The sequence below is a fragment of the Ambystoma mexicanum genome, chromosome 11 (assembly GCF_040938575.1).
Source record: "Ambystoma mexicanum isolate Mex_15411 chromosome 11, UKY_AmexF1_1, whole genome shotgun sequence".
NCBI lineage: Eukaryota > Metazoa > Chordata > Amphibia > Caudata > Ambystomatidae > Ambystoma > Ambystoma mexicanum.
In genome coordinates, this window is record NC_090934.1 from 688238975 (window position 1) to 688311063 (window position 72089).

Sequence of the window (72089 nt, forward strand, 5' to 3'; positions counted from 1 at the left end):
ACTAAACCATGGCAAGCTGTCACGATCCATGCCCCTGACCACCTCAGGTATAACAGCCCCCTGGCAGCAGTGGGGCTAAAACCCTTCACACCGGCGCCAAGGGCCTTAAAACTCCATCAGAAACATACATGAAGTCAGTCCTGGCGCCTTTGGCGCCAGGCTCATTATCAGGAATAAAGCAATACCAGTTTTGGACCTTAATCCAACATGGAGGCCTATTACACAGCTCAGTTCTTTAGAACCAAGCCATGCGGTCTAGTGTTTTGGGTGTGGCTTGGCCTGGAACTACTTGGCCTGGAACTACTTTACCTAGGCTATTTAAACCACACCCAAACAGCAGAACATGCTTTGCGTTATTCTGCACTCCTGCAGCGTAACGCTCCCCGTGTCCAGCTCCTGCTCATCTGCTTCTCTGGTGGCCCGATCCTGAAAGCCCTAGATCCGGATTCCATTAATAACCTGGAAGAACAAGAACAGCATTAGCGAGCAAGAACACTTACCTTTGAAGTAACCGGCCTTGAATTCATCTTGCGCTTCGCTTACCTCGCCCATCTCCAGCAATCTGCAAAGGTAAAAAAACAAGGACAGCATTAATAACAATTCTTACCTGGGCAAGCAGCAAGTCCTGGCAGCACCCTGTGCTTCTCTTACCTCGCCCATCTCCGGGTTTCACCGCAACCTGTAAGGGAGAAGGAACAAGGTCAGCATTAACAAAGAACTTACCTGGGCAAGCAGCGCTTTGATCGCTCATCACTCCAGAACATCACCGCAACCTGTACAAAGAAGAGAAGAGAACACAGGTTAGCAATTAACACCAATAAACAGAGCAGCGCTCCGCACATCAATAACTCACTGTGGTCTTCGCCATCAGCGCGGCAACTCCGAGATCACAACCATCCATGTGAAAACAAAAAGAGACATTGTTAGGGTGTAGTGGAGCAAGACGCCGAGAAGACAGAAAAAACGGAGGGAAAGAAAGAGACAGAAAAAAGACGGAAAAGACATTATAACTCACCTGGAAGACAGCAAGCAGAGTCAGAGTCACAGCCGGTCTGGGCCCGACATAAGGGCACATGGACCAGTGAAGCAACTAGGGCCATTGGGACACCCGCACCAACCATGCACCCCTGCAAAGAGACGCAGGATGGAGAATTCAATGCACAAAAACCTAAGGTGAGCAATAACCCCAAGGGAGAGGATTTGGACCTCCATCCAGTATTGTGTGGCGCCCCCGTGGATAACAGGTGAGTGTAACACACCTTGTAGAAGTTTCTCCAAAGACGTACAACAATCACTTCTGACACACATACAGGGTACCCATAAGGGAAAGAAGTTAACGAAATGCATGCCCATATTTGAGTTGTGGCGCATGTTTCAGGAGGGCAAGAGGGATGCATTGAGGCGTCAGTGGATGCTGAGCCAGCAGGAGGTAAAGGGTCAGGGGCTCATCCATCCGCACCTTCTCATGTTCCTTTAAGTGTAGCATCCAATGACACAGACGATGAGCAAGGGATGCACCATTGTGAGAATTAAGGGCAGCAGAGGGCTACTCAAATCCGACATATAAGCCACATCATATACCAAGGAGGAGGGGCCGAAAGGCACAGGGCAGCCAGCTATAGACCAAGGGGCAAGCAACGAGGCACAGAAGGGTGTGAGGGAGGGGCTTGGGAGCAAAGCCATGACCAAGTGTATAGGAGAACAGATACTCCTGAAGATGGAAGTGAAAACAGATGGAGGGGCAGAAGGGGTGACTAATTCTGAAGAGAAGCAGACTGGGCAGAGATAATGGATGAGGAGGATAAGCAGGAGAAGGCCCGTGAGGGCAGACTAGAATGCGAGGACAGTGAGAGGAGGAGAGAAGAGAAGCTGGAGTGGGTCGATAGGGAACGAAGGAAGGAGTAGGAGAAGGAGCGTATAGAAAGGAACCTCAAGGAAAGGCAGAGAGCAGAGCAAGAGCAGCGTGATAGAAAGACAAGGGAAGTGTGAGAGATCGAAAGGCGAAGAGGAGTAGCAGAGCGGGAAAAATGCAAGTCAGCTGAGTGGGAACAGAGGAAGTTGCAGTTGGATAGATTGGCAAGGGAATGAGCGTGCATGGAGGAGGACGAGCGAGCGATAAGAGCAGTAAAAACACAAGGTGCTCTAGACAGGGGAAGAGACAGACTCGAGGATGACAGATGGACAGAACCAGACAGCAGAAGCTCATGAGGCAGGAGCACCACAAAAAGGGATGGAGCAGGCCTAGGGGACTGGGGGGAAGAAGCAGGTACTGCTTGAGGGACTTTGACCTTAGCACAAGACCTAACACAGACTTGACATCAAGGACACTGAGTTTCAAAGATGATTCTGTAATAACATGGATACAGGGTCTGACAATGAGGACAGGTACAGTGGGGATAAGAGGGGGGAACAGTTACAATCCCAATCAACAGGGACGGGAACAGACGATCGGGTGTCATGGGAGTTTAGGACGCACAAAGGGGAGAAGGAGGGGGAAGGTCGAATGAGCAGACACAACTAGCAACCGACTTGCACACCAACAGGACACCACTACATATATTCATAGGCTTAGAGACCTCCCAGGAAGAAGGAAAGGGGAGATGGCAATGGCTTGTTCAAGGGGACGGTTAACAAGGAGATATGATGACAGCACCATAGTACCCATACTAGAGCGAATAGATATATGTGCAGACATTGAGAGCGAGCGAGGGGACCAACAGTGAGGCTGACTAGTAGGATGCATGAGGAGGAGCCTGCACTCACACAGATGCCCTTATTAGAGAGAGTAGGGGTATGACCACAGTATGTCCCATGGAAGCATACAGACAAGGAGAATGTGAAGTATAGGCTTGATTCGTTGATTGCAGGGGCTGGAAAGTGGACCTATGAGATGGAGAAAATGACAGCGGGGCATAGGTTAGCTGTGGGAGACATAAAGGAAATTTGAGTGTCAATCTTAGGAGATACAGCTGATGACGTATGGAAAAGACCGGGGTTCCCGAGGGTGACGACACAAAATACAGCACACGACGGGTCGCCGTTTGCAAACTGCAGGGCAGCAGTATGGCAAGCACTGAGGAAACAGTACCCAGACACATCAGATATTGGGGCAATTATGTCTTGGAAGATGAGGGAAGATGAAGACTCTGCGCAGTACATTCAGGAGATTAAAGAGCTTTGGTGCATTGAAACTCACGTGCCGTGGGTCAAAACAGTAGCAATATTTTATCACATACTAGTACAGGGGCTACCAAAGCATGTTCACAAGAGTTTAAGAAAATGGGTAGGGATGGAAGCAACGGGGTAGCCAGAAATACAACTCATGGTAGTTCATCATTGTAGACTATGGCAGGAGAAGATTAAGAAAAAGTCAGAGGACAGGAAGATAGATGAAGCGAAACTAGTACACTGAAAGCTACCGAAGTAAGCGATGGAAGGGGCAGTCTTAAGAGAGGGTGTGGCTTTAGACCACAGATGCATCACAACCAAGGGGTGTTTTGAGGATATGAGCAACAGGTGCAGCAGAACCCAGGGGACTTTTCAGGGGGTTTCCAAGGGCAAGGGAGGGAGCCCCCACAGTGTTGTACGTGTGGACAGTTAGGACACATTTTGAGTGTGTGTAGGTACAGGGAGATCCAGCAGAATTGGGGAGCGCATAGCCAGCAGCTCTATCAAGGGGACCAGGACTATTACTATGCACAGGACCAACAACAGCATGGGCAGATGCAGGGCACACATCAGCAGATGCCACAAGCACAAGTACAAGTCCCACACGCACAAATGCAGGTACCACAGATGCCAGCACCAGTACCGCAGTATGCACAAACACCACAGATTCGAAGGAACACACAGCAATTAGCACAGATGCAGAACAATGATGTAGCAGCACACGTCGACTCAATGGCGACAATTCCCATCAGACAACTGGGAGTAGTTACAATGGTGGGGAAGAACCCCTTTACAGGGAATGGGATGTCCCTATACCTTCAATAGGACAACCCACAGAAGAACTTGATGTGACCCATCCTGTCGATCACACCCAACCCTGCGCAGGAACCTCGCATGGGGGGGAGATAGGTGATAACATTTTTCCTTTCCGTGCACCCTCCACACTCCCTCCCCATTCCACTTCCTTGTTTCATCCTTTGTCCCGCCTTCCACCATCTCTGATTGGCTACCCCATATTTGTATTAGTAGGCTAGCGAGCTGCACTGCCCGAACCCATGTCCATTCCCAAAGTTGGCCGAGGTAAGTTTTTTTTGCCCACACTGGCCCTCCTGGCCCTTGTTTCTGCTTTATAATTTAAAATGTCGCCAACCCCAGCCTTGCTGCGCACCTGCCGCACTCCCTCCCACTTCCTTGTTTGGTCCTTTGTCCTGCCTTCCACCGTCCCTGATTGGCTGCCCCATAGCTGTATTAGTAGGCTAGTGAGCTGCGCTGATTAAACCCATGTCCATTTCCAAATTTGTCCGAGGTGAGTTTTTTGCCCGCCCCGGCCCTCTTGGCCCTTGTTACCACTTTATAATTTAAAACTTGGACTCCCCCAGTCTTGTCGCGCACCCTACACACTCCCTCCCCTTCCCGCTTTCACTTCCTTGTTTCGTCCTTTGTCCCGCCTTCCACCGTCTCTGATTGGCTGCCCCATAGCTGTATTAGTAGGATAGCGAGCTGCGCTGCTCGAACCCATGTCCATTCCAAAATTTGGCCCAAGTGAGTGTTTTATGCCTGCTCCGCCCCACCCGGCCCTTGTTCCCACTTTATAATTTAAAATTTGGCCTCCCCCTGACTTGCCACGCACCCTCCGCACTCCCTCTCCCTTCCCGCTTCCCCTTCCTTGTTTCATCCTTTGTCCCGCCTTATACCGTCTCTGATTGGCTGCCCCAAAGCTGTATTAGTAGGCTAGCGAGCCACGCTACTGGAACCAATGTTCATTCAAATATTTGACCGAGGTGAGTTTTTTTTGCCTGCCCTAGCCCTCTCGGCCTTTGTTCCTGCTTTATAATTAAAAATTAGGCCTCCCCAGCCTTGCCGCGCACCCTCCGCACTCACTACCGACTTCCTGCTGCCACTTCCTTATTTCGTCCTTTGTCCCGCCTTCCAACGTCTCTGATTGGCTGGCCCTTAGCTGTATTAGTAGGCAAGCGAGCCGCGCGGTTCAAACCCATTTCCATTCCCAAATTTGGCCCAGGTGAGTGTTTTTTGCCCACCCCGCCCCAACTGGCTCTTGTTCTCCCATTATAATTAAAAATGTGGCCTCCCCCAGCCTTGCCGCGCATCCTCCGCACTCCCTCACCCTTCTCACTTCCACTTCCTCCCCCTTCCCGCTTCCACTTCCTTGTTTCCTCCTTTATCCCGCCTTCCACCATCCTGATTGGCTGCCCCATATCTGTATTAGTAGGCTAGAGAGTCGCGCTGCTCAAACCCATGTTCATTCCCAAATTAGCCCTGGTGAGTGTGTTTTGCCCGCCCTGACCTTCCTGGCCCTTGCTCTCGCTCTATAATTTAAAATTTGGGCTCCCCCATCCTGGCACCGCACCCTCCGCACTCCCTCCCCTTCCCGCTTCCACTTCCTTTTTTCGTCCTTTCTCCCGCCTTTCACCATCTCTGATTGGCTGCCCCATATATGCATTAGTAGGCTAGCGAGCTGCGCTGCTCGAACCAATGTCCATTCCCAAATTTGGCCCAGGTGGTTGTTCCTGCCTGCCATGGCCCTCCTGGCCCTTGCTCCCGCTTTATAATGTAAAATTTGACCTCCCCCAGTCTTGCCACGCACTCTCCGCACTCCCTCCCCCTTCCTGCTTCCACTTTCTTGTTTCGTCCTTTGTCCCGCCTTCCACCGTCTCTGATTGGCTGCCCCATAGCTGTATTAGTAGACTAGCAAGCCCCGCTACTCAAACCGATGTCCATTCCCAAATTTGACTGAGGTGATTTTTTTTTGCCTGCCCTGGCCCTCCTGGCCCTTGTTCCCACTTTATAGTAAAAAATGTGGCCTTCCCCATCCCGGCACCGCACCCTCCGCACTCCATTCCCCCTTCCTGCTTCCACTTCCTTGTTTCGTCCTTTCTCCCGCCTTAAACCGTCTCTGATTGGCTGCTCAATATCTGTATTAGTAGGCTAGCGAGCTGCGCTGCTCGAACCCATGTCCATTTACCAAATTTGGCCCAGGTGAGTGTTTTTTGGCCGCCCTGGCCATCCTGGCCCTTGTTCCCACTTGTTCTGATTGGCTGCCCTATAGCTGTATTAGTAGGCTAGCGAGCCGCATTGCCGACCCCATATCCATTCCCAAATTTGGCCCAGGGGGTTGTTTTTTAGCCCGCCCTGGCCCTCCTGGCCCTTGTTCCCGCTTTATACTTTAAAATTTGGCCTCCTCCAAGCTTGCCGCACACCCTCCTCACTCCCTCCCCATTCCTGCTTCCACTTCCCTTGTTCCCACTTTATAATTAAAAATGTGGCCTCCCGAAGCCTTGCCGCGCACCCTCCGCACTCCCTCCCCCTTCCCGCTGCAACTTCCTTATTTCGTCCTTTGTCCCGCCTTCCATCGTCTCTGATTGGCTGCCCCATAGTAGGCTAGCGAGCCGCGTGGCTTGAACCCATGTCCATTCCCAAATTTGGCCCAGGTGAGTGTTTTTTACCCGCCCCACCTGGCCGTTGTTCTCGCTTTATAATAAAAAATGTTGCCTCCCTCAGCATTGCCGTGCACCCTCCGCACTTCCTCTCCCTTCCCGCTTCCACTTCGTTTTTTCGTCCTTTGTCCCGCCTTCCACCTTCTCTGATTGGCTGCCCCATAGCTGTATTAGTAGGCTAGCGATCCGCGCTGCTCGAACCCATGTCCATTCCCAAATTTGGCCCAGGTGAGTTTTTTCTGTCTGCCCTGGCCCTCCTGGCCCTTGTTTCTGCTTTATAATTTAAAATGTGGCCTTGCCCAGCCTTGCTGTGCACATGCCGCACTCACTCCCCCTTCCCGCTTCCAATTCCTTGTTTCGTCCTTTGTCCCGCCTTCAACCATCTCTGATTGGCTGCCCCATAACTTCATTAGTGGGCTAGCGAGCCTCGCTGCTCAAACCCATGTCCATTCCCAAATTTGGCCCAGGTGAGTTTTTTTTGTCCGCCCTGGCCCTTTTTTCTGCTTTATAATTTAAAATGTGGCCTCGCCAGCCTTGCTGCGCACATGCTGCACTCACTACCCCTTCCCGCTTCCACTTCCTTGTTTTGTCCTTTGTCCCACCTTCCACCGTCTCTGATTGGCTGCCCCATAGCTGTATTAGTAGGCTAGTGAGCCGTGCTGATCGAACCCATGTCCATTCCCAAATGTGGCCCAGGTGAGTGTTTTTTGCTCACGCGGCTCTCCTGGCCCTTGTTCCCACTTTATAATTTTAAATGTGGCCTTCCACACCCTTGCCGCACACTCTCCGCCCTTCCTCTGCCTTCCCGCTTCCACTTCCTTGTTTCGTCCTTTGTCCCGCCTTCCACTGTCTCTGATTGGCTGCCCCATAGCTGTATTAGTAGGCTAGCGAGCCGCGCCGCTCAAACCTATGTCCATTCCCAAATTTGACCGAGGTGAGTTATTTTGCTCGACCTGGCCCTCCTGGCCCTTGTTCCCACTCTTTAATTAAAAATGTCGCCTCCCCAGTCTTGCTGTGCACCCTTCGCACTCACGCTCCCTTCCGGCTTCCACTTCCTCCCCTTTCCGCTATCAGTTTCTTCTGTTGTCCTTTACCCCGCCTTCCACCGTCTCTGATTGGCTGCCCCATAGCTGTATTAGTAGGCTAGCGAGCCGCGCTGATTGAACCCATGTCCATTCCTAAATTTCGCCAGGTGAGTGTCTTTTGCCCGCTCCAGCCCTTCTGGCCCTTGTTCCCACTTTATAATAAAAAATGTGGCCTCCCCTTGCCACGCACCCTCAGCAATCCCTCTCCCTTCCCGCTTCCACTTCCTTGTTTCGTCCCGCCTTCCACCGTCTCTGATTGGCTGCCCCTTAGCTGTATTATTAGGCAAGCGAGCTGCACTGCTCGAACCCATGTCCATTCCCAAATTTGGCCTAGGTGAGTTTTATTTGTCCGCCCTGGCCCTCCTGGCCCTTGTTTCGGCTTTATAATTGAAAATGTGGCCTCGCGAGCCTTGCTGCGCACATGCCGCACTCACTACCCCTTCCCGCTTCCACTTCCTTGTTTCTTCCTTTGTCCCACCTTCCACTGTCTCTGATTGGCTGCCACATAGCTGTATTAGTAGGCTAGTGAGCCGTGCTGATCGAACCCATGTCCATTCCCAAATGTGGCCCAGGTGAGTGTTTTTGGCCCTCTTGGCCCTTGTTCCCACTTCATAATTTTAAATGTGGCCTCCCACAGCCTTGCCGCACACCCTCCGCACTTCCTCTCCCTTCCCGCTTCCACTTCCTTGTTTCGTCCTTTGTCCCGCCTTCCACTGTTCTCCTGGCTATTTTTCCTGCTTTGTAATTTAAAATTTGGCCTCCCCCAAACTTGTCGCGCACACTCCGTTCTCCCTCCTGCTGCTTCCACTTCCTTGTTTCGTCCTTTCTCCCACCTTCACCGTCTCTGATTGGCTGCCCCATAGCTGTGTTAATGGGCTAGCGAGCCACGTTGCTCGAATCCATGTCCATTCCCAAATCTGGCCCAGGTGAGTGTTTTTGGCCGCCCCGGCCCTCCTGGCCCTTGTTCCCGCTTTATAATTAAAAATGTCGCCTCCCCAGTCTAGCCGTGCACCCTTCGTACTCCCTCCCCTTCCCGCTTCCACTTCCTCCCCCTTCCCGCTTCCACTTCCTTGTTTCGTCCTTTGTCCCGCCTTCCACTGTCTCTGATTGGCTGCCCCATAGCTGTATTAGTAGGCTAGCGAGCCGCGCTGCTCGAACCCACGTCCACTCCCAAATTTGGCCCAGGTGAGTGTCTTTTGCCCGCCCCGTCCCACGTGGCCCTTGTTCCCGCTTTATAATTTAAAATTGGGCCTCCCCCAGCCTTGCCACACTCCCTCCGCTCTCCCACGCCATTCCCGTTTCCACTTCCTTGTTTCGTCCTTTGTCCCGCCTTCCACCGTCCCTGATTGGCTGCCCCATAGCTGTATTAGTAGGCTAGCGAGCCACGCTGCTCGAACCCATGTACATTCCCAATTTGGCCCAGGTGAGTTTTTTTGCCCGTCCTGGCCCTCCTGGCCCTTGTTTCTGCTTTATAATTTAAAATGAGGCCTCCGCCAGCCTTGCTGCGCACATGCCGCACTCCCTCGCCCTTCCCACTTCCTCTTCTTTGTTTCGTCCGTTGTCTCACCTTGCACCGTCTCTGATTGGCTGCCCCATAGCTGTATTAGTAGGCTAGTGAGCCGCGCTGATCGAACCCATGTCCATTCCTAAATTTCGCCAGGTGAGTGACTTTTGCCCGCCCCAGCCCTCCTGGTCCTTGTTCCCGCTTTATAATAAAAAATGTTGCCTCCCCTTGCCACGCACCCTCAGCACTCCCTCTCCCTTCCCGCTTCCACTTCCTTGTTTCGTCCCACCTTCCACCGTCTCTGATTGGCTGCCCCATAGCTGTATTAGTAAGCTAGCGATCCGCGCTGCTCGAACCCATGTCCATTCCCAAATTCCGCCCAGGTGAGTTTTTTCTGTCCGCCCTGGCCCTCGTGGCCCTTGTTTCTGCTTTATAATTTAAAATGTGGCCTCGCCCAGCGTTGCTGCACACATGCTGCACTCACTCCCCCTTCCCGCTTCCAATTCCTTGTTTCGTCCTTTGTCCCGCCTTCAACCATCTCTGATTGGCTGCCCCATAACTGCATTAGTAGGCTAGCGAGCTGCGCTGCTCAAACCCATGTCCATTCCCAAATTTGGCCCAGGTGAGTTTTTTTTGTCCGCCCTGGCCCTCCTGGCCCTTGTTTCGGCTTTATAATTGAAAATGTGGCCTCGCGAGCCTTGCTGCGCACATGCCGCATTCACTACCCCTTCCCGCTTCCACTTCCTTGTTTCTTCCTTTGTCCCACCTTCCACTGTCTCTGATTGGCTGCCCCATAGCTGTATTAGTAGGCTAGTGAGCCGTGCTGATCGAACCCATGTCCATTCCCAAATGTGGCCCAGGTGAGTGTTTTTTGCCCGCGCGGCCCTCCTGGCCCTTGTTCCCACTTCATAATTTTAAATGTTGCCTCCCACAGCCTTGCCGCACACCCTCCGCACTTCCTCTCCCTTCCCGCTTCCACTTCCTTGTTTGGTCCTTTGTCCCGCCTTCCACTGTTCTCCTGGCTATTTTTCCTGCTTTGTAATTTAAAATTTGGCCTCCCCAAACTTGTCGCGCAAACTCCGTTCTCCCTCCTGCTGCTTCCACTTCCTTGTTTCGTCCTTTATCCCACCTTCACCGTCTCTGATTGGCTGCCCCATAGCTGTGTTAATGGGCTAGCGAGCCATGTTGCTCGAATCCATGTCCATTCCCAAATCTGGCCCAGGTGAGTGTTTTTGGCCGCCCCGGCCCTCCTGGCCCTTGTTGCCGCTTTACAATTAAAAATGTCGCCTCCCCAGACTAGCCGTGCACCCTTCGCACTCCCTCCCCTTCCCGCTTCCACTTCCTCCCCCTTCCCGCTTCCACTTCCTTGTTTCGTCCTTTGTCCCGCCTTCCTCTGTCTCTGATTGGTTGCCCCATAGCTGTATTAGTAGGCTAGCGAGCCGCGCTGCTCGAACCCACGTCCACTCCCAAATTTGGCCCAGGTGAGTGTCTTTTGCCGGCCCCGTCCCACGTGGCCCTTGTTCCCGCTTTATAATTTAAAATTGGGCCTCCCCCAGCCTTGCCACACTCCCTCCTCTCTCCCACTCCGTTCCCGTTTCCACTTCCTTGTTTCGTCCTTTGTCCCGCCTTCCACCGTCCCTGATTGGCTGCCCCATAGCTGTATAAGTAGGCTAGCGAGCCACGCTGATAGAACCCATGTCCATTCTCAATTTGGCCCAGGTGAGTTTTTTTGCCCGTCCTGGCGCTCCTGGCCCTTGTTTCTGCTTTATAATTTAAAATGAGGCCTCCGCCAGTCTTGCTGCGCACATGCTGCACTCCCTCCCCCTTTCCACTTCCTCTTCTTTGTTTCGTCCGTTGTCTCACCTTGCACCGTCTCTGATTGGCTGCCCCATAGCTGTATTAGTAGGCTAGTGAGCCGCGCTGATCGAACCCATGTCCATTCCTAAATTTCGCCAGGTGAGTGTCTTTTGCCCGCCCCAGCCCTCCTGGCCCTTGTTCCCGCTTTATAATAAAAAATGTTGCCTCCCCTTGCCACGCACCCTCAGCACTCCCTCTCCCTTCCCGCTTCCACTTCCTTGTTTCGTCCCACCTTCCACCGTCTCTGATTGGCTGCCCCATAGCTGTATTATTAGGCTAGCGAGCTGCGCTGCTCGAACCCATGTCCATTCCCAAATTTTGCCCAGGTGAGTGTATTTTGCCCGCCCTGCCCCACCTGTCCCTTGTTCCCGCTTTATACTTTAAAATGTGGCCTCCCCCAGCTTTGCCGCGCACCCTCCGCTCTCCCTCTCCCTTCCCGCTTCCATTTCCTTGTTTCGTCCTTTGTCCCGCCTTCCACTGTCTCTGATTGGCTGCCCCATAGCGGTATTAGTAGGTTCGCGAGCTGCACTGCCGACCCCATGTGCATTCCCAAATTTGGCCCAGGGGAGTGTTTTTTGTCCGCCCTGGCTCTCCTGGCCATTTTTCCTGCTTTATACTTTAAAATTTGGCAGCCCCCAAGCTTGCCACGCACACTCCGTTCTCCCTCCCCCTTGTTGCTTCCACTTCCTTGTTTCTTCCTTTATTCCGCCTTCACTGTCTCTGATTGGCTGCCCCATAGCTGTATTAGTATGCTAGTGAGCTGCGCTGATCAAACCCATGTCCATTCCCAATGTGGCGCAGGTGAGTGTTTATTGCCCTCCCGGCCTTCCTGGCCCTTGTTCCCACTTTATAATTTAAAATGTGGGCTCTCCCGGCCTTGCCGCACACGCTCTGCACTCCCTCCCCTTCCTGCTTCCTTGTTTCATCCTTTGTCCTGCCTTCCACTGTCTCTGATTGGCTGCCCCATAGCTGTATTAGGAGGCTAGCGAGCCGCGCTGCTCGAACCAATGTCCATTCCCAAATTTGGCCCAGGTGAGTGTTTTTTGCCCACCCTGGCGCTCCTGGCCCTTGTTCCTGCTTTGTTATTTAAAATTTCACCTCACCCAGCTTTGTCGCACAGCCTTCGCACTCCCACCCCCTTCCCGCTTCCACTTCCTTGTTTCATCCTTTGTCCCGCCTTCCACCGTCTCTGATTGGATGCCCCATATCTGTATTAGTAGGCTAGCGAGCCGCACTGCTTGAACCCATGTCCATTCCCAAATTTGGCCCAGGTGAGTGTTTTTTGCCCGCCATGGCCCTCCTGGCCCTTGTTCCCGCTTTATAATTAAAAATGTGGCCTCCCCCAGCCTTGGCCCACACCATTCGCACTCCCTCTCCCTTCCCGCTTCCATTTCCTTGTTTTGTCCTTTGTCCTGCCTTCCACCGTCTCTGATTGGCTGTCCCATAGCTGTGTTAGTAGGCTAGTGAGCCGCGCTTTCGAACCCATGTCCATTCCCAAATTTGGCCCAGGTGAGTGTTTTTTGCCTGCCCCGGGCCTCCTGGACCTTGTTCCCACTTTATAATTAAAAATGTTGCCTCCTCCTGTCTTGCCGTACACCCTTCGCACTCCCTCCCCCTTCCCGCTTCCACTTCTTCCCCCTTCCCGCTTCCACTTCCTCCCCCTTCCCGCTTCCACTTCTTTGTTTCGTCCTTTGTCCCGCCTTCCATTGTCTCTGATTGGCTGCCCCATAGCTCTATTAGTTGGCTAGCAAACCGAGCTTCTCGAACCCATGTCCATTCCCAAATCTGGCCCATGTGAGTGTTTTTGGCCGCCCCAGCCCTCCTGGCTCTTGTTCCTGTTTTATAATAGAAAATGTGGCCTCCCCCAGCCTTGCCGCGCACCCTCCTCACTCCCTCTCCCTTCCCGCTTCCACTTACTTATTTCATCCTTTGTCCCGCCTTCCACCGTCCCTGATTGGCTGCCCCATAGCTGTTTTAGTAGGCTAGCGAGCTGCGCTGCTCGAACCCATGTCCATTCCCAAATGTGACCGAGGTGAGTTTTCTTTGCTCGCCTTGGCCCTCCTGGCACTTGTTCTCACTTTATAATTTAAAAAGTCTCCCCCAGTCTTGCCGTGCACCCTTTGCACTTCCTCTTCCCGCTTCCACTTCCTCTCCTTCCCGTTTCCACTTCCTTGTTTCGTTCTTTGTCCCGCCTCCTACTGTCTCTGATTGGCTGCCCCATAGCTGTATTAGTAGGCTAGAGAGCCGTGCTGCTCGAACCCATGTCCATTACCAAATTTTACCCAGGCGAGTGTTTTTTTCCCAGCCTGGCCCTCCTGGCCCTTGTTTCTGCTTCATAATTTAAAATGAGGCCTCCGGCAGCCTTGCTCCGCACATGCCGCACTCCCTCCCCCTTCCCACTTCCACTTCTTTGTTTCATCCGTTGTCTTGCCTTCCACCGTCTCTGTTTGGCTGCCCCATGGCTGTATTAGTAGGCTAGCGAACTTTGCTGCTCGAACCCATGTCCATTACCAAATCTGGCCCAGGTGAGTGTTTTTGGCCACCCCGGCCCTCCTGGCCCTTGTTCTCGCTTTATAATAAAAAATGTGGCCTCCCACAGTCTTGCCGCGCACCCTCAGCACTCCCTCCCCTTTCCACTTCCTTGTTTCGTCCTTCGTCCCGCCTTCCACATTCTCTGATTGGCTACCCCATAGCGGTATTAGTAGGCTAGCGAGCCACGCTGCTCGGACCCATGTCCATTCCCAAATTTGACCGAGGTGAGCTTTTTTGCCCGCCCTGGCCCTTCTTCCCGCTTTATAATTAAAAATGTCTCCTCCCCCAGTCTTGCCGTGCACCCTTCGCACTCCCTTCCCCTTCCCGCTTCCACTTCTTTGTTTCGTCCTTTGTCCTGCCTTCCATTGTCTCTGATTTGCTGCCCCATAGCTGTATTAGTAGGCAAGCAAACCGCGCTGCTCGAACCCATGTCCATTCCCAAATCTGGCCTAGGTGAGTGTTTTTGGCCGCCCCAGCCCTCCTGGCTCTTGTTCCCGCTTTATAATAAAAAATCTGGCCTCCCCCAGCCTTGCCGCGCACCCTCCTCACTCCCTCTCCCTTCCCGCTTCCACTTCCTTGTTTCGTCCTGCCTTCCACCGTCCCTGATTGGCTGCCCCATAGCTGTTTTAGTAGGCTAGCGAGCCGCACTGCTCGAACCCATGTCCATTCCCAAATGTGACCGAGGTGAGTTTTTTTTTTTGCTCGCCCTGGCGCTCCTGGCCCTTGTTCCTGCTTTGTTATTTAAAATTTCACCTCACCCAGCTTTGTCGCACAGCCTTCGCACTCCCACCCCCTTCCCGCTTCCACTTCCTTCCCCTTCCCGCTTCCACTTCCTTGTTTCATCCTTTGTCCCGCCTTCCACCGTCTCTGATTGGATGCCCCATATCTGTATTAGTAGGCTAGCGAGCCGCACTGCTTGAACCCATGTCCATTCCCAAATTTGGCCCAGGTGAGTGTTTTTTGCCCGCCATGGCCCTCCTGGCCCTTGTTCCCGCTTTATAATTAAAAATGTGGCCTCCCCCAGGCTTGGCCCACACCATCCGCACTCCCTCTCCCTTCCCGCTTCCATTTCCTTGTTTTGTCCTTTGTCCTGCCTTACACCGTCTCTGACTGGCTGTCCCATAGCTCTATTAGTTGGCTAGCAAACCGAGCTGCTCGAACCCATGTCCATTCCCAAATCTGGCCCATGTGAGTGTTTTTGGCCGCCCCAGCCCTCCTGGCTCTTGTTCCTGTTTTATAATAAAAAATGTGGCCTCCCCCAGCCTTGCCGCGCACCCTCCTCACTCCCTCTCCCTTCCCGCTTCCATTTCCTTATTTCATCCTTTGTCCCGCCTTCCACCGTCCCTGATTGGCTGCCCCATAGCTGTTTTAGTAGGCTAGCGAGCCGCGCTGCTCGAACCCATGTCCATTCCCAAATGTGACCGAGGTGAGTTTTTTTTGCTCGCCCTGGCCCTCCTGGCACTTGTTCTCACTTTATAATTAAAAAATTCTCCTCCCCCGGCCTTCGCGCGCACCCTTCGCACTCCCTCCCCCTTCCCATTTCCACTTATTCCCCTTCCCGCTTCCACTTCCTTTTTTTGTCCTTTGTCCAGCCTTCTACTGTCTCTGATTGGCTGCCCCATAGCTGTATTAGAAGGCTAGCGAGCCGTCTTGCTCGAACCCACGTTCATTAGCAAATTTGGCCCAGGTGAGTGTTTTTTGCCTGCCCTGGCCCTCCTGGCCCTTGTTCCCACTTTACAATTTAAAATTTGGCTTCCCCCAGCTTTGCCGCGCACCCTCCACGCCCCCTCTCTCTTCCCGCTTTCCCTTCTTTGTTTCGTCCTTTGTCCCGCCTTCCACCGTCTCTGATTGGCTGTCCCAAAGCTGTATTAGTAGGCTAGCGAGCCATGCTGCTCTAACCCATGTCCATTCCCAAATTTGGCCCATGTGAGTGTTTTTTGCCCGCCCTGACCCTCCTGGCTCTTGCTCCCACTCTATAATTTAAAATGTGGCCTCCCCCATCCTGGCACCGCACCGTCCGCACTCCTTCCCCCTCCCTGCTTCCACTTGCTTATTTCGTCCTTTGTCCCGCCTTCCACCATCTCTGATTGGCTGCCCCATATCTGTATTAGTAGTCTAGCGAGCCGCACTGCTCGAACCCATGTCCATTCCCAAATTTGGCCCAGGTGAGTGTTTGTTGCCCACCTCGCCCCACCTGGCCCTTGTTAACGCTTTGTAATTTAAAATTTCGCCTCCCCCAGCCTTGCTGCGCACCCTTCACACTCCCTCCCCTTCCCATTTCCACTTCCTCCCCCTTCCGGCTTCCACTTCCTTGTTTCGTCCTTTATACCACCTTCTACCGTCTCTGATTGGCTGCCCCATAGCTGTATTAGTAGGCTAGCGAGCCGTCTTGCTCAAACCCATGTCCATTAGCAAATTTGGCCCAGGTGAGTGTTTTTTGCCCGCCCTGGCCCTCGTGGCCTTTTTCCCCCTGTATACTTTAAAATTTGGCCTCCCCCAAGCTTCCTGCGCACACTGCGCTCTCCCTCTCCCTTGCCACTTCCACTTCCTTGTTTCGTCCTTTATCCCGCCTTCACAGTCTCTGATTGGCTGCCCCATAGCTGTATTAGTAGGCTAGCGAGTCGCGCTGCTCGACCCCATGTCCATTCCCAAATTTGGCCCAGGCGAGTGTTTTTTGCCCACCCCACCTGGCCCTTGTTCCCGCATTATAATTAAAAATGTGGCCTCCCCAGCCTTGTTGCGGACCCTCCGCACTCCCTCCCCCTTCCCGTTTTCACTTCCCTGTTTCGTCCTTTGTCCCGCCTTTCACCGTCTCTGATTGGCTGCCCCATAGCTGTATTAGTAGGCTAGCGAGCCGTCTTGCTCAAACCCATGTCCATTAGCAAATTTGGCCCAGGTGAGTGTTTTTTGCCCGCCCTGGCCCTCGTGGCCTTTTTCCCCCTGTATACTTTAAAATTTGGCCTCCCCCAAGCTTCCTGCGCACACTGCGCTCTCCCTCTCCCTTGCCACTTCCACTTCCTTGTTTCGTCCTTTATCCCGCCTTCACAGTCTCTGATTGGCTGCCCCATAGCTGTATTAGTAGGCTAGCGAGTCGCGCTGCTCGACCCCATGTCCATTCCCAAATTTGGCCCAGGCGAGTGTTTTTTGCCCACCCCACCTGGCCCTTGTTCCCGCATTATAATTAAAAATGTGGCCTCCCCAGCCTTGTTGCGGACCCTCCGCACTCCCTCCCCCTTCCCGCTTTCACTTCCCTGTTTCGTCCTTTGTCCCGCCTTTCACCGTCTCTGATTGGCTGCCCCATAGCTGTGTTAGTAGGCTAGCGAGCCGTACTGCCGACCCCATGTCCATTCCCAAATTTGGCCCAGGGGAGTGTTTTTTGACCGCCCTGGCCCTCTTGGCCCTTTTTCCCGCTTCATAATTTAAAATTTCTCCTCCCCCAGCCTTCGCGCGCACTCTTCACACTCCCTCCCCCTTCCCATTTCCACTTCTTTCGCCTTCCCGCTTCCACTTCCTTTTTTTGTCCTTTGTCCAGCCTTCTACTGTCTCTGATTGGCTGCCCCATAGCTGTTTTAGTAGGCTAGCGAGCCGTCTTGCTCGAACCCACGTTCATTAGCAAATTTGGCCCAGGTGAGTGTTTTTTGCCTGCCCTGGCCATCCTGGCCCTTGTTCCCACTTTATAATTTAAAATTTGGCTTCCCCCTGCCTTTCCGCGCACCCTGCGCACTCCCTCTCCCTTCCCGCTTTCCCTTCTTTGTTTCGTCTTTTGTCCCTCCTTCCACCGTCTCTGATTGGCTGCCCCATAGCTGTATTAGTAGGCTAGTGAGCCGCGCTGATCGAACCCATGTCCATTCCCAAATGTGGCCCAGGTGAGTGTTTTTTCCCACCCCGGCCCTCCTGGCCCTTGTTCCCGCTTTATACTTAAAAATGTAGCCTCCCCTAGTCTTGCCGCACACCCTTCACACTCCCTTCCCCTTCCCTCTTTCACTTTCTTGTTTCGTCCTTTGTCCCGCCTTCCACAGTCTCTGTTTGGCTGTCCCATAGCTGTATTAATAGGCTAGCGAGCTGTGCTGCTTGTAGCCATGTTCATTCCCAAATTTGGCCCAGGTGAATGTTTGTTGCCCACCTCGCCCCACCTGGTCCTTGTTCCCACTTTGTAATTTAAAATTTCGCCTCCCCCAGGCTTGCCGCGCACCCTTTGCACTCCCTCCCCTTCCGATTTCCACTTCCTCCCCCTTGCGGCTTCCACTTCCTTGTTTCGTCCTTTGTACCGCCTTCTACCGTCTCTGATTGGCTGCCCCATAGCTGTATTAGTAGGCTAGCGAGCCGTCTTGCTCATTCTCCAGCATTGGATCTTTCATGGATTCACATGCTTAGAATATTCCCCGTCGTCAGGCTGGGAATCCCCGGTACATTATATAGACCCTTTCCCGTAGGAAAACTTTTTCGACGCTTATGCGTCCTATCCACCTCATTTTGTATCATGCGTGCCCGCACCGTCAGGACGTCATGATATAAATACAGGACCCGCCCCCGCGCTCCCTCAGATTTCAACCGTCTTTCAAAGTAGTGGGATCCTCGTGATTACTGCTAGTGGAAACTAGGTTGTTTTTTCTGTTTCGCTTTGGCGACGTTAAAGTTCTGGAGAATTATGTCTGGAAAAGCGTTATTTCACCCTTGTGCGACATGTGGCCTCAAAAAAGTTTATGAAGGAGATGCCCACATGGATTGTATCTACTGTCTCCACCCGCACCACACGGCGGATACATGTGAGATATGCCAGGGTTTCTCCCAAAAAACCCTTAAGGACCGTAAAAGAAGGCTGGTCGACTGGCTTAATGACGGAGCGGGTGCCTACCCGGCTTCGGAAGTTGGCTCCACGGCCTCCAGGAGCAAGTCGAAACCTCCATCGAAGAAGGTACGGCCGGCGGAAAACCGCGCTGAGGACAAGCATACGGGGAAGCATGCTGGGTCTTCCTCATCACATAAAAAGCCCTCCTCCTCCTCATCATCTAAGACGGAGAAGCAAGCGCTGTCAAAATCCTCCTCAGGGGACCGTCCTAGGTCTTCCGTGAGTCGAGACGCTTCAGCCGGGAAGTCGGCATCGAAATCGGCGACGAAGTCTAAGGGCTCGACGCCGACTACTTGCTCGTCGACCTCGGTGTCATTGACGATGCCTATTACCGTTCAGGCAGCAGCGGTTGGGATTCCTTCGTCGACGGAGACTCAGTCTATGGCTTGGCTGCCAGAGGTCTATGACCCGATCCCCCCTGAAGTCTTACTGCAGCCAGACACGGCCTGCTCGGCGGAAGGAGAAGGTGGCATGGTTCTGCAGCCATCGGATTTGGGCTTACGGCCTTCCACGTCGGCGACGACGACGAGTGCGAGTGGGGGTATGGTACCTATATCATCGACGTTACTGACCCCCCAGACAGTTTTGTCTCTGGATGTGCTTAATACTCTTCAGAAGCTCCTGCAGCGGCTGGATACGCAGATCCCTCAACCTGGGACTTCATCGTCACCTTTTTCTGTACCTTCCGTCGACGAGCAAACTTGTGCGGCTCGCTCGACGACTAAAAACCCATCAGCCCCCCAGGCGGTAAAAGATCGTCCTCGAGCGCAGGAGGAGGGTGAGTTGTCGGAGTCCGATTCTATACTGGGTGACTCAGGGTCAGACATTTCCCTGTCACCGTCGAGGGACCCAACATGGAATTCGGATGTAGAGGTAGAGTCTACGAGGAGCCAGACACAGCCATCTCCTCCGGATGATGTGGGAACCTTCCATGCAATGATGGAAAAGCGTGTTCCGAGTTCGGCTTGATTCCTGAGGAGCAGAAGAAAGACTGTTTCCTTTTTGACCATATGGGTCAAAGGAGGAAATCGGTATTTGCCATCCCAATTCTGGACCACGTGTGGCAAGAAGGTCTCAAGACGATGCGCCATCCGTTTTCGGAGCCGGCTGTAAAGGGGCGGATTGAGAAAAAGTTTAAAGCTCCGGAGTCCACTCCAAAATGTCTAACATCACAACCTCTGTCAGACTCGGTGGTGTCGGCGGCAGCGGCTAGGAAGGCCAGGGTACAGCAAAAATGTTCAACTCCACCAGAAAGCGAGGCTAGGAGGCAAGACGCCTTTGGAAAAAAGGTGCTCTCGGTCGGCACGACGACGGTAAGAGCAGCCAATTCCTTAGCGATCGTGTCACGATACGATAGAGAAATGTGGCACAAACTAGCCCCTATCCTAGAACATCTGCCAGACGAACACCGGAAAGCAGCCATGTTACTGGTGCGGGACGGCGAAGAGGCTTCGAACCACGCAATTAATATTGCAGTTGACCTAGCAGAGTCTGGTTTCAAACAAATCAACCATGGCGAAGTACTTCGTCGACAAGCGTGGCTCAAATGTACTACTTTCCGTCCTGAAGTCCAGTACAAAGTCCTTGACATGCCATGTGAAGGAGAACACCTGTTTGGAGAAAAGGTTGATGAAGCGTTGAAGGGGATGAAGGAAGACACGGATACTGCTAGGTCCCTCGGCGCCTTCCAAACGGGTAGAAACTTTCGCTCTTTTCGCCCCTTTAGGGGTGCTTCTGGAAACTCCCGCTTTGGAGCCTCTAGGGACCGTGGATTTAACAGGCCCTCGTACTCTTCACAAGGGTTCAGACGAGCGTCCCAGTCGGCACGTAGAAGCAGAGACTATCAAGCTTCCAGGCGGCGAGGCTCGGGTCCCTCGTCGACGAAGAACAAGCAAACCAGCAACCAATGACGGCCTTCGGAACGTCCTGGGGGGCCGAGTCTCTCATCACTTCGACCAATGGAAATGCATCACCACAGATCGATGGGTTCTGGACACGATTCGCATGGGTCATGCGCTACAATTCAAAGACAAGCCTCCACGTCTTCCGCCTGTATTTTCGACCCAGCCCCACCTCCGAATCCTACGACAAGAGGCGGCGCTTATGTTGCGAAAAGGAGCGGTAGAGAGAGTTCCTGTGGCACAGGAAGGACACAGAGTTTATTCCCGGTTCTTCGTTGTCAAGAAGCCAAATGGAAAATGGAGGCCCATTCTCGACCTGAGGGTACTCAACAAATGGCTAAAGAGCCTAAAATTCAAAATGCTAAAGCTCCAGGAGGTTATCAGGTCGGTGCAACCCATGGATTATCTATCGTCACTAGACCTTCAAGACGCCTATTTTCACATCCCAATACGCCCACGACACAGGAGATATTTAAGGTTCGTCGTCGGGAGAAAGCATTTTCAGTTCAAGGTCCTCCCGTTCGGGCTCAAGTCCTCCCCCAGGACGTTCACCAAGTGCTTGGCCCCTATAGCGGCCCATTTAAGGAAGGATGGTCACCATGTCTATCCATATCTAGACGACTGGCTGGTCAGAGGTTCGTCCAGGGAACAAACACGAAACAGTCGAAGGGCCACAATGTCCCTCTTACAGGAACTGGGCTTCGCAATAAACTTCAACAAGTCCTCCGTAGAGCCTTCGAGGACCTTGGTCTTTCTAGGAGTGGAGTTTCATACACACACAAGCCTGGTGAGACCATCCAGCGAAAGAATTCAGAAACTTCAAAGCAAGGCGTCGGAATGGAGATGCGGTACCAAGGTGTCGGTGCGCAAATACATGTCCCTGCTAGGGACCATGTCGTCCTGCATTCCGTTGATAAGCAACTGCCGTCTGTTTATGAGGCCTTGCCAGGAATTTCTAGCGGACCGTTGGGCGCAGAGCCAAGGTCGCTGGTCCGACAGACTGGTCGTCGACGAACAACTAGTACAAGCACTCTGCTGGTGGAGAGTGTTTACTCATCTAACGAAAGGAATGCCTCTACTGGAACCGGAGTTCCAAAAGACGGTGGTGACGGATGCATCGCTGAGCGGATGGGGAGCTCATCTGGATATGTTACAGGTACAAGGCCAGTGGTCGTTGCAGGAGTCCTCCCTGCATATCAACCTGCTAGAACTGAGAGCAGTGCGATGGGCTCTAAAATCTTTTCTTCCTCAACTGAGGGACTCGGTGGTGCGTGTCATGACGGACAACACCACTACGATGTTCTACTTGAGGAAACAAGGAGGGACACGTTCCAGGTCCCTATCGACGGAGGCACAGAAAATCTGGCATTGGGCCCTGCAACACAACATGCAAATCTTGGCGTTCCACCTGCCAGGCGTGAGAAATGTGGAAGCCGATGCCCTCAGCAGAGAAATGAACGAAGTTCACGAATGGGTGCTGAACGACCAACAACTACAACAAGTATTCAAGAAATGGGGACATCCTTCCATAGATTTGTTCGCGACGAAGAACAACAGGAAATGCCATCAGTATGCAAGCAGATGGCCTCAGCAGGGCTCACTGGGGGATGCGTTCTCCTTCCCATGGACGAACAACTTCCTGTACGCATTCCCTCCATTTCCCCTTGTCCGGAGGACGTTGCAATGGATCCTCAGGTACCCATGTCGGGTAATTCTGGTGGCCCCGTACTGGGCCAGACAGGTGTGGTTTTCAGACCTGCTACACTTAGCGGTGGCGGAACCGATGAGATTCCAGAAGACCCCCGACCTTCTGTCTCGACAGGAGGGTTTCGTTTGGCATCACGACCCGGACAGCCTCAAGTTGACGGCCTGGCTCCTGACTTCGCCGAATTTGGTCGGCTAACGATTCCGGAGGACTGTCGGCGTATCCTGCAAGCGGCAAGAGCACCTTCCACAAACGCCTCATACGCGTAGAAATGGAGAAGTTTCTGTCAGTGGTGTGAGGATCAACCAGGTTTGGCTCCGCAATCGATTAAGCCGGAACAGCTCCTTCCATACTTGCTGTTCTTAGCTCAAAAGGGCCTATCGGTATCGTCAATAAAAGTACACCTGGCCGCCATTTCCAGGTTTACTCGTCAACGGCATTCGGCACCATTGTTCAGCGACCGCCTGATTAAGCACTTCCTTAAAGGCCTCTTTCGGAGTTTCCCTCCAGAGAAGAAATTTCCGCCGGAGTGGAGCCTCAATCTGGTCTTAACATCTCTTATGAAGCCTCCTTTTGAGCCAATGTCATCATCGTCTCTAAAGTTTTTGTCGTGGAAATTGGCCTTCCTGGTGGCCATCACTTCAGCCCGACGTATTTCAGAAGTTCAGGCTCTAATGGTAGACCCACCATACTTACGATTTTTCAAGAACAAGGTAGTCCTAGCCACTAACCCACAGTTCATACCAAAAGCTCCTTCGGTGTTCCATAAACACTCCTCTATTGTGTTGCCTACGTTTTTTCCGGAGCCATGCTCGGGAGCGGAGCGCACGTTACACACATTGGATGTAAAAAGGGCTCTCAAGTTTTATCTTCATCGTACGCAACCGTTCAGAGAAACGAGACAGCTGTTCGTGGCCTATGGTTTGGGTGCTAGAGGAAAAGCCATTTCAAAGCAAGGACTGTCAAGATGGGTGTCATCTACCATTTCGTACTGCCATTCCAGGGCAGGGACGCCTCTTCTACGACGGCCAAGAGCTCATTCAACTAGAGCACCGGCATCGTCGACGGCACTGTGGGCCGGAGTCCCTCTGGGGGACATCTGCATGGCGGCTACCTGGGCGGCTACACACACCTTTACCCGCCATTACTGCCTGTCGCAGCAACATGCCGAAGATACCCGGATGGGACAGGCGGTGCTTCGACACCTATTCCAATAAGGTAAGCCCCGGCTGAGGGGTTGCATCCTGTGGAATTTATGACTGTATGTGGTTCGTTTTCCTATGTTAACGATTACTGATGTATGCACGATCATAGGGAACGGGCTTTGCGAAGAAAGTATATGGGTTTGCATGCACGCCTCCTCTTTGGGGGTGGTACTGCTATGTAATCTATTCTAAGCATGTGAATCCATGAAAGATCCAATGCTGGAGAAGGGAATAGTTTCTTACCTGTAACTCCATTTCTCCAGCATTGGTATCTTTCATGGATTCACATGCGCCCACCTGCCTCCCCTGAACATGCAAACCGGTTCCCCCACTACTTTGGGGGCCGAAATCTGAGGGAGCGCGGGGGCGGGTCCTGTATTTATATCATGACGTCCTGACGGTGCGGGCACGCATGATACAAAACGAGGTGGATAGGACGCATAAGCGTCGAAAAAGTTTTCCTACGGGAAAGGGTCTATATAATGTACCGGGGATTCCCAGCCCGACGACGGGGAATATTCTAAGCATGTGAATCCATGAAAGATACCAATGCTGGAGAAATGGAGTTACAGGTAAGAAACTATTCCCAACCCATGTCCATTAGCAAATTTGGCCCAGGTGAGTGTTTCATGCCCGCCCTGGCCCTCCTGGCCTTTGTTCCCGCTTTATACTTTAATATTTGGCCTCCCCCGTCCTGGCACCGCACCCTCCGCACTCACTCCCCCTTCCCGCTTCCACTTCCTTGTTTCGTCCTTTGTCCTGCCTTCCACCGTCTCTGATTGGCTGCCCCATATCTGTATTAGTAGGCTAGCGAGCCGCACTGCTCAAACACATGTCCATTCCCAAATTTGGCCCAGGTGAGTGTTCTTTGCCCAACCTGGCCCTCCTGGCCCTTGTTTAAGCTTTATGATGTAAAATTTGGCCTCTGCTAGCCTTGCTGCGCACCCTGCGCACTCCCTCCCCCTTCCACTTCCTTGTTATGTCCTTTGTCCCGCCTCCCACCGTCTCTGATTGGCTGCCCCATAACTGTATTAGTAGGCTAGCGAGCCGCGCTGCTCGAACCCATGTCCATTCCCAAATTTGACCCTTGTGGGTGTTTTTTGCCCGCCCTAACCCTCCTGGCCCTTGCTCCCACTCTATAATTAAAAATGTGGCCTCCCCCATCCTGGCACCTGTTAGGCAGAAACCTGTGCAGTTCTCTTAGGGACCACTGCAAAAGGCTTAGGACTACAGGTGTTGGCAGTAAACCCAATTGGTAGCAGTCTGTACCACCCAGATTTACCTGGTAGCTGTGGCTGAGCAGCCCGTCTTCTCTCAAGAAGAGTTAGACAGTATATAGGGTATACAAGATAGGTACCAAAATACAGTAGCACAAGCAAACACAGACCAGAGCTTGGGTATAAATGTATATAATTATTTATTTAAAAACACACTTTGTAATATACCCTAACGCTAATATGGCAAGCAAGTTCAAACACAATCACTATTAATATATATACATCCCTGATTACTTATTGAACAAGTCTTAGTTAAAACACTACTTATTTTCAGACAGAGGTGAGCGCTTAACCTAAGATGGCACTCCAATAATTTAGTTAAAAAGGGAGGGAAAAAGGCAGAATTAGGACAATACACAATACCAACACTTTAAGAGAACCAGAGCATGTCAGAAAAGGCAGAGTCTACTGAGGAGCAAGAAAGTCATAGGCCAGGCCCACTCTTGGAGAGAGCAAGGCGGAATGTGTTCAAGATCACACAGTTGAATAGTACTTTAAAGAGTCTTTGCAGATAGTTCAAAAAGGGTTGGATCAAGTCAGGAAAAGTTAGTTTGCAGGTCCCAAGTCACCCCAGGATAGAAAGTCAAGGATTTACCGGACACCTTGAACAGTCTGTTGCAAGGGAGACCAGGCAGGACACAGTACCTGAAATGGTGAGAAAGCTCCAGCGGGGGCAGTTGTTCCTGGCAGAGGGTGCAAGTCAGTGCTTCGTCCAGGGGAAGAGGAGATCTCAACGTGGAGGAAAGCTGGATGTCGTTGCACTGCCAGGGAAGAAACCAGCCGCTGAGTTTCCCGGTTAAAAGGTACTACCCTTTTATTCGCGGTAGTGGTGAAGCGTGGCTATCCGGCCGCCGGGGTGCTTGGCACGGGCGATTCGACCACGAGACGATCCAGGAAGGCGAAAAAGAGGGCAAACTGGTTATCCCCACCAGTTCAGAGGAAGAAGACTCTCCGGGATGAAGATCTTCTCTGCCGTCGGGAAGTGGTGAGACGGTTCAGCAGGGCTCCACCGGTGGTGTCGTCGTTGCAGGTCGGCTCAGCTTCGGATTCTTTGGTCCTGTGGCGACTTCTGAAGTTCCAGTCCCCAAAGCCCTGCTTTTATGCAGAAAACCCCCATTCATCAGTCCTAGCTGTCACTCAAACATGCTAAGTGGTGAGCCGGGCGGCTCACCACTGGGCCAATCACACAAGAGTGCGACTTGAGTTGCTGAGGGAACTCAGTCCAGGGTGCCTAAACCCCCCTCCTACACATCCTGTAGACCCAGACAGTGTGGCACCACTTTTGGAGGCTTCTGTGTAGAAGCCTGCCAAAAAGTGGAACAAAGGGCTCGACTTGGGTTGGAGTTACAGAGACGAACAGAAACGCCATTTTAAAACCGAGTCCTGGCAAAAAGACCCAACCGGGGAATAATTATTAAATAAATAACCCTGCGGTATCTTTAACATTGCACCAAAAAAGTGGTGCGTTTAAAATAAATGGGAAATCCCATAGGAAATATTCCGTTGGAATATTTCGCGTGGTAACCACTTCCACCAGTCAGAAACTCGATGAGGGGGGACTGCACAGTGCCTCCTCGAAAAACAGACCCAGGGGCAATCTAATTACCCCTACCAGTACTTCCACAATATGGTGGTTTGTACTGGTTCTGTTCACAATTTAAGACTAGTAAAGTCAATGGTGACTTTACATGCCCTGGGGGACAGTAGTCAGTCCCAGGGTATGGAGTCTATGTTTGGGGGCCCCTATGACACCCCTGTGTTAATGCACTGAGGGTGCTGTGTAACACACTTACCAAAAATACATGAAACCCTATGGAGTAAAAGACCCCATATCCCATAAAACACATTACAAAGTCAAAGGATATCTCAAATCATGTCTAAGAGTGGGAGAAAAAGAGTCTCACACTTAGCAGGAGAAAAAAATAAACCCCAAAAATCCAGCAAAGCTGCTGGGGGACTCACTAGGTTTGGGAAATTAGCCTTAACAGAGAATTCTCCCTAACACTCACCCCCCCCCCCAGACTAAGGGACAGGAGGGTTTAATCCACTCCTGGACGAATCTTATACCTCTAGTCGATGACGTACATCCTAGAGAGACCATCAGCATTTTGGTGGTGACACCCTGACCTGTGCTCAATGGTGAAATCAAACCCTTGAAGGCAGATTGACCATCTCAATAGTTTTGGATTTTCCCCCTTCATTTGCATCAACCATCTCAAAGGTTGGTGGTCAGTCTGATTGAAACAAGTAGAACCATACAAGTATGGCCTAAACTTCTTCAGTGCCCACACAATAACAAAACATTCTCTTTCAATTGTTGCCCACCTTGTCTCAGGATCCTTCAGCTTTCTGCTGATGAAGCAAATGGGGTTCTCCCTAACTTTCTCATCCAGTTGGCTAAGGACTGCACCTATACCTACATTAGAAGCATCTGGCTGCACAATGAAAATTTGGTGGTAGTCAGGAGCTCTCAGTACTGGTGCTTGGCAAAGAGCTTTCTTCAGGTTTTCAAAGGCCTGATTGCACTCCTTATTCCATTTGACCTTCTTAGGGAATTTTGGAGAGGAGATTACATTCAGTGGAGAAGCTATGGTCTCATAGTTCTGTATGATATTCCTGTAATACCCAGTGGGGCCTAGGAAGTCTCTCACCTGGGTTTGAGTAGTAGGTGTTGTCCAATTTTGCACAGCTTCAATCTTACTGAGCAAAGGCCTTATTTCTCCACCTCCTACCTCATGCCCAAGGTAGACCACCTTACTCTGACCAATCTGTCATTTACTTGCCTTTATGGTCAGATTGGCCTGTCCGAGAGCCTGCAAACATGTCCTAGGTGGTTAACATGCTCTTCCCAGGATTGGCTGAATACTGCAATGTCATCCAAGTATGCCATGCAGAAGTCCTCCTGTTACGCTCACCTGGTTCCCAGAGAGGTGTCGATTGGACCCGGACACCTGCGGTCTCCACCAACGTGATGCGTAGTGCCGAGATGACTGTCTGGACTGGCCCGCCTAATCTCGCCTGCTTGATCCGTAGAAGTATTCTCCTGCGAGTGGAGAAAGGGATTTAGCCACCCGTGGATATGAGTGATAGCTCCTTCCCACTGTTCTCGTTCTCCCTTCTTGTCACCTCCGATATCGCCTTTTAGGAACCTCACCTTATGTATTTAAATGATGAGCTCTCCATCCTGCGTGGATTGCAAGGGCGCCTTGATGCCAGTTACTTCACTGGTTTGAAAGCGTGGGAGAGTTCCGGAGAGTATTGACTCTGAGGTTTCCTGGCAAAGTTCGGTAAGTATCAAGTTCATAGAGTTCAATATGTCTGATGATTCACTCTTGTCCCCCCTTCCTTCCTTGTCTTGCAACTAAGATCGTGAGAAGATACCCCTCGTGGCAGTTGGTGGCGCTCAGGTAAGAGTCTGTATTACCCAACACCGTCCGGTAAATGTTGCCGGTGTTTAACGTGTTGTTTTCTCTCCCTTTGCAGGTGCGGCACATGAAGATGTGGAGAGTTATAGAATAATGCCTCCGGTGGTAATCAGGTAAGTATATGATGAAAAGTGTTTTATTTGTTGGTTTTCTCGGCTCACCTTGTTGTTTTCTTTTGTCCCTCAGGTGCCGGACTTCAGCGAAGAAATGATGGAGGCACCGCTGTATCGAAAGATGCTGCGAGGACTGGTGAGTATGGCGCGGCGCTGCAGCTGGAGATGTGACGCGTACAGAAATAATGTTCTTTCCAGGTCTGGAGGCGAGATGGATCCGAAATCAGGTGAGGACTTCGAAATAGTTTGTTTTCTAATCTTGTCCTTTTCTTTCCTCTTGATTTTAGGAGCTCCAGATTCGAGGCGGGCGTGGCAGAAGACTGGTTGCAGACTGCAGGCACGGTGAGCGCTACGCTGCTGGATGCAGAATAACGCGAAGCGTGTGCTGCTGTTCGGGCGTGGTTTAAATAGCCTCCAAAGTAGTTCCAGGTAAGAAGTTCCCTAGAACCACACCCGAGAAAAAAATAGTTCCTGTAGAAAAATAGTTCCATCCAGGCCTCACATTGGCTTGGACTCACTAGCAGCATGGTCTGCATCAGGTAAGTAAAGTCTATGAGCCTGGCGCCTATGGCGCCAGGACTGATTTCCATGATGAGCCTGGCGCCTAAGGCGCCAGGACTGAACCCAAATAGCCCCCAGCCGTGGCTGTTGGGGTTTTAATAAGTATCTGGATGCCTGCTCCCGGAGCTGATGGGCTTGGTCCTGATGCCCGGGGGTAGGCATCATGACAGCACTCCCCCCCAAGGCCCCTCCTAAAGTTGTTCTTCCCCTTGGCCCTGGTTTGTCTGGGAAGTCTCAATGGAATTTCTTTACTAACCGAGGTGCATGAACATGGTCACTAGGCTCCCATGACCTTTCTTGTGGTCCTTAGCCCTTCCAATCGATTAAATAATTTTTTTTTGATTTAACCATCTTGGAGTCCAGGATATTTTTTACCTCGAATTCAGGTTCTCCATCTATCAAGATGGGGTCGGGTGGTTTGGTTAATCTTGTTCCTGGTTGAACTGGTTTTAAAAGTGAAACATGAAAGACAGGATGAATTTGCATATTAGAGGGTAATTCCAATTTGACGGCCACCGGGTTGATAATGGCCTTAATAGTGTAAGGTCCCAAATATCTAGGGTTAAAAGTCCGAGTTCAGAGTTATGTGTTTTGTAGCCAGCCAAACTTGATCCCCAATCTGGTATTGTGGAGTTTCACTTCTATGTTGATCAGCATTTTTCTTATATTTCTCTTTTCCTCGTTTCAAATGTTCTGTTGCCTCTTTAAAGGCTTGTGTAATAGTTGAGTGCAAATGACTAACTGCAGGCATTTCTAAATGCGGAGGCGAATCTAGTTTTGAGGTTCGAGGGTGATGTCCATATATGGTATAAAAGGGGCTTTGTCCGGTTTCTGAATGTACAGAGTTATTGTAGCATACTCGGAAATCCATAAAATATCTTTCCAATTACTTTCGGTCTGGTGTAGCATGCATCGTAGGTACTGTTCAAGGGTCTGGTTGGTCCTCTCTGTCTGACCATCGGTCTGGGGATGGTGACTGGTTGATTACCTCACGTCGATTTGCGCCAATTGACAACATTTCTTCCAAAAATGTGAAATGAATTGACTACCTCGGTCAGAGACCAATACGGAAGGAAATCCGTGTATTCGAACAATGTTTTAGAGGAACCCCTTGGCCAGAATTGAAGCAAAGGGTAATCCTTTTAAAGGAATAAAGTGGGCCATCTTGGAAAAAAGATCCACAATAACTAGAATGGTGTTAAATCCGTTACATGGAGGTAGATCTGTAATAACGTCTAAAGATAAGGTGTGCCATTGTGTAGGTGGAATATCCAAAGGTTGTAAAAGGCCAGCTGTTTTTTTCTTCTGACTTTTGTTTTGGGCGCAAATGCCACAAGACATCACAAATGACTTTATGTCTTTTCGCCAGGTAGGCCACCAGAATTGTCTCTTAATTTTAGCTTCAGTTTTTGCAATACCTGGGTGCCCCTCCATCAGGGTGTCATGATAATTGGAGATGACTAGTTCTTGTAGTTCCTTGTGTGGTAGAAATAGTCGCCCTTGAAAATAAGGTAGGTCATTGATGACTGAGTAGTCCTGGCCTTTCTTTACCCAGTCCTGCAGGGCTGTTGGATGAAAGAGTTGTTGGATCTTTACCTGAATATCCTCTAGTGTCTCTAGAGTAGTTATGCCAAGAATTCTTTGTTCTGAAATTATAGGCACCGGTTCCGGGTTCGCATATGCTTCTCCCGTCCCTATTCGGAATAAGGCACTTGCCTTGCCATTTTTACAGCCTGGTCGATAAGTGATCACGAAATCGAACTCGGCAAAGAACAATGCCCATCGAAGTTGGGGCGACGATTGGGCCTTGGCTGTTTTTAAATACTGCAGGTTTCGGTGATCGGTGATTACAGTAATGGTATGCCCGGCACCGAGAAGATAATGCTGCAAGCCTTGAAGGCGGATTTGATGGCTAATAACTCTTTATCGGTGACCGCATAGTTTAATTCAGGTGCCGAGAACTTTCTGGACCAAAATGCTACTGGGTGAAGTTGACCAGTTTCAGGATCCTTCTGGGACAGGACTGCTCCCATGGCTAAACTGGATGCATCAGTTTCAACTATGTATGGAATTTCAGGGCGTGGATGCTTTAAGACAGGTGCAGACGTGAATTTCGCTTTCAGCTCTTGGAAGGCCTTTTCAGCTTCTTCGGTCCACAAGAAGCGTTTTTTTTTCTCGCAAAAGTGCTGTTATAGGGTGTGCAACATGTGAGAAATCTGGGATGAATCTGCGGTAGAAATGAGCAAATCCGAGCATGCTTTGTACCCCTTTAGCTGAACTGGGTGATGGCCGCTTGAGAATTGCGTCCACCTTTCGAGAGTCCATTCGGACTCCTTTTGGAGTCAGGATTAATCCGAGGAATTCAACTTCCGTAGCATGAAAAACGCATTTTTCTAATTTTGCATATAACTTGTGCTGGCGTAGTTTCTCAAGGACTGCACGAACGTGCTTCACATGGTCTGATTCTGAGGAGGAGTACACTAGAATATCATCTATGTATACGACAACACAGACGTCAATGAGTTCACGAAGGACATCGTTCATAAAATACTGGAAGGCTGCTGGTGCATTGCACAACCCGAAGGGCATCACCTGGTATTCGAATAACCCATGCTTAGTGCGAAAGGCAGTCTTCCATTCGTCGCCTTTTTTTACACGTACCAGATGATATGCCCCTCGGAGATCTAATTTAGTGTAGATGCAAGCGTCATTTACTTGGTCTAGTAATTCGGGGATGAGAGGCAATGGGTATCGGTTTTTAACCGTGATCTGATTTAATGCGCAGTAGTTTATACACGTTCTGAGGTCACCTTCCTTTTTAGGCACGAAGAACAAAGCTGAAGATGCAGGGGACTTGGATGGACGAATGAAGCCATTAGCAAGGTATTGGTCCAACTATTGTCGCAGGTGAAGGTTTTCGGGTTCCGTAAGGGCGTAGATCCTACTACATGGAGGTTGTGCACCGGGTATGAGATCGATTTGACAATCGTATGATCTGTGAGGTGGCAAGATGTTGGCCTGTTCTTTTTGGAAAACATCCTGGAATTCTTGATATTCCTGAGGTAACTGCACGACTGGAGTAGCAACTGTGGCCAGACCTTGGTTCAAGGGTTTTTTCGGGTAACAAGTATGTGCACAATCCGGGAAGGTTATTCTCTTCTCTCGCCAATCAATACAAGGATTATGTGTTTCCAACCAAGGTATCCCCAGTATTATTTGGAACTGCTGGGCTTTGATTAAATCAAACACAATAGTCTCTCGATGCCCATCTTGACCCAATAATGTCATCTCTGCGGTGGAATGAGTTACAGGCCCAGAGGCAATTTCAGTTCCATCGACTGTGGTGATGACATCCGAAGTGGTCTTTTTGCAGAGAGGTAGATTCATCCTAGTAGCCAATTCGTGGTCCACATAGTTTCCTATGGCCCCGCTATCAATGTATGCCCGTGCATGTGTGATGGCTGCCTTGGATCCACAAGGACCATTGGTATGATGAAGTGTGAGGTTTGAGTATCCTTCTTCAAGCTCGGCAAGTGGACCTCTACGCTTGTCGGGCGTGGTCGTTTCCTGAATCAGGCTCTGTTTGATTTTTATCAGCAACTCTGACTACTTTTTTGGATGGTTTTATAGGGCAATCCCATAGAAAATGTCCTGAGGCCCCACAATACAGACATAATTGCATCTGCCGTCTCCTTTCTCTTTCTTTTTGAGTTAAGGGTCCCTTGACCCCCCCGATCTGCATCGGTTCTGGTGCATCTGTTCCTTTGAGGGTAACATTGGGTTTAACCAATATCCGATTCTCGAACTTAGCTCGATCAGCCTTTCTATTCTGAAGTCGGTGGTCTAACTGGGCCACTAAGTCTATGGGCCTCATTACACGGAAGGCGGTAAGGGTTTACCGGTACTGGTGTTTTACCGGTACCGGTAAATCCTTACCGCCTTACTACGAGGTCCCTTTGCGAGTTGGGGAATTTAACGCCTGCTTTTTGCAAAGGGACCAGGGAGCTAATAACGGTACCGCAAATTGCGGTACCGTAATTAGCACCTTCCCCATTCCCATAGAGCCCTATGGGGCAAAAATGGTAATGGGGAAGGGCAATGGTGGAAGGGGGAATTACCGCCCCGCCAACCTTGGAATAGGGCGGTAATTCCCCTTTCCACCAAGGCGGTGCCGGTATTTTACCGGCATGAACCATGCCGCTAATAGCGCCATGGTTCACCGCCATCTGTGTAATGAGGCCCTATATATTCTGCGCAATCCTGAGGTGGGTTCACAACTTGGGCCAAAACATCTTTGAGTTCACCCCGAAGTCCACGATGAAATAATGTAATTCGTTTTACCTCTGGCCATCCGGTTTCCACCACCAACCTATTGAAGGTTGCGATATAGGTTAGTAGATCCTGGTTACCTTGTCGTAAGGATAAGAGTTTGTTATCCAAGGCCTGTCCCTGTGAATGTCTGGCAAATAGCCTCTCCATGCTCAATTGAAACCTTTGGAAATCCCGAAGAAGAGGGTCACCCTGGTTGACTAGTGGAATCGACCAATCCGCTGCGCTGCCACTAAGGTATGATAGTACAAAGGCTACTTTGGCTTGGTCGTTCGGAAAAGCTCCAGGTCTGCATAAAAAGTGCAATCAGCATTGGTTCATAAACACGGCGAACTTTTTCGGGTCCCCAGCAAAACGTTCAGGTGGAGCTAAAGGAATGCTCCCTGGTAGAACCATTTGCACAGGATTGCTCGATGAAACAGGAGTTTGATTCTCCCCGAGTCCAGGTAATGGTGTTTGCCCAGCTTGGTTTTGCAGCAATTGTCTAGCAAGATCATCAGTGCGCTCTTTTGACACAATCAGTTCTCTCCTGAGGGCATTAGTTTCTTGGCGCGCAGAGTGCACTTCTGCCCTAAGTTCCCCTAACAGTAGGGCTAGTTGGTCGGTTTCTGAGGTTTCCATGACGCCCGGGTGGGGATTTGTAGATAGGCTTCGCGTTCTGTTACGCTCACCTGGTTCCCACAGAGGTGTCGATCGGACCCGGACAGCTGCGGTCTCCACCAACGTGATGCGTAGTGCCGAGATGACTGTCTGGACTGGCCCGCCTAATCTCGTCTGCTTGATCCGTAGAAGTATTCCCCTGCGAGTGGAGAAAGGGATTTAGCCACCCGTGGATATGAGTGATAGCTCCCTCCCACTGTTCTCGTTCTCCCTTCTTGTCACCTCCAATATCCCCTTTTAGGAACCTCACCTTATGTATTTAAATGATGAGCTCTCCATCCTGCGTGGATTGCAGGGGCGCTTTGATGCCAGTTACTTCACTGGTTTGAAGGCGTGGGAGAGTTCCGGAGAGTATTGACTCTGAGGTTTCCTGGCAAAGTTCGGTAAGTATCAAGTTCATAGAGTTCAATATGTCTGATGATTCACTCTTGTCCCCCCTTCCTTCCTTGCCTTGCAACTAAGATCGTTAGAAGACACCCCTCGTGGCAGTTGGTGGCGCTCAGGTAAGAGTCTGTATTACCCGACGCTGTCCGGTAAATGTTGCCGGTGTTTAACGTGTTGTTTTCTCTCCCTTTGCAGGTGTGGCACATGAAGATGTGGAGAGTTATAGAATAATGCCTCCGGTGGTAATCAGGTAAGTCTATGATGAAAAGTGGTTTATTTGTTGGTTTTCTCGGCTCACCTTGTTGTTTTCTTTTGTCCCTCAGGTGCCGGAGTTCGGCGAAGAACTGATGGAGGCAGCGCCGAATCGAAAGATGCTGCGAGGACTGGTGAGTATGGCGCGGCGCTGCAGCTGGAGATGCGACGCGTACAGAAATGATGTTCTTTCCAGGTCCGGAGGCGAGATGGATCCGAAATCAGGTGAGGAATTCGAAATAGTTTGTTTTCTAATCTTGTCCTTTTCTTTCATCTTGGTTTTAGGAGCTCCAGAGTCAAGGCGGGCGTGGCAGACGACTGGATGCAGACTGCAGGCACGGTGAGCGTTACACTGCTGGATGCAGAATAACGCGAAGCGTGTGCTGTTGTTCGGGCGTGGTTTAAATAGATAGCCTCCAAAGTAGATCCAGGTAAGAAGTTCCCTAGGACCACGGCGAGTAAAAAATAGTCCCTGTAGAAAAATAGTTCCATCCAGGCCTCACCTTGGCTTGGACTCACTAGCAGCATGGTCTGCATCAGGTAAGTAAAGTCTATGAGCCTGGCGCCTATGGCGCCAGGACTGATTTCCATGATGAGCCTGGCGCCTAAGGTGCCAGGACTGAACCCAAATAGCCCCCAGCCGGGGCTGTTGGGGTTTTAATAAGTATCTGGATGCCTGCTCCCGGAGCTGATGGGCTTGGTCCTGATGCCCGGGGGTAGGCATCATGACACCTCCATCCCAGCCAGAACCTGATTTACCATCCTTTGGAATGTTGCAGGTGCATTTTTCAGTCCAAAAGGCATAACCTTAAATTGGTATAAGCCAACTGGGGTAGAAAATGCAGTTTTCTCCTTGGCATGATCTGTCAGGGCTATTTGCCAATAGCCTGACGTAAGGTCAAATGTGCTGAGGAACTTGGCTGAACCAAGTCTATCCACCAACTCATCTGTCCTTGGCAAAGGGTGGGCATCAGTCTTGGTGACTGCATTAAGAGCTCTATAATCTACACAAAATCTCAATTCTTTGGATCCTGACTTTGGTACTAACACAACTGGGCTAGACCATGGACTAGTAGAGGGCTCTATTACCCCGAGATCAAGCATCTTCTTGACCTCCCCTTTGATGTGGGTCCTTACATTTTCTGACATTCTATATCCTCTGCTTTTGACTGGCAGACAGTCACCAGTGAGTATATCATGCTGGCCCCAAGGGGTCAAGCCTGGTGAAAGTGAGAACAGGGAGGCAAACTGATTTAACATAGATTTGCACTCCTCTTGTTGCTCAGGTGTCAGATTTGAAGAGAGATTTACTCCTTCAATCTTTTCATCCAAGGGTAAGCCTCTGAGGAGATCAGGGAGAGCTTCACTCTCTTCTTCCTCTTCTGTTGAAGCTAGAAGCAAGGCTCCTACTTCAGGTCTGGAGACATACGCCTTTAGTCGGTTGGCGTGGAAGACTCTGGGAGCCTCCTTGGGATTGCCCAAGTCTACCAGATAGTTCACCTCTCCAAGTTTACCCACAACCTTGAAGGGTCCCATCCATTTATCTTGCAAGGCCCTCTGCCTTGTTGGGATCATAACTAGAACTAGCTGGTCTTGAGTGAACTCAACCATGTTAGCCTTTTGATCATGCCAATGCTTGACCAAAGCTTGTCCAGCTTTCAGGTTATCACTAGCTTCTGCCATCATGTGTGACATTCTCCTCCGGAGACCTATCACATAGTCAGTCACTCTGACTGGCTTGGGGGAAGGAGCACTCTCCAACCCCTCCTTAATCAGGGCCAATGGACCTCTGACTGGATGGCCATAAAGAAGTTCAAAGGGAGAATAACCTACTCCCTCCTGAGGGACTTCTCTATAAGCAAAGAGAAGGCATGGCAGTAGAAGGTCCCACTTTCTCTTAAGGGGATCTTCTAAAGCACCTATCATGCTCTTCATGGTTCTGTTGAACCTTTCTACCAACCCGTTTGTCTGAGGGTGGTAGGCTGTAGAGAACTTGTAAGTAACTCCACAGGTTTTCCACATGGCTTTCATATAGTGGGACATAAAATTTGACCCCCTGTCAGAGATTACTTCCTTAGGAAACCCAACCCTGGTAAAAATACCAAGGAGGGCCTTAGCCACAGCCTGAGCTGTAACAGTCCTCATAGGAATTGCCTCAGGGTATCTAGTACCATGGTCTACTACAACAAGGATGAACCTGTTGCCTGAGGAGGTTGGAGGATCAAGGGGACCAACAATGTCAATCCCTACCCTCTCAAATGGGACTCCCACAACTGGGAGAGGCACTAAAGGTGCCACATTCTTGGAACCAACCTTACCAGAAGTTTGGCAGGTGTGGCAGCTCCTGCAAAACCTATCTACCTCAGCCCCCATCTTTGGCCAATAAAAGTAGAGTGAGAGCCTTTCCTTGGTCTTCTTGAAACTCAAGTGACCAGCCAAAGGAATCTCATGGGCCAGTTGCAAGAACTGCTGTCTGTTTTCATGAGGTACTACAAGCCGCTTGTAGTCTCCAGGTGCAGACTCAATCGGTTCACTGTAGAAGAGGCCATCTTCCCAGTGCAACCTATACTTCCCAGGCTCTTGCCCATCAGCCTGAGAAGCTGCCTGTCGGCGAAGACCTTCCACAGTTGGACATTCTCTCTGTCCCTTACTGAAGTCTGCCATGTTGGGTCCACCTTCTGCCAGTAAAGACTGCAACTCAGGATGGTCAACAGGATCCAGATCTCCAATGAGTTCTTGGCCTTCCACTAGCTCCTCTTCAGAGTCTAGCTCAACCATACAGGGTTGTACCTCCCTCTCAGCCTCAGCTGGAGGTGGAGTTACAGGTGTAACTTTGGACAACCTCAGGGAAGTCCTTGTTGGAAGAACTGGAGTCCTTGCTGCTGGCTGTTTCCTAGAAGTCTTGGGTTTCCCCTTTGCTTCTTGTTGTTCAGAGATAGCAAGTTGTAACTCCAGTGGAGTAGAAGTGTTATCCTTCTTCATCATCTCCTTGGGAGTAACTCTCATGGTTCTCTCCCTTGCAGGTCTGGTGTGCTCCTGTAACCTTTTACTAGGAGGTCTGGGGGTATGTGACACTACTCCAAGAGTCTTCAGGTCATTTCCCAACAGAACCCTGCCTGGTACCTCACTTTGTATGCTGACAGGTATCTTCACAGTCATGTCATTACACTGGATGAGAACTGGTAACTGGGGAAGCATCTGCACCGGCCCTCCAGCTAACTTGGTGAGGCGTTTGGGTGCCTTAGCAACATCCTCTGCGTGGAAAAATGATTTATCCACCACAGTTATGCTGGCCCCAGTGTCCCTAATGGCAGGAGTCTCCTGACCATTCACCTGGACACTATCCTTATAATACTCTTTAGTATTATCCGGGATAGAATTATATACATCTAAATTCTGTTATTCCCACAACCCCAGAGACACTAAAAAAACACTAGCTGAAACTCCAATGGGTTCATCAGCTAGTAACAGAAAGTTTCCACTGGCCATCTGTACTTCCTCCTCTGGAGCGAAGGCAAAGGAGACAGTGTGGACCCCTGAAGGTTGCATCTGGGATCCCCTTTCACATGGTCAGGCGAGCTACAAACATAGCATTTTCCAAATGCTTTCTGGAATGGTCGCTTGCTGTGACCTCCTTCTGGTTTGGCACCAGAAGGTACACTAGCCTGATTCAGTTTCCCTTGTGGCTTACCCTTATTGTTTTGTTTGGTACCCTCTTTGGGATTGGGATTGGGATTATTAGAATTCTCTTTGGAGTCCTTTTTAGGCTGTTTCCCCTCATCCTATTTCTGAGTTACCCCAGAGTCCTTGTGAGTAGCCCTGTTGGCAACCCACAAGTCAGCAGCCTTAGCTAGTTTTCTGGAATCTAATTCCTTTGAATCAGCCAAGTGCTGTCTGAGCTCAGGAGAGCAGGCATCTTAAATTGACACCAATATCACAAGATTCTTCATTCCCTCATAAGTGTTCACCTTGTAACCCTTAATCCATCCCTCTAAGTTCTTCAAACTTTCACTCACCCAGGTAGCCCAAGGGGTACCATCATGCTTTTTGAGGGTCCTAAACCTCTTAAGGTACTGGGAAGGGGTCTTCCCAAATCTAGCTATCAAAGCTAGCTTCACACATTCATAATCTTTCTTATCCCCCCCCCCCCAACTCCATTACCACATCAGTTGCAACAGGGGGGAGCCTAGAGAACAACCAGGAAAGTAACTCATTTCCTGTGATGTTCTGGAGCCCATGATTATACTCAAACTCAACCAATCCAACACATCCAACTTAGGCTCATACATACCCACAAGCTCTTTAGGCATCCGGGGTCTTTTGGGACTGGAACTCCTAGAGGATCCGGAGAGAGAATCATTTTCAACAGACAATTTCTTCATCTCTAGCTCATGCTTGAGCTCCATTTCTCTGAGCCTTAGTTCTTGGTGCCTTTGTTCTGTTTGAGCATTAAGTCTCTTAAACTTCAATTCAAGTTTCATTTTCTCTAGTTCCAGACATTGAGGACTAATTGTGGGACCTGGCAAAGCTCCAGTAGGTACATGTGGCAGAGCAGGTAGAGGCATAAGGGGGACAACTACATCATCCTCACCCTCCTCTTCTGGTTCTGACTCAGGATTATCAATACTAGGATCAATATCAATATCATTACTGTTATCTACATTTGCTGGAGTGGTAGGTTCCTCTGAACCACCATCCAGACTTTGGTTTGCTAACAACCTTTCTATTAGCTCCATTTTCTTGCCTTTAGTCAGGAGATTCTTATGCTTACAGAGAACTCTTAAATAATCAGGAGTTTTTGTAGCAAGGGGCTCTTGACTATAACTTTTCATAGTTGACAGGTTAGAAAATAAACTTTTTAGTGCTAAGCGTTGTGGTTAGTTGCACTAAGGTATCTATAAGCACACTAAAATGTATACCCAATACAAATCCGACCGCTGTACACCAGTGTTAGGCAGAAACCTGCACAGTTCCCTTAGGGACCACTGCAAAAGGCTTAGGACTACAGGTGTTGGCAGGAAACCCAATTGGTAGCAGTCTGTACCACCCAGATTTACCTGGTAGCTGTGGCTGAGCAGCCAGACTTCTCTCAAGAAGAGTTAGACAGTATATAGAGTATACAAGATAGGTACCAAAATACAGTAGCACAAGCAAACACTGACCGGAGCTTGGGTATAAAAGTATATAATTATTTATTTAAAAACACACTTTGTAATATACCTTAACACTAATATGGCAAGCAAGTTCAAGCACAATCACTATTAATATATATACATCCCTGATTACTTATTGAACAATTCTTAGTTAAAACACTACTTATTTTCAGACAGAGGTGAGCGCTTAACCTAAAATGGCACTCCAATAAGTTAGTTAAAAAGGGAGGGAAAAAGGCAGAATTAGGACAATACACAATACCAACACTTTAAGAGAACCAGAGCATGCCAGAAAAGGCAGAGTCTACTGAGGAGCAAGAAAGTGATAGGCCAGGCCCACTCTTGGAGAGAGCAGGGCGGAATGCGTCCAAGATCACACAGTTGAATAGTACTTTAAAGAGTCTTTTCAGATAGTTCAAAAAGGGTTGGATCAAGTCAGGAAAAGTTAGTTTGCAGGTCCCAAGTCACCCCAGGATAGAAAGTCAAGGATTTACGGGACACCTTGAACAGTCTGTTGCAAGAGAGACCAGGTGGGACACAGTACCTGAAATGGTGAGAAAGCTCCAGCGGGGGTCGTTGTTCCTGGCAGCGGGTGCAAGTCGGTGCTTCGTCCAGGGGAAGAGGAGATCTCGACGTGGAGGAAAGCTGGAGGTCGTTGCACTGCTAGGAAAGAAACCAGCCGCGGAGTTTCCCGGTTAAAAGGTACTACCCTTTTATTTGCGGTAGTGGTGAAGCGTGGCTATCCGGCTGCCCGGGTGCTTGGCACGGGCGATTCAACCACGAGACGATCCAGGAAGGCAAAAAAGAGGGCGAACTGGTTATCCCCACCAGTTCAGAGGAAGAAGACTCTCCGGGATGAAAATCTTCTCTGTCGCCGGGAAGTGGTGAGACGGTTCAGCAGGGCTCCACCGGTGGTGTCGTCGTTGCAGGTCGGCTCAGCTTCTCCCTCTTCGGATCCTTTGGTCCTGTGGCGACTTCTGAAGTTCCAGTCCCCAAAGCCCTGCTTTTATGCAGAAAACCCCCATTCATCAGTCATAGCTGTCACTCAAACATGCTAAGTGGTGAGCCGGGTGGCTCACCACTGGGCCAATCACACAAGAGTGCGACTTGAGTTGCCGAGGCAACTCAGTCCAGGGTGCCTAAACCCTCCTCCCACACATCATGTAGACCCAGACAGAGTGGCACCACTTTTGGAGGCTTCTGTGTAGAAGCCCGCCAAAAAGTGGAACAAAGGGCTCGACTTGGGTTGGAGTTACAGAGGCGAACACAAACGCCATTTTAAAACCGAGTCCTGACAAAAAGACCCAACTGGGGAATAAATATTAAATAAATAACCCGGCGGTATCTTTAACATTGCACCAAAAAAGTGGTGCGTTTAAAATGAATGGGAAATCCCATAGGAAATATTCCGGTGGAATATTTTGCGTGGTAACCACTGCCACCAGCCAGAAACTCGACGAGGGCGGACTTCACAGTGCCTCCTCGAAAAACAGACCCAGGGTCAATCTAATTACCCCTACCAGTACTTCCACAATATGGTGGTTTGTACTGGTTCTGTTCACAATTTAAGACTAGTAAAGTCAATGGTGACTTTACATGCCCTGGGAGACAGTAGTCAGTCCCAGGGTATGGAGTCTATGTTTGGGGGCCACTATGACACCCCTGTGTTACTGCACTGAGGGTGCTGTGTAACACACTTACCAAAAATACATGAAACCCTATGGAGTAAAAGACCCCATAGCCCAAAAAAAACATTACAAAGTCAAAGGATATCTCAAACCATGTCTAAGAGTGGGAGAAAAAGAGTCTCACTCTTAGCAGGAGAAAAATAAACCCCAAAAATCCAGCAAAGCTGCTGGGGAACTCACTAGGTTTGGGAAATTAGCCTTAACAGAGAATTCTCCCTAACAGCACCTCACCCTCCGCACTCCCTCCCCCTTCCCGCTTCCAATTCCTTGTTTCGTCCTTTGTCCCGCCTTCCACCATCTCTGATTGGCTGCCCCATAACTGTATTAGTAGGCTAGCGAGCCGTGCTGCTCGAACCCATGTCCATTCCCAAATTTGTCCCAGGTGAGTGTTTTTTTCCCACCCCGCCCCCCTGGCCCTTGTTCCCGGTTATAATTAAAAATGTGTACTCCGTCAGTCTTGCCGCGCACCCTCGACACTCTCTCCCCCTTCCCGCTTCCACTTCCTTGTTTCGTCTTTTGTCCCGCCTTCCACCATCTCTGATTGGCTGCCCCATAGCTGTATTAGTAGGCTTGCGAGACGCACTGCCGACCCCATATCCATTCCCAAATTTGGCCCAGGAGAGTGTTTTTTGCCCGTCCTGGCCCTCCTGGCCCTTGTTCCCGCTTTGTAATTTAAAATTTCAGCCCCCCCAGCCTTGCCGCGCACCCTTCGCACTCCCTCCCCCTTCCCACTTCCACTTCCTCCCCCTTCCCGCTTCTACTTCCTTGTTTCGTCCTTTGTCCCGCCTTCTACCGTGTCTGATTGGCTGCCCCATAGCTTTATTAGTAGGCTAGCGAGCCGTCTTGCTCGAACCCATGTCCTTTCCCAAATTTGACCGAGGTGAGTGTTTTTTGCCCGCCCCACCCTACCTGGCCCTTGATACCGCTTTATAATTAAAAATTTGGCCTCCCCCAGCCTTGCTGCGCACATGTCGCACTCACTCCCCCTTCCCGCTTCCAGTTCCTTGTTTCGTCCTTTGTCCCGCCTTCCACTGTCTCTGATTGGCTGCCCCATAGCTGTATTAGTATGCTAGTGAGCCGCGCTGATCGAACCCATGTCCATTCTCAAATGTGGCCCAGGTGAGTGTTTTTTGCCCGCCCTGGCCTTCCTGGCCCTTGTTCCCACATTATACATTAAAATGTGGCCTCCCCCAGCCTTGCCGCACACCCTACACACTCCCTCTCCCTTCCCGCTTCCACTTCCTTGTTTCGTCCTTTGTCCCACCTTCCACAGTCTCTGATTGGCTGCCCCATAGCTGTATTAGTAGGCTAGCGAGCCGCACTGCTTGAACCCATGTCCATTTCCAAATTTGACCGAGGTGAGTGTTTTTTGCCAGCCCCACCCCACCTGGCCCTTGATACCGCTTTATAATTAAAAATGTGGCCTCCCCCATCCTTGCCGCGCACCCTCTGCACTCCCTCCCCCTTCCTGCTTCCACTTCCTTGTTTCGTTCTTTGTCCCGCCGTCCACCGTCTCTGATTGGCTGCCCCATAGCTGTATTAGTAGGCTAGCGAGCCGCACTGCCGACCCCATGTCCATTTTCTAATTTGGCACAGGAGAGTGTTTTTTGCCCGTCCTGGCCCTCCTGGTGCTTGTTCCCGCTTTGTAATTTAAAATTTCAAATCCCCCAGCCTTGCCGCGCACCCTTCGCACTCCCTTCCCCTTCCCACTTCCACTTCCTCCCCCTTCCCGCTTCTACTTCCTTGTTTCATCCTTTGTCCCGCCTTCTACCGTCTCTGATTGGCTGCCCCATAGCTGTATTAGTAGGCTAGCGAGCCGTCTTGCTCGAACCCATGTCCATTAGCAAATTTGGCCCAGGTGAGTGTTTTATGCCCGCTCTGGCCCTCCTGCCCCTTGTTCCTGCTTTATACTTTAAAATGTGGCCTCCCCAAGCTTGCCACGCACCCTCCGCACTCCCTCCCCCTTGCCACTTCTACTTCCTTGTTTCGTTCTTTATCCAGCCTTCACCATTTCTGATTGGCTGCCCCATAGCTGTATTAGTAGGCTAGCGAGTCGCCCTCCTGGCCTTTGTTCCCGGTTTATACTTAAAAATGTATCGTCCCCAGTCTTGCCGCACTCCCTCCCCCTCCCCCTTCCCACTTCCACTTCCTTGTTTCGTCCTTTGTCCCGCATTCCAGCGTCTCTGATTGGCTGCCCCAAAGCTGTATTAGTAGGCTAGAGAGCCACGCTGCTCGAACCCATGTCCATTCCCAAATGTGGCTCAGGTGAGTGTTTTCTGCTCGCCATGGCCCTTGTTCCCACTTTATAATGTAAAATGTAGCCTCCCCAAGCCGTGCCTCTCACCCTCCACACTCCCTCCTCCTTCCACGTCCTTATTTCATCCTTTCTCCCGCCTTCCACTGTCTCTTATTGAGTGCCCCATAGCTGTATTAGTAGGCTACCGAGCCGCGCGGCTCGAACCAATGTCCATTCCAATATTTGGCCCATGTCAGTGTTTTTTGCCTACCCTACCCCACCTGGCCCTTGTTCCCGCTTTATAATAAAAAATTTGGCCTCCCCCAGCCTTGCCGCGCACCCTCTGCACTCCATCCCCATTCCCGCTTCCACTTCCTTGTTTCATTCTTTGTCCTGCCTTCCACCGTCTCTGATTGGCTGCCCCATAGCTGTATTAGTAGGCTAGCGACCCGGGCCGCTCGTACCCATGTCCATTCCAAATTTTGGCCCAGGTGAGTGTTTTTTGCCATCCCCGGCCCTCCTGGCCCTTTTTCCCACTTTATAATGAAAATTGTGGCCTCCCCCAGCCTTGCCTCGCACCCTCCGCACTCACTCCGCCTTCCCGCTTCCACTTCCTTGTTTCGTCCTTTGTCCCGCCTTTCACCGTCTCTAATTGGCTGCCCCATAGCTAGTGAGCTGCGCTGATCGAACCCATGTCCATTCCCAAATGTGGCCCAGGTGAGTGTTTTTTACCTGCCCTGGCCCTCCTGGCCCTTGTTCCCGCTTTATACTTTAAAATGTGGCCTCCCCCAGTTTTGCCGCGCACCCTCCACACTCCCTCTCCCTTCCCGCTTCCACTTCCTTGTTTCGTCCTTTGTGCCGCCTTCCACCATCTCCGATTGGCTGCCCCATAGCTTTATTAATAGGCTAGTGAGCCGCACCGCCCGAACCCATGTCCTTTCCCAAATCTGGCCCAGAGAAGTGTTTTTGGCTACCCTGGCCCTCCTGGCCCTTGTTCCCGCTTTATACTTAAAAATTTAGCCTCCCCAGTCTTGCCGCACACCCTCCACACTCCCTCTCCCTTACCGCTTCCACTTCCTTGTTTCGTCTTTTGTCCCACCTTCCACCGTCTCTGATTGGCTGCCCCATAGCTGTATTAGTAGGTTAGCGAGCCGCACTGCCGACCCCTTGTCCATTCCCAAATTTGGCCCAGGTGAGTGTTTTTTGCCCGCCCCGCCCCACCTGGCCCTTGTTCCCGCTTTGTAATTTAAAAATGTTCCTCCCCCAGCCTTGCCGCGCACCCTCCACACTCCCTCTCCCTTCCCGCTTCCACTTGCTTGTTTCATCATTTGTCCCGCCTTCTACCGTCTCTGATTTGCTGCCGCATAGCTGTATTAGTAGGTTAGCGAGCCGTCTTGCTGGAACCCATGTCCATTAGCAAATTTGGCCCAGGTGAGTGTTTTACGCCCTCCTGGACCTCCTGGCCTTTGTTCCCACTTTATACCTTAAAATTTGGCCTCCCCCAAGCTGACCGCGCACCCTCCGCACTCCCTCCCCTTTGCCGCTTCCACTTCCTTGTTTCGTCCTTTATCCCACCTTCACCATCTCTGATTGGCTGCCCCATAGCTGTATTAGTAGGCTAGCGAGCTGCGCTGCTGAAACCCATGTCCATTCCCAAATTTGGTCCAGGTTAGTGTTGTTTGCCCTCCCGGCCCTCCTGGCCCTTGTTCCCACTTTATAATATAAAATTTGGCCTCCGCCAGCCTTGCAGCGCACCCTCCGCACTCCCTCTCCCTTCCCCCTTCCACTTTTTTGTTTCGTCCTTTGTCCCACCTTCCACAGTCTCTGATTGGCTGCCCCATAGCTGTATTAGTAGGCTAGCGAGCCGCGCTGCTCGGACCCATTTCCATTCCCCTATTTGGCCCAGGTAAGTGTTTTTGCCCGCCCTGGCTCTCCTGGCACTTTTTTCCGCTTTATAATTTAAAATGTGGCCTCACCCAGCCTTGCTGCGCACCCTTGGCACTTCCTCTACCTTCCCGCTTCCACTTCCTTGTTTTGTCCTTTCTCCCACCTTCCACCGCCTTTGATTGGCTGCCCCATAGCTGTATTAGTAGGCTAGTGAGCCGCACCGCCCGAACCCATGTCCATTACCAAATTTGGTCCAGGTGAGTGTTCTTTGCCCGCCCGGCCCTCCTGGCCCTTGTTCCCACTTTATAAAATAAAATGTGGCCTCACCCAGCCTTGCAGCGCACCCTCCGCACTCCCTCTCCCTTCCCCCTTCCACTTTTTTGTTTCGTCCTTTGTCCCGCCGTCCACCCTCTGATTGGCTGCCCCATAGCTGTATTAGTAGGCTAGCGAGCCGCACTGCCGACCCCATGTCCATTCCCAAATTTGGCACAGGAGAGTGTTTTTTGCCCGTCCTGGCCCTCCTGGCGCTTGTTCCCGCTTTGTAATTTAAAATTTCACCTCCCGAGCCTTGCCGTGCACCCTTCGCACTCCCTCCCCCTTCCCACTTCCACTTCCTCCCCCTTCCCCCTTCTACTTCCTTGTTTCGTCCTTTGTCCCGCCTTCTACCATCTCTGATTGGCTGCCCCATAGCTGTATTAGTGGGCTAGCGAGCCGTCTTGCTCGAACCCAAGTCCATTAGCAAATTTGGCCCAGGTGAGTGTTTTATGCCCGCTCTGGCCCTCCCGCCCCTTGTTCCTGCTTTATACTTTAAAATGTGGCCTCTCCCAAGCTTGCCGCGCACCCTCCGCACTCCCTCACCCTTGCTGCTTCCACTTCCTTGTTTCTTCCTTTATCCTGCCTTCACCGTCTCTGATTGGCTGCCCCATAGCTGTATTAGTAGGCTAGCGAGTCGCTCTGCTCGAACCCATGTCCATTCCCAAATCTGGCCCAGGTGAGTGTTCTTGGCTGCCAAGGCCCTCCTGTCCCTTGTTCGCGCTTTATACTTAAAAATGTATCCTCCCCAGTCTTGCCGCACACCCTCCGCACTCCCTCCCGCTCCCCCTTCCCACTTCCACTTCCTTGTTTTGTCCTTTGTCCCGCCTTCCACCGTCTCTGATTGGCTGCCCCAAAGCTGTATTAGTAGGCTAGAGAGCCACGCTGCTCGAACCCATGTCCATTCCCAAATGTGGCCCAGGTGATTGTTTTTTGCTCGCCCTGGCCCTTGTTCCCATTTTATAATGTAAAATGTAGCCTCCCCCAGGCTTGCCTCTCACCCTCCGCACTCCCTCCCCCTTCCATTTCCTTATTTCATCCTTGTCCCGCCTTCCACTGTCTCTGATTGGCTGGCCCATATCTGTATTAGTAGGCTACCGAGCCGCGCGGCTCAAACCAATGTCCATTCCAATATTTGGCCCATGTTAGTGTTTTTTGCCCACCCTATCCCACCTGGCCCTTGTTCCCGCTTTATAATAAAAAATGTGGCCTCCCCCAGCCTTGCAGCGCACCCTCTGCACTCCCTCCCCATTCCCGCTTCCACGTCCTGGTTTCATTCTTTGTCCGCCTTCCACCGTCTCTGATTGGCTGCCCCATAGCTGTATTAGTAGGCTAGCGATCCGGGCCACTCGTTCCCATGTCCATTCCAAAATTTGGCCCAGGTGAGTGTTTTTTGCCGGCCCCAGCCCTCCTGGCCCTTTTTCCCAATTTATAATTAAAAATGTGGCCTCTCCAGCCTTGCCTCGCACCCTCCGCACTCACTCCCCCTTCCCGCTTCCACTTCCTTGTTTCGTCCTTTGTCACGCCTTTCACCGTCTCTGATTGGCTGCCCCATAGCTAGTGAGATGCGCTGATCGAACCCATGTCCATTCCCAAATGTGGCCCAGGTGAGTGTTTTTTGCCTGCCCTGGCCCTCCTGGCCCTTGTTCCCGCTTTATACTTTAAAATGTGGCCTCCCCCAGTCTTGCCACGCACCCTCCACCCTCCCTCTCCCTTCCCGCTTCCACTTCCTTGTTTCGTCCTTTGTCCCGCCTTCCACCATCTCTGATTGGCTGCCCCATAGCTTTATTAATAGGCTAGCGAGCCACGCCGCTGGATCCCATGTCCATTCCCAAATCTGGCCCAGGGAAGTGTTTTTGGCTGCCCCGGCCCTCCTGGCCCTTGTTCCTGCTTTATACTTAAAAATGTTGCCTCCCCAGTCTTTCCGCACACCCTCCACACTCCCTCTCCCTTACCGCTTCCACTTCCTTGTTTCGTCTTTTGTCCCACCTTCCACCGTCTCTGATTGGCTGCCCCATAGCTGTATTAGTAGGCTAGCGAGCCGCACTGCCGACCCCATGTCCATTCCCAAATTTGGCCCAGGTGACTGTTTTTTGCCCGCCCTGCCCCACCTGACCCTTGTTCCCGTTTTGTAATTTAAAAATGTTCCTCCCCCAGCCTTGCCGCGCACCCTCCACACTCCCTCTCCCCTCCCGCTTCCACTTGCTTGTTTCATCATTTGTCCCGCCTTCTACCGTCTCTGATTTGCTGCCCCATAGCTGTATTAGTAGGCTAGCGAGCCGTCTTGCTCGAACCCATGTCCATTACCAAATTTGGCCCAGGTGAGTGTTTTACGGCCTCCTGGCCGTCCTGGCCTTTGTTCCCACTTTTTACTTTAAAATGTGGCCTCCCCCAAGCTGGCCGCGCACCCTCCACACTCCCTCCCCTTTGCCGCTTCCACTTCCTTTTTTCGTCCTTTATCCCGTCTTCACCATCTCTGATTGGATGCCCCATAGCTGTATTAGTAGGCTAGTGAGTCGCGCTGCTCAAACCCATATTCATTCCCAGATTTGGCCCAGGTGAGTGTTTTTTGCCCGTCCTGACCCTCCTAGCCCTTGCTCCCACTCTATAATTTAAAATTCGTCCTCCCCCATCCTGGCACCGCACCCTCCGCACTCACTCCCCCATCCTGCTTCCACTTCCTTGTTTCGTCCTTTGTCCCACCTTCCACCGTCTCGGATTGGCTGCCCCATAACTGTATTAGTAGGCTAGCGAGCCGCGCTGCTTGAACCCATTTCCATTCCCAATTTTGGCCCAGGTGAGTGTTTTTGCCCGCCCTGGCTCTCCTGGCACTTGTTCCCACTTTATAATTTAAAATGTGGCCTCCCCCAGCCTTGCTGCGCACCCTCGGCACTCCCTCTACCTTCCCGCTTCCACTTCCTTGTTTTGTCCTTTGTCCCACCTTCCACCGTCTTTGATTGGCTGCCCCATAGCTGTATTCATAGGCTATCGAGCTGCGCTGCTCGAACCCATGTCCATTCCCAAATTTGGTCCAGGTGAGTGTTCTTTGCCCGCCTGACCCTCCTGGCCCTTGTTACCACTTTATAATATAAAATCTGGCCTCCCCCAGCCTTGCAGCACACCCTCTGCACTCCCTCTCCCTTCCCCCTTCCACTTTTTTGTTTCGTCCTTTGTCCCGCCTTCCACCGTTTCTGATTGGCTGCCCCAGAGCTGTATTAGTAGGTTAGCGAGCCGTGCTGCTCAAACACATGTCTGTTCCCAAATTTGGCCCAGGTGAGTGTTTTTTGCCCACCCTGGCCCTCCTGGCCCTTGTTCCCTCTTTATAATTAAAAATTTGGCCTCCCCCAGCCTTGCTACGCACCCTCCGTACTCCCTTCCCCTTCCCGCTTCCACTTCCTCCCCCTTCCCGCTTCCACTTCCTTGTTTTGTCCTTTGTCCCGCCTTCCATCGTCTCTTATTAGCTGCCCCATAGCTGTATTAGTAGGCCAGCGAGCCGCGCTGTTCGAACCCATGTCCATTCCCAAATTTGGCCCAGGTGAGTGTTTTGTTTCCATCCTGGCACTCCTGGCCCTTGTTCCCGCTTTATAATTTAAAATGTGGCCTCCCCCAGCCTTGCTGTGCCCCCTCCGCACTCCCTCCCACTTCCTGCTTCAGCTTCCTGGTTTTGTCCTTTGTCTCGCCTTCCACCATCTCTGAATGGCTGCCCCATATCTGTATTAGTAGGCTAGCGAGCCCCGCTGCTCGACCCCATGTCCATTCCCAAATTTGGCCTCGGTGAGCGTTTTTTGCCCGACCTGTCCGTCCTGGCCCTTGTTCCCGCTTTATAATTTAAAATTTGACCTCCCTCAGCCTTGCTGCGCACCCTGGGCACTCCCTCCCCCTTCCTGCTTTCACTTCCTTGTTTTGTCCTTTATCCTGCCTTCCACTGTCTCCGATTGGCTGTCCCATAGCTGTATTAGTAGGCTAGCGAGCCGTGCTGTTCGAACCCATGTCCATTCCCAAATTTGGTCCAGTTGGGTGTTTTTTTTGTCTGCCATAGCCCTCCTGGCTCTTGTTCCCGCTTTATAATTTGAAATGTAGCCCCCCCAGCCTTGCCGCGCACCCTCCATACTCCCACCCCTTCCCGCTTCCACTTCATCCCCCTTCTCGCTTCCACTTTCTTGTTTCGTCCTTTGTCCTGCCTTCCACCGTCTTTGATTGGCTGCCCCATAGCTGTATTAGTAGGCTAACGAGCAGCGCTGCACGAACCCATGTCCATTCCCAAATTTGTCCATGTGATTGTTTTTTGCCCGCCCTGGACCTCCTGGCCCTTGTTCCCGCTTTATAATTTAAAATGAGGCCTCCCCAGCCTTCCTTGCCGCGCACCCTGCGCGCTCCCTCCCCTTTCCCGCTTCGACTTCCTTGTTTCGTCCTTTGCCCACCCTCCCTGCCCTCCCACCATCCTTGATTGGCTGCCTAGGCGCTTTAACACACCTTTCCAGGGCAGCCCCCTGCCCGGCAGCCCCTTCGGCTAAGGGCCCCAAGGCAAAGTGCGGCTCCAACAGAGGCATCTCCTGAAAGTGTCAGCAGGTGTCCGCTGGAGCCGCCGGGGGAAGCCAGTGGCCAGCCATCAACCTGCACCGACCACCAAAGTAAGTGTAGCATGGGTGGGGAGTAGAGCAATTACTCTACTCCAAAACAAACCTGCCACTCTACATTACCCTACCTTTGAAGTGTGAATGCTAGCATGTGCCACACTTAGATGTAATCGTGAACATTAGCCTATGTCGCATCTAGATAGGATCATGAGCATTAGCCTGCATTGCATCTAGATAGGATTGTGAATGTTTGTATGTGCCACACATACATAGAACTGTGAATGTTAGCACATGCCACACATAGATGGAATTGTGAATATTGGCATCTGTCACACTTTGATGGAATTGTGAATGTTAATATGTGCCACACCTAGATGTAATTGTGAACATTAGCCTACGTCGCATCTAGATAGGATCATGAGCATTAGCTTGCGTTGCATCTAGATAGTATTGTGAATAGTTTGTTTGTACTACACTTGGATAGAACTGTGACTGTGAGCACATGCCACACATAATTGAAATGGTAAATTTCAGCATGTGCCACACTTACATGGAATAGTGAACATTAGCCTGAGTCACATCTAGATAGGATTATCAAGGTTAGCAAAAGCCGCACTTAGATAGAACTGTGAAAGTTAGCATGTACCATACTCAGATGGAATTGTGAATGTTAGCATGTGCCACATCTAGATGTAATCGTGAACATTAGCCTTTGTCGTATCTATATAGGATCAAGAGCATTAGCCTGCGTCGCATCTAGATAGGTTCGTGAACATTAGCCTGTGTCACATCTAGATAGGATCATGAGCATTAGCCTGCATGGCATCTAGACAGGATCATGAACATTAGCCTGCATCGCATCCAGATAGGATGGTGAATGTCAGCATGTGCCACACTTAGATAGAACTGTGAATGTTAACATATGCCGCACATAGATGGAATTGTAAATGTCAGCATGTGCCACACTTAGATAGGATCGTGAACATAAGACTGCATCACATCTAGATAGGAACGTGAATGTCAGAATGAGCCACACTTAGATAGAACTGTGAATGTTAACAAATGCCGCACATAGATGGAATTGTAAATGTCAGCATGTGCCACACTTAGATGTAATTGTGAACATTAGCCTGCGCCGCATCTAGATTGGATCGTGAATGTCAGTATGTGCCCCACTTGGATAGAATTTTGAATGCTAGCATGTTTCTCACTTAGATGGAATCATGAACATTAGCCTGCGTCACATCTAGATAGAAATGTGAAGGTTTACATACCCCACACTTGGATAGAATTTTGAATGCTAGCATATGCCACACTTAGATGGAATAGTGAACATTGGCCTGAGTCACATCTAGATAGGATTATCAAGGTTAGCAAATGCCACACCCAGATGGAATAGTGAATGTTTGCAAGTGCCACACTTGGATGGGACTGTGAACAATGGTCTGCATCACAACTAGAAAGGATTGTGAATGTCGGCTAGTGCCACATCTAGATAGAATAAAGATTATTAGCCAGTGTCTCATCTAGAGTGCATCGGGAATACTATCAAACCCAAATTCCAATTCCAATAGAATTGTAAACACTAGCTTGCTTCACACATAGATAGGATTTCGAAGGTGGGCCAGTGCCACATTTGGATACAGATGTTAAGTTTTTGGTAGGCCTCACATATAGAAAGGATTGTGAATATTAGCTATTATGATCTAGATAGAAATACTTAAATATTCACATGCCACATCTAGTAAGAAACTGGAAATCTAACACATCACTTCTAAACAGCGATGCCAATAACCAACCCACTAACAATTTCACCCCTCTGCATACACCTCTCAAACTCTAAACAAACACAACCACAACCCTATACCACAGCAAACTGCACAAACTTCACTACACTGCAACAACAAAACAAACTGCACATAGACTTGCACAACAGCACACGACGTCTACCGACCGGAAAACGCCCTAAGCCCAGGGAACAGTGTTAAAAGTGTTGAAGCTGCCAATGGCACATCACTGCTCTCTTGCACTTTTCCCACTTACTCCCACTAACTCACCCCCTTCCTTTTTAGAGACGCCAGGGGACCACTCCGGTGGTGATAGTGCGTGGTACAAATATCCTTTAACATTAACATTAACATTGACACAGGGGGGACTAGGTCCTGCATTAAGGAAGGAGCATTTACATTGTCAGGTGATGCCATGAACACTCAAGGATTCTCTTGGTCTCGGAAAGTGGTTCCTTTCACAGACGACATCTCACTTTCTGTTGGAGATCACAATCTATCTCTGCCTTTACTTTACTCTCAACAGACACCTGTTTAACATACTGGGACAAGACATAATGATCAGCCTGAACATGGCCCTCTCATTCACAGACAAGGGAATAGTGTGCTCCACACAAGGAATACACATGTTCAATGTAAGACAGATTGTTCAAGCATATTGTGGGCACACAGTACAGAGGGGTTGTGCCAGTGGACGCAGAAATGTTCCAGTATGGAATTTACATTGCCATTGCATGGCTTCCAGGAATTGCATGGAAAATGTGGCGAGTTCCAAACGAGTACCTTTTCAGGCCTGAGTTACCAATGGACGAGGAGGAGGGAACCATAGTGCCAATAAAATAGAGGCAGTGGTTACGTGAGAGGAATGGATAGCAATACATGGGATGGATGACAGCGGATAGGCATGGAGAGCAGTGATAGCAGTGGCAGAGGGGTGCATGTTGACCACAGTGACAGATGAGGAGCTATTCAGGGAAGAAAGACTAGAAATAGAGATGGTGTTTGAGATGAGTGTGACCTATTGGTTACAAATACACTACAGGGAAGTACCACAGAGAATGGCAATGGTGCTTGAGGTGCAACCCCCATTATGGGAGGAGGATATGGCCAAGGTACCCAGCACCCGATGGACCACAAGTCCCTCTGACATGGGTCACATAAAGAGAATAGGGGAAGTGAAGATCAAGGTGAAGCCAGGAGCAATTTTGCCAAGAGTGAAGCAATACCCCCTAACTAAAGAAGCAGATGAGGACATTTATGAGACAATAACAGTCCTGATTGAGCGAGGCATCCTAGTACCATCAGAGTCCCCATGCAATACCGCAGTGTATCCTGGGAGGAAAGCGAAAGGGAGCTCTTGGTGTTTTATACAGGATTTAAGACCTCTTGATCATACTATAGAAGCAGAATATCCTTTAGTTGCAAATCCAGCGACAATTTTGTGAGGGAGTCCAGCAGAAGCTGCCTGTTTCACAGTCATAGATTTGAAGAATGTAATCTTCTCAGTATCACTAAACCCAGACTCACAAGTAATGACCAGTTTTATGTATAGAAACCAGAAGTGGAAACATACTCGTCTCGCATAAGGGTACTGTGAGTCACCATCTATCTTTAACAGAGTGATACAGATGGACTTAAGCAGCATACAGATGGAGAGCACAGTTTTACAGTACGTAGATGGCATTTCGATTTGCAGCATGACAGAAGACCAGTGTAGGAAGTACTCAGTAGACATGCTGACTGTGTTAGCTGACAAGAGATACAAGGTGGACAAGGCAAGTTACAGTACTGTCAGAAGGAGGTGCTATACCTTGGACAGACAATATCCCAAGATGCCCGACAGATCAGCCCAGAGAGAGCAGATACAATACATAGGACACCCAAGCCTATAACAGTGAGGAAAATGCAACAGTTTTTAGGGTTATGCAACTACTGCAGAGCATGGGTCTTTGTCTACAGAACATCCACAAGGCGACTACTGGGCACCCTGAAGGAAGCACAGAATGGAACAAGACACTGACATGGACCACTGATATGACTGAGGCTTTCGAGTAACTGAAGAAAGCGATAAGCACAGTGCCAGTGCTAGGGATCCCAGATTACAAAAAATATTTTTTCTATTCTCTCACACTGACGGTGTAGTGATGAAGGCAGTACTGACACAAAAGACAAGCATGGGGCACAAACCAATTGCCTAATACAGTGGGAAACTCAACCCAGTAATGAGAGGACACTATCAGTGCAAACAAGCTTTGGCAGTTGCTGCATTTGCAGTGGAGAAGTCAGCAGCAATAACCATGGGGTGCACCACCACTTTTTACGTGGAGCACATCCTCTTTGCGATACTGCAGAAGCCAAAGAGCACACTGATAGCAGCTGCAGGGAAAGAGTGCTGGGAAAGACCCCAGTTATTAAAATACAGACAGGTATTTACGTCAGAAGGTTGGAGCAAAGGGATGATGTGGTGCAAAGCACTCCTGACTGTACCAGTAGAGGTGGTGCTGAATGTAAATGATATATGCATCAAAGAATGGACTAAACATTCAAAATCGCTCACATGGGTAGAGGATGAAGCAGGCCCCCTACCCATAATACCCGTGAAGCATGACACATTATGTTTCAGGAATACTGGTCCCGTGAAAGTAGGGGAAACAAAGGGTGCAAATGCATTGTTGATGTGCCAGGCATGAAAATAGGCACCACCATATTAATGGACCACTTTAATGGAATGTGGTGCAAGGGCTTAGATGCAGCTCCCTCCAAATTGGGGATGATTGTGCTCCCTGGTGGTAATAAGTACACCAGCATTGGTAGTAGCCCAGAGTGAAGTACAGATTGCCGATTTTTCCAAAATGAAAACACATATTAGACAAAAGAGGTCCTAGACATTTTCACCCATGAAGGGGAGCATTTATAATTCTATGAAAATGGAAAAGGCACATGACGCCATACCAGATAACCATAAATTGCTTAGCTTAACAGAGATGTTCTTTACATCCTTCTTTATTGCTGGGTTGCAAGCCAACACAAATGCAAAATGGCTGTAAAATTTGCACTGGGAGCTGTTGCAGACATTAAACACAACAGTAAAATGCTTTAATGCCATAAGAGAGGAGCAGAGGGCAATAAGACTCATGACCCTCCAGAAAAGGTACATTCTCAATCTGATTACAGCCATGGAGGCGGGCATGTGCGCAACAATTGGGCCTACTTGCTGCCCGTATACACCACAATGAGGAGAATGAAACCAGCGGAGAGGCCAAAGCCACCTTAACAGAAATACATGCAAGAATGGTGGAGGCGTTAGACTAAATTGCTGATGATGACTGGTTTAATTACCTGTTCTCATGGATCCCCTACTGGTTGGCTCATGCATTCAAAGTACTGGTGGCCATTTTAGTACTAGTACTATTTGCCTTCTGTGTTCTAAGAATTGCAATAAGCCAATGCAAAAAGACTGCCAAAAAGGCAGTAGGAATGAACATAGTAATAAACTTGGATGCTCACGTACACGAGTATACCCAGACAGAAGGTTGACCCTGTGCCCAAGCAATGGAAAGCCCTATCACCCCCAGCCCCCGGATCAAAATGTTTTCGTCCTCCAGACCCTCACAATCTCACTGAGCACTGGGTATATTGTGATTCCAATGGGGAATGCTGCTATATGACCTGGAGTGTGGACGAACATGTTAGACATACAGGCTGCTTGAGGGGGAGTGACTAAAATATGGATACTCAAAGAGCCTTTTCCGTGAGAGAGCAGAAGGAAGAGTGTTGTCGAGGACTCGACCAGAGGGGGAAAGTTTAGAGGAAGATGAATATGTCATCCATATCCTCTGCCCCTACCCCAGTTCAATACCACACAGGTGAGAAATGTTATTTACTAAGACAACCATATCACCCTTATCCCAGGCAGGTACAGCAGGAAATTGACCAAGTCTGAGCTAAATATGACAAGAGTAATACAACTAATGTTGCAAAAATACATGTGCATGCATTAGACATGAAGCAAATGTGCACTTAACATGAAGAATGTGTACATTAGGTAACATATGCACTTATACATGAAGAATATTAACATAGCATCCATACGACATGAAGAATACTAACATAAGGAATGCATAAACTGAATGCAACATGAATTACATGCAAATACAGCTCACTAACATAGAAACGCAACAGTAATGGGCAGCCATCTTTTCCAAAATGGAAGCCACAGCATGCTTCTAATTAAACGAAAGTCCTCCAGGCTTCAACAGAACACAAAAGGTTGAAACCACAGAAATACAGGTCTGTGCAGAGCTCAGGCAGAAGCTGGAAACTACAGCCAAGGTTAACACAAATTAAGGGAAGGTCAGAACGTTGCAGTGAAAGCACAAGATTGTAATTCCCAGGATCCAAGAAAAATACCACAAGATCAATTAAAGTCTTATAAGAGTACAACCAGCATTCGTAAGCCAAGTGCAGGATAACTATAGGCCAAAAGACTCCATGAAGAATAACTCAAGAGTGTCCCCTGTAGCAAGAGAAAACATAATACTTGCATAATACTTATATCAATATTAGCTAAACTTCCAATAAATGAAGGGTGAAACAATTTGAAACACAGTCCCCCCACACATGACCTATAATAAAAGGAACACTGTCTATTCATTAGCAACAAAGATAGGACACCTGTCTTACTGTTTGCACATAACTCAGCTACGAGACGCCACACAAGGTCAAATACAAAGCAATCACCCTGGCTCATGTCCTAGAAATGAGGTTTGGTATCTTCTTTAATTGAAAAGAAAACAGTCTGTGGACCTCTCTCCTCCTACTCCTGTCTGGCTCAGGTCTTGACGGCCTGTCAGTTGTCCAAGGTTTGTTAGTAAGAAGCCAACCAATGAAAATCTCTAATGTACACGGCTCATGAAGCAAGGTGCCAACCAATTACATATTGCAGAGATTATGGGGGTTATTCCAAGTGCGGTGGTAAGGGGTTAACGGCACCGGTAAGGATGCTGGTGCCGTTAACCCCTTGCTGCTGCATTCCGAGGTCCCTTAGCAGGTCCCACTAAGGCCGGCTGGTAAAACAGGCCCGTTATTAGCTCCCTCCCCATTCCCATTGAGCCCAATGGGGGCTTGAATGGGAATGGGGAAGGGTTTCTTGAATGGGGACTTATCGGGTCCTCCAAGGTTGGAATGACCCGGTAAGTCCCCATTCAGAGAACCCGGACCGGGACACGACTTTGGAGGCAGCCCTGGTGCTAATAGCACAATGGCTACCTCCAAACACGTAATGACCCCCTAGGCCTCATTACGAGTCCGGCGGTAACTGAGGCGGTAAAACCACCTGGTTACCGCCGGACTCGTATTACCATTCCGCCTCCGTGATTCCCGGAATTACCGGGGCATTACAACCCCGGTTTTCCGGGAATCACGGAGGCGGAATGGTGTAAATCCCCATTCCCATTGAGTCCTACGGGACTCAATGGAAATGGGGATCATGGAAACACCGGCAGCATCTTGTAATGCTGCCGGTGTTTCCTCGTCCGCCTGTAGGCGGGCGGTGTTAAACCCGCCAGGTCAAACCTGGCGGGAACATCACCTTCCGCCTGCAGGAGTCGGGATCAGGCGGTCCGGAAACAACGGTGGCGGCGGGTTTACCGCCACCGTTATTTCCGGACCGCCTGATTTGTAATGAGGCCCCCTATGTCTTTTTTACCTTTATCAGTCTGGAGGTGATCACAGAAGGAGCCATCAGACAAGCGTTACCCAATTAGAAATGTAACCCTTGTAGAATGTAACCCTTATAGAATGTAAGTTCCCAGTAGGTTTTGGTAACTAAGATTATGGTATGATGTCAGTTATGACAAATGTAGGATATATAAACCATTGTTTTTTTATGTCACCAGGGTGAGCTCCAAGAATATGATGCTTGTATGCGGTCCCTGTTTTATTTTGATCTTAATGGGTTTTGCCTTGCACTTTGTCTATTTACGTTATTGAGTCTGGTTTGAGCTGGCCTCAGAACCTCTGTGTAATTTGTGAGTTTCCAGACCATTTTAACAGATTAATCATTTTGCCTTTCCCTGACTAACCTATATCCCTCTGACTCCGTGTCCTTCTAAGTGTACCCGTAGTCCATCCATTTTGTTGCAGCCTATTACTTTATCTTCTTTTTGTACAGTGCTCCCCTGCTTCACAGCTAGATTTGTTCTATGTAAAACAGTGCATAGATACACAATCAACTTTTTGTCACTTAATGTCATGTTTTTATAACAAATGACTGTTCCAGATTTACAGTTGGTTTATGAGGGAAGTGTTTATGTACCTATTGGCCGTATGGATATTTGAGAATAGTAGGTATGTTAGATAGTTATTTTCCCCGACAAAGTAGGCACGCTCCCTCAATGACACATGTGTACAAAATGACCCATTAGAATTATAATAGTTTTTTTTTAATAACACGCTTAATAACAGCGAATGGTTTCTAAGCACGAGATTCAAACCTGTGTTGTGCTGCGTTGTCTTGCTTCCAAGACACACACGTTGCGCCGGAGCCATCCTTCCTCACTCCACATTAGAGCAACACAATGCAGAGTAGTGCAATCCAATTGATCAAATTCAAAATGTAGGCGGGTAGAAATGGAAAAGTCTGGGGATCATTAGAATACACATGATTCTTTCGTAGGCCATGACCCATCCATACAAATAAAGTATTTATTGGGACACACACAAGGCAGGCACATATAGGTAAATATTTATCACATGTCTTTCTTTGTGATTATGATATGTTTATTTCTCATTTATATAGCCACATTTTGTACTGGTAGTGGTTGTCACGGGATGTTTTGTTTCAGATTGTTTCCTTTCTTGAAGAGTTTGGATTCGGTAACACCAGGCTGTAATTTAATTAATTCAGTAGAGTGACCTATCGCGCTTTGGAACTGGTCCAACTGGATGAAAAGCCCACCTCCGACTGTTTCTGTACAATGTATTTATCTGTTGAAAAAGCAACTACTGATCCTCATGATGTAGTCAACGTCAGTATCATTTCCAGCAAGGTACATTGGCATACATTGTTGAGACCTGTGCAGAACAACAGCCCTAGCTACAAGGGACTGAGTAGCTGCTCCGTGACTGATCTGGTGCATGGCTTGAGTGCCATATTTTTTCATCAGTTGATCTTTTCGTTGCCAGAGTTCTTTCTGTGTCTTCATATTTCTCTTTCATTTTGTCTGTTTGTCGTTTTCTTTTGTTTGCTTTTTAATGTTTTGCTCTGCTTTAAAGTGACCCACAGTTAAAGCCAAAGAAGAAAAAACATACCTTTTAAGTGCAACAGGCCATATCTCTCTCACCTTTTTGGAGTTGGCATACCATTCTTTTAGCAGGTGGACCAACCATTGGCATTTCTTTGTTGGTTGGAGTTTAAGCCAAAGTATTACCCTATCAATTAGGTGAACTACTTAGTTGACATCTACAAAGGCTGCATGAAGTGGTGCATGCATCTGGCTAATATACTTTTTAACTATATGATATGATATGATGTCATTTATAACGCGCCTGTACGCAAGTGTTTCTAGGCACAACAAGACAAGTGGGGGGAGACAGAAGGGAGACAAAACAAACCATCTTACTAGGCCTTGTGTCATTCAGATCGTTCAAGTGCGATAATGCAGGTGCAGGGGTGGAGGCAGAGGGGAAGCGCCAAGGGGTAAGGGGGGAGTGCAGCCAGGCAGCACTGCTCTGGGTAATTGCAATGAGACAGGGAACTGTAGAGGTTACAGCTACAGCCCCTAAGTGCGTGGTAGGCCCAGAGGCAGTGCAGGGGCTACTGGTTGTGGAGGAGCCTGGTACCCAGTGAGACTCTGAGGGTAGCCAGGCAACCAGTCAGCGCACATATGGTATAATATGAAGGACTGGACCATAGTGGATACTCTTTTCCTAAAGTCTTCCTGTACATTGACATCACACAGTCAGGTACTCAAGCTGTTTAACAGAATCTTTGTAAAAATGTTGTCATCAATATGGACGAGATTAAGGACCATATATAAGACGTATGTTTTGATGTTGTGCCCTTCATTAGGGTGGCACCATCGGACTGGCCCACCAAGACGGAGAAAAGCTCCTTTCTGTTGTACAATACAGGAAGTATTTCTGCAGCACAGGCAACCACACTAATTTAAACTGTTTGAATACTTCACTTGAAAGCAAATTCTGCTCTGGCACTTCTTAGTTTTAAACAAGCAATGCCATCCTCTACATCCTTCAAGGAGAACCAGGTCTTCATCGAATCATGCCAGGTTTCTTCCCTGGGTCTTTTTCAGTTTGTTGCATATCTACTCTTGTTATTAATAACTCATACCTACATGGGGACAGGACATGGGGGTCATGAGGGGACAAGACCCCCCACAATTTTAGGCAGGGGGGACATAATGCCATTTATCCCCCCCACAATCAGAAGCAAGGCGAGGAGCAGGGGTTTAATTTAGCAAGGCTGCCTGTATTAATTTAAAATCAGGGCTGAAGCTAGATACTGTATGAGCGGATGTTCACTCAGCTCTGCTCAAACAGTGTCTCTTGCTCAGAGACAGTCACACTGGCTGGCTGTATGTGGGTGACTGCCTGGTGCACCGGTCCGGACCACGCACATAATTGTTTTCTATCTGCTCGTGCTCCTGGGGTTTTTCTGCTTGTGAGCATAACAGTTCCCACCTCTTTGATTGGATGAAATTCTAGGCATTTCACTTAATAAGCAGGCTGGAGGTGGCACCTATACCTAAAGCAGTCCGGCATTGATGGCAAAATAAATGATTTTTTATGGCGTACAGATAACTGAGTTTGTAGTTTTGAAAGTATGAACCATTACTGTTGAAATTACATTTAAACAACTTTATCCAGCTTCAGTCTACCTCTCGATTGACAATGTGCAAAATCCCTAACTCTTATATAACGTTGATGTCCTTTTGATGCTGCATACTTTAAGAGAGACTTGATATAGACTGATCATAATAATAATTCACATTTATTTAGTGCTACGAACCCTCATGCTTCTGAGAGCTGCTTATTATTAGCAACAGTGTGTGGTGCTCATGTATCTACCTCGGAAGGATAAAAGACTTAGTTTGGCCCTGTCAGGATTTGAACCTGCGTTGGCAGGCGCTGCATTGATGTCAAAGGGAGCGCTCTACTCACTGTGCTATCTGACCAGCATTTTGCTTCATGGGCAGGCTGGAGGTGATACCTATACCTAAAGGAGTCCAGGCTTTGATGGGCAAATAAATGATTTTTTATGCAGCGCAGACAACTGAGCTAGTAGTTTTGAAAGTATGAACCATTACAGTTGAAATTGCATTTAAACAACTTTATTATAGTACCTGATCGTTTTGAGGCAAGCTAAGCAACATTATTAACAATTAGTTTTGGGCTTGTATTCGATTTCAGTGTACACTCACTGCGTTTTGTTAGGTTTTAGCCTGAAGATGCCTCTGCTGGTGAGCGGCCGTCCATTACCATCACAATGCTTCCCTGGCAGCAGTGGCCAGAAGCGATGGGCTTGCAATTGCAGGTGCATATTTCACACTAGTCATTAAAGCTGCATTGCCTGGTTAAAATCATTGTTAATCTGCTCTTGGATGGCCACATGGGCTGAATGGTGCAGCACCCGTGCCCGGCTGTCGCTGCACACAAAACAAGTGCTGCTCCTTCGGTGCGGCGATGTTAGGGAGAATTCTCAGAAATGTGTTACTTCCCTTCTACCTTAGAGACCCCCAGCTCTTTTGCTGGACTTTGGGACTTTTTAATTTTAACCTCGGAGTGAGTGAGCTCTTTTTCTCACTCACCCATGCATTGTTATTTGATTTGGATTCTGTATTCTCTTTGCTTTTGGAGTCTGACAACCTCCATAGGCATCACCTTTTGTATTGTGAAACACAGCACCTTCAGTGCAGTGTCACAGAGAAGTCCTTTGGATTTCTCTAAAGGTTTAAATACCTTCTCTTGGATAAAATACTATTTCCAAGAGCCGTAAAGTGAAATTGACTTTACTTACCTTTTGTTACTTTGCAGACCCAGCACACCAATGTTATGTGGAGTGCTCGAGGGGTTACTTAGTATCCCCTTTGTCTACTTTCTCATGTAACATTTTTATGTTACCCTTTCTACAATTTATGGCTGGTGACAGTGGTTTATTTTTCCTACCATTGTGCGTTTTTACCGCAGGCTGAATCCTCAGCTGCAGTATTGCACCCATGGATGCTCATTTTGTCAAAATGGTCCCGGTATTCTTTTTTCGCCATTTCGTGTTGGAAATGTCCTTCTTGAAATTTACTCTAAGCGCCAAACCAGCATTGGTCCCTTTGTTAGTTTGTCTTTGGCGGGATTCACTGGTTGGTAAAGCATGCCTCTGGCTTCAGCGTTACTGGCAAGGGCAGGAAGCAAGGGAGGTGCCTGAAACTCCCTGTGCTTAGTCTCCTTTGTTACTAGAATGCACCCAAAGGTGATTGGCTGGCTGTCTGTGACAGCCACCCTGCTGTGTGAGTGACAGCTAGGCAGGGAATAAATGGGAGAAACCTGCATAAAAGGCGAGGTCTTTTGCAAGGAAGGAAGAGTCGACCACTGAACGAAGGAACCGAAGATGAACTCGGAAGAGGAGCTTGCTGTAACCTCCTGGACCATTGGTTTCCCCGGTGAAGCCCTGCTGCATTGCTGAAGCTCTGAATTCTGATCGACTAGAGAAGACTGCATAGGGCGACTTCTCCCCTTGGGTTGGTGACCCAAGACAATCCTGCTGACTGTATTTCTTTGCGGATGCTGGAACTGAGTGCCAGTGGATAGAACCTCCAGAAACGAGTTGATCATTTTTAAGTCGGGCCCGAGCTCCAGGATGATCCTCCGGACTCTCTCAAAGCAGGACTTCCCAAGCCTGAGCCACACCAAAGGAGTGCTGGACCCCAGAAGCAAAGGAAGCCCACCATTTGTCCAAGAACCACGGTGGTGCTATTTGCGAGTGGCTGAAAACGCGAAGTGCCGCTGATCTGAATTGAACCCATTGCTGCCGCCGACCCTCGAACCTTAGTGCAGGAGCCCCCGGACGTCCTCCCTCTTGTCCCCACGACTGAGGCCCAGGAACAACAGGCCCTGCAGGAACCACAACAGGAACAGAAGCCAGCTGGAACCTTTTCTTCAGACCCAACTTACTGTTAACTTGGGGTACTTACCTCTGGTTGTGTGTAGCTTGCTAGCTCTTAGTTTAGACTTACATTTGCTGCCTTTTGCAGAGTTGCTTGCAGCTTGGCCCTTCACAAGCCTCCAAGCTTGTGGCCCAACAGTGATATCTTTTGCAACAAACTCTCTTTAACATTGTGCAAGACTTGTGTGCTAATCTTCAAGAAGTGCCTCAACTCCCTTAGACTTTGCTCAATTGACATTGGCTGTCCTGGCTCCCTGAAGACTCTTCTTACCCTCTGACTTTGTGTTTAACTGTCCCTCCAAAAAGTCATACATTCTTTACTTGTATAGCTGGGAAAGGGTTAACATACATTGCATTGGGGGATTGAAAAGTGCTTACCTGTGTGAGAAATTCGTTAACCATTGCTTCCCTCCCTAACCTTTTCTTTTTGCCACAAATCTCAGTATTGCTTAAAATGTACACGTGATATATCAATGTCCACAGTGTCCTAAACAATTGAAGTCACCTCAGGGTGTAGGAAGTGTCTGTGTACCATCCCAAAAGGGTATCTACTTATTTATTAAAACTCAGAGGCTGTATTTTTTAAGTATATTTAAGTGTTGCATATTTGCTCCCTTATTAAGAAGGCTTATTTTAAAACTGACTGTTAAATTAATAAAATGATTATTTTATCAAGAAATCTTGACAGTAAGTCTTATTTGAAGACATGACATGTCACTTTGACTCTCTGCTACAACCCTACAGCTCATTTTGACCCCTCTTGAGATAAGCCTGGCTGCTCAGTCACACTACCAACTTGTGTAGTACAGGCCTATACCAAAGGTTGGGTTACTTATTGTCAAGAGGACAAGGCTGGTGTAGTCTCCCACAGGGTTACTACATAGAATCTTGCATAAGCGACTGATGTCCTGACCCGGGCATGATGCATATATATTAGCAGCACTTTGGCTTCTAGTGCTACGATAAAAATTAAACCATTGGATGCAGATTGTGTTTAATGTTCAGTCCTGATTATGAGCAAGAGAAATTGTAAAGGGAATGTAGGTGCAGTAATGTATAATAGGGCATTTGGTTCTGTGGCTGCTGCCTGGTGGAGCTTTTTGATATATATGCTTGCCGCTCAAGTTACAAAATGTCATGATGATGCCGAACTCGTAGCAACTTACTAGCAAGTGCAATGTTGGCAAAAACTGGCGAGCAGAGCTTGCTCCTTTGGCCAATTAACAACAAACCACTACAATACTAATTTATTTACCCAAGATTAGCTGAGTGTGACTCGGGACGGGAACACAGTCTACAAGTCCACAAAGTGTCCCCTGTCCCCCCCAGATTTTATGTGTCCCCTACACCCCTGCATGTCTATCATTGTCTCAGTGGTGTCCAGGGCCTCTGTCTCCTCCTTCTCTAAGGAGTTCTGCAGTAAATGTGAAATACAGGTTGCTGGTGTGTTTTTAGCTTTGGTATTTGCTGAGGCTGAGCTCCTTCCTTTTTCCACGATAGGCCAAAATGCCTGGGTTATTTTATTTTACTGCTTTCTTTTCCTCATCCAATGTACTATTCAATTAATCTTGCTTTTTTCGTTTAATATCAGTTTACATTTTGCCTCAAATTCCAGATTATTGCTGTGTTCTGGGTGTTCACTATTTTATTTTAGGGCTTTCTTTTTATAATAACATTAATTTCCAAACCGAAGTAACTCCAGCTTGATAGTGCTCCTTTGTGCTTATAACCTATTCTCTAAATAAGGATTTTTTTTCAAAATTCAATGGAGAAGGCTGCTAGCAGAACTTTGTAGCCTGCCAAATCTGAATCACTTTGTGAGAAATCAGCTTGCAAGTCCTTAGTGGCTGTGAGCCAGTGATTATTTAGCCAGTTAACTGCAATTCAGCCTTGATCCTGAACCACTATTTCCCTCAACCTTTGCTGGTCTGGCTAAACTATCCACTCATCAAGTTTATCCAAATGTACCCATGCTATCTAAACATCATCCTTTTTTAAAATAATTAATTCAGTTTCCGTGCCTTCTTTTACAATATCTTTTTCTCCAACCAATTTAATGCACGCCTCAGGGAACTGTAGTTTCTGTCTAATCTTCTCATTATCTGTGTCTCATTAAACCACAGCCAATATACTTGGGTGTTTAGCAGATAATCAATGATGGCGCATGTTCTCCCTGAGTCCTAAAAGGGACATCAATTGGTCCTTCTCTGGCTGTATTCACTGCTGAAAATAGTATGTGTTTACAGCATTATTCTTAGAATTTGAAACCTTTCCAGTGATTTAATGCAAAATCATGTTTCAGTATGGAAGCTCCACTCCCTTCTGTTTTCTTCAGTCTTGTCTCCCAGTCTTGTCCCTTTGATTGCTGTCTGATCGCCTACTGCAGTCTAATCTCTTGAGCCTCATCAGCCACAATCTCCAATGGGTTCACCAGTTTACAATTCATTATTACTCCTTCATTGCTTTTCGAGTGCAAGATACTGCCTGGAAGTCGCCCAGATAAGATACAAGCTGTCTCTTTACTAATTGCAGAGTTTCCATCTAGACAGCATAACATTGCGCTTCCAACTTCCACGGTTGTGTGGCACACTGTCACAGATATTCTGGTCAGTGTGGGTAAAGACTGAAATATTCAATTATTAATCAGTTCTCTAAAAGTGAAGAATATCCTGTCACCTAGAATTAACAGGTAGAAATAATCTATGAGGTGTTAATTAAACTGAAACCTCTCATCAAGTCTTTAGCAAGTGTAATGTAAAAATAGCTTTTCAAGACTTGGGAGGTTCATGGCCTTTTCTGATAGATTTTTATTTTGCTAAGCTTAAAAAACAATATTTAATAATGCTCTAGAGATAAGAGCTTCGGGTATGTGCTGACCCACATTGTTTATACCTCTACTTGGCTCACAGTTTGTGCAAAACGAAATGTATCTCAAACAGGCATATCAGAAACAAATTGAGCAAAATGAAATGTTTGATTTTAGTTTCTAGTAAAGTCAATTGCATGTGCATATGTGTTTAAACAAAAATAATAATACACATCTGATTCATATTCACAATTTGAGGTGCATATTTTGAACATGCTATTTATGTTTCACTTCACAAACAGGCCGATTCATGGAATTAACGTGCGCTGAAATTTTCGGCGCAAGCGTGCGAATCGCATTGCCAGTGCGAAAATCGCAATGAAACCCTCGCACAGCGATTCATGGACGTCCGTGCGCATGTAAATCCCAGGATGTGCGCCAAAATTCTGCGTGGCGCACGCTGGCGCACACGTCTCCAAACAGCGTGCACTACGCGCACAGCGAAATCGCACATAGCGCAGCGCACACAACAAAAGTAGGAGGAACAGGGGGTGTGGCATGGGGAACAACACGTGAAAATGTGGGCGTCACAGGGGAAGTACAGGAGGCAAATGCCTGGAACGCCCACACGCACGTTCAAAACACGTATTCATGGATTCGAATGGGGCTAACGCGTGTGCCAAAAAAGACGCACTAATCCGGAAACACATACGCCAGCAGGAAGTAGGCGTACGGTACGTGGACTCGCACAGCATAAAAGTGCGCGCAAACAACAAACAAGCTCAGACGGCAGGATGAATATACCATTCCTAGCAGCAGTGGTCGTGGGATACCGCAGGAGGAGGAGGAGGAGGATAGTCAGGCCAAGAATTTTAACACCCAGAACCAGCCGTTTTGGGATGCCTGATGACCAGGTGCATGGGAGGTACAGGTTTCCACCTCACATAATACTCGACCTGGTGAGTGAGTGGGAGGGTGACCTGACATCACCCACCCTGTGCTCCCAAGCACTCAGCCCCCTGGAGAAGGTCCTCAATGTACTGCACTTCTTGGCCACTGGATCATTTCAGCGGACAAGTGCTATAGTGGGGGGGGCGGTGTCACAGGCCACGCAGTCACGCTGCCTACACCAGGTCTTGGCCATCATGACTGCACGCCCATCAGTCAGCAGGCACATATACCTGCCCAGAACACCTGCAGAAAGGCAGGCTGCCGTCCAGGATTTCTATGGGGTGGCACAATTCCCCAAAGTCCTAGGTGCCATTGATTGCACCCATGTGACTCTACGTCCCCCCACGGCATCAGAGCACATCTATAGAAACCGCAAGCACTGGCATTCCATCAACGTGCAGGTAGTATGTGATGCCAAGGGAATCATCACCTCAGTATATGCCAACTATCCAGGGTCCACCCACGACAGTTTTATTTACAGAATGTCAACCCTAAACCGGGACCTAGAAGCTGGGCGGCATGGCGATACATGGCTGCTCGGTGAGTATAAATGCCACAGCACATGCATGCATGTCAGATACTGAGTAATGTCACAACCCCACTAATGATACCCATCACCACCTCCCCAGGGGACAGTTCCTACCCTCTGAGCACCCACATGATGACGCCAATTCAGAACCCCACCACGCCACCCGAGGTAAGATACAACACAGCCCACGTTGAAACCCGGGGCATAGTGGACCGCACATTCGGAGTTCTCAAGTCACGCTTTCGCTCCCTTGACAGTTCTGGTGGGTAGCTGTTATACGCTCCCCCAGTAGTGTGCAGGATCATAGTGGCAGCATGTGTCCTGCACAACGTTGCAACACGCCGGGGCCTGCCCGTGGACATGGTGGTGCCCCCACATCCCCAACCACATGCACGCCCGCTGAGCATGGGAGGGGAAAGGGCACGGGGTGAGGCAGCCCGTACGCAGCTGGTGGCTAATTACTTCACCTACAATCGCACCCCTGTGGAGTGCACAGAGCCCTGGCACATACCAGCTGACAATCAATGATGATGACATAAGGGACAGTCAACTGTCACAACCATACCAGCCTGAGATTGGTCACCTGAAAGTGTTACATTGTGTGCATCCCTACCTACACAAACACCACCAATGCTGTGTCATCAAAAGACACACTTCTATGCTGCTAAATTCAATACCCCTTTGCAAAATACAACATGACAACAGTGCCAGGTCGCCCAACCCCTCCCCAGCACCGCCACCCAACACACCATGGCATGTCTTGCTATGTGAGAGCAAACTAAGCAATCCCCAAAACCTGACACAAGTGTCACAAAGTACAGTGTCCCTAATGGAAACTGGCCACACACAATATGCTCCCAGCAATGTAGAACTAACAACACACATGACCAAATACTTACCAACAGTACAATTCAGCTACACAACCTCAAACATAGCAAAAATATGACAGTACTAAGTTAAAGTAGTGGTAGTCTTACAACCTGATTATGCCAGCACATCGACCCCTTCCAACTGTACAGTGTTGCTGCCACGCAAATGTGTAAGTGCACTGCTTACAACATGAACTCCATCTCCAAACTAGACGGCCTTGTGAAGACATGAGGAATGAACCTGCAAATTAGGAGGAAGACAAGGATGCACAAGCACATATCAATACACCATGCAGTGTACAATACAACAACAATATCCACTAGGAATGTATACACATTATTGACTACAGACTGCCCACACAGCTCATGGGAGTCCAACGTCACTGTGTAATTCACTGTCACTTGGGCACACCCTTTCCAAGCCCATGGAAACGGGAAGCAGGAGGGGTGTGTGTCTCACGAAACCAAGCATCTAACCCAAACTCAGGACAAGCCTGCATGTGCCCAGCTGGAATACAGTGGATGCCCACGGGAGCCACACAAGGCAACACACTGTAAAAAAAAATAAAAAATAAAAAATGGCCATGTGGGGGGTGGGGGGGGACACCCAGGAGGTCCGAGGACAGGGTGCGCACCAACAGCCACCTGTGTGGATGTTGGGAAAAAAAACACCTCCATGGGCTCATGGCCTGCACGGCTATGCCAATGTGGGAGAACTGCTGCTGTCGCTCTCATCACCCTCTGCTGCTGCCACAGGAGGTGGTGGTGCTATGGGAAGAAGCCCACACAAAGCCCTGGTATGGTCCTGCATGGCAGCAAGCATGCGGGTGTGGAAGGTCTCGTTCTGGTGGATTATAGTGCGGAGATCCCCATGCAGCAACTGACGTGATGCCCGGATCTCCTCCCGAGTTGCCTACATCTCAGCTGAGAGCGAACGTGTGAGCCGCTCCAGCTGCTGTTCTGTCCTCAAGTTAGTGGAAGCCTCAAGGTCAACAAGAGTCTCCCTGAGGTGATAGAGTTCTACCCTCAGGGCTTCCCTGTGGCCCTGGGACTCTATTGATATCGATTGGCCTAGAGTCTCCAGTGCCGCCCGTCAGTCCCTGTTGGGCGCCAACATGTGTTCCCTGTGTGATTGGCAAATGGAGTCTGTTGCCTGCTGTAGTTGCTCCATCTGACTTTCAGGGGGGACAATGGAAGTGGCCACCCTCTCCATTGCTTGAGCCATCATCTCAACTGATGCTGCCTGTTGGGTTGCCATACCGTACATGGATTGTTCCCATACGGTATTGCCTGGTGGCGTACGGCCACTGCGTCGGCGGGCACCACACCTGTTTGGGGCAAGGCGATCTGCGCCTTGCTGTGCTGGCACTGCCTGAGGCTGCAGGACTGCATTCCCCCTCTGATCTGCTGGCCCAGGAACAGGATCAGATGTTGTGGAGTGTGACCCTGCATCCATAACCGCCAAAGGCGGACTTACCAACACTGACATCCCCATAGAGAGTTCTACCCCTGGTGCAGGTGGGTTGGACAGAACAGAATCCCTGCCAGAAACACTTACCTGCGACGGCACATAGGTCTCATCATCCGAATCAGCACCTGAATAGAGGTCTGGGGAGGTCCACCCAGAGACATCCCTGGACAGAATGGTCTGCAGCAAGATTGGGTTCTCACCCACCACCACACCACGTCCCCCACTGGTGCCCGGTCGTGCCTGAGATTCCTCCTGGGTCTGCACCATCTCCTCAACCTCAACAGCATCAAGTGCGTCATCCCCCACAAAAACATGAAAGACAAAAAATGGAAACAGGCATTAGCACCATAGCACACAAATAGGCCTGACAAGCTACAGAACCAGTACATGATTTACACATGTCCCACATGACTATAACCCTCCCATGCATGCACTGTCACTGAGTTGGAAGGGGAGGCAAAAGGCAGACACTGATGACACCAAGATGGAATAGCAACACATTTGCCGCATGCTGGGTAGCACTGCCATCACACATTGGCCTGTGAGTGGCATGTCCAATACACATACATGACACATGCCATCACACAGATGGCATGTACCATAGCCATGGTACATTCCACAAGTACATCCATATGTCAGTGAATGAGTACTGTCAGCCATCCATGTGAGATGGGAATGATGAGATGAAAAATGCTACATAGTGTGACAAAATATGCATGCGCCACACACTGCAACACATCCAGTGTGCAAAAATACAGTGATTACAGGCTGATGTACACATCAATGGTTGTGCACTTCAACATGACAGGAAACAACTATCATGTTCCACATTCAAACAGGCCCCAAAAATTCATGTGATCAGGCCAATACTCAATCAGCCTGAATGGTCAAATCATTCACCTAACAAGGTAACACATGTGGGCCAATGTGGGGTTCATCAATGACAGAAGCATGTCACAAATGTGACAATAGGGCTGAGGAATGCGTAGCAAAAGTGGGAGAATTGAAACCATCAGCCTGAGCGAACACTGAAAAATACAAACAATGTTGTTGCAAGATGCCACTTCAAGGGCAACTGCAGTAATGTTGTGCTAAATTACTACTGTGGGCAGAAGGGATACTGTCACACCCAAATCCAAGGCAGCTGAATGTTTTGGATGAAGCACATGGGTGACCCATACCACTCAGGCACACACACCCTCACCTGGCACTCAATCAGAACCCATCACCCAAACAACATACACATGCATTACACACACATGCATGGGCACTCACCGGACAATGCATCATAATCAGGTAGTTCTCCCACACCTTGGATCTGTTCCTCTGTGACGAAGGCCCCAGCAACAGACTCATGTTCAGTGAGTTTGTTGTCCTCTTGTGGAGACCCACCGCCAGTCACCAGAGTAGCGGCATGATTTGAGGCCAGTTTGTTCTTTGCTCTGCGTTTCAGGTCATTTCACCGCTTGTAGCAATCATCAGTTGTGCGCCTCACAAATCCAAGGGCACTTATGCGGTCGGCGATGGTCTGCCAGTGTGCCCTACGTTGGCCAGGTGTGGTCTTGCACCCTGCAGTCACCAACATTTCGCGGCTATGTGCCGACACACAGGACACAAGTGCATCAAGTTCCGCGTCATTAAAGCAAGGCTTCCTTGACGTGCCGGAGTGTGTAGCCGTGTCTGGGGTCTCGGCCTGTCGTGCCAGAGCACCCTTCTTCCTCTTCTTTAAAGGTGGAGCGGAGCCAGAGTGGCTTACGCCGCTCTGGGCAGTAGGGGCAGAATCACCGTTGGACTGGGGAGTAGGAGTGTGGGAATGCACAATGACCATAGGTCTTGATGCAGGCATTGGTTGCAGGGTAATGTTGGCAGGGGGAACGTCAGTTTGATGGACCTGGACTGACACTGTCCTGACTGGGAGAATCAGAGCTGGGGCGGATGGAGCTGCAGCTGCCCCTGCAGCCTCGCCACCCTGCATACTTGGGGCAGCAGATGACATAGCTGCCCCAGATCCATGTGGTTTGGTGACAACAACTTGCACCACCACACGTGGCCTAGACTTGCTGACCTGGAAGTCAGCCTGGGAGTCATCCTGTGCCAGGTCAGGTGCCACAATGGGCTGGCCCAACAGGGGCTGAGCTGGGATGGTGTCAGCCTTGTTCCCCACAACCGTGGGGGGGGCATGGGTGTCCCTGATTGTTCCTCCACACATGGGGGTATAGGGGCACCCTGCAAATCCCGGCCACGTCCCCTACTGTGCCCACCATGCCCACCTATTCAAGGTCGCCCTCCTTTGCCTCCCTTACCTCTTGGTCGCCTCCCAACCATGGCACTGATGTTGTTGTCCGTATGGGAGTTGCAGTAAACTATTGTCCTGGGCAATTGGGG